The 72,089-nt window shown below is 38.9% G+C and overlaps 1 protein-coding gene across 1 annotated transcript; it reads left to right on the plus strand.

Annotated features, from left to right (window-relative positions):
* The first annotated feature begins 17,089 nt into the window (after positions 1-17,089).
* On the plus strand, positions 17,090-57,078 carry HEBP1 (heme binding protein 1). The gene is made up of 4 exons (XM_043968970.1): positions 17,090-17,307; positions 32,241-32,379; positions 36,228-36,408; positions 56,593-57,078. Exons 1-4 carry the CDS (start codon positions 17,230-17,232, stop codon positions 56,762-56,764), a joined length of 570 nt encoding a protein of 189 aa, XP_043824905.1. The 5' UTR covers positions 17,090-17,229; the 3' UTR covers positions 56,765-57,078.
* The last annotated feature ends 15,011 nt before the right edge of the window (positions 57,079-72,089 follow it).

Consider the following 72,089-nt stretch of genomic DNA (forward strand, 5'->3'; position numbering starts at 1 on the left):
TGTTTGTCATAGTTTCCTCATCTATAAAATGAATTGAAGAAGAAAATGGCAAAACTACTTTAGTGTCTTTGCCAATGTGAGAAAATGGGTAGTTGTCTCCTCTCAATGTGGATATAACAGTCAGTCATACTCCTCCCCTCCTCTCAGATCCCCTCCTCCCCCTCAAGCTAACGAAATCACATGGTTCAAGGAGCCCTGGTCTCAATAATGTCTGCTCCAGAGTTCTGTCCATATAAGGAAGTATAAGGTCCACTCCTGAGTTATGCCCATACAAGGAAGAGGGGTGGGAATACTGCGTTTTGATTGCTAGTTTTTGCCAGTAGATTGTAACCCTTGAGTAATCTGACCAGTGATGAAAAAGGGGAGGGTCCATTTGCGTTAGGGACTAGGGTATAAAACAGGGCCTGCGAGCCCCCTTTCTGGGCACCCACTAGCTGCACAATAGGGTGCCTCCTTCTCATGAGAAGGAAATAAAGAGCCTTTGTCACATCCCTGTTGAGTTCCTGAGAATTATTGAGAAGAGAATGGTTTTTTCCCTCACAGCCAAGAAAACCCCAAATGGGGTCATGAAGAGTCAGATATGACTGTGTAAACTGAGGCAAACACTCTCTTAATGGAATGTAGATCTCTCTTTCCCTAAAGGAGAAGATCAGAAAGCACAAAGGCCAGTTCTTGAGATTTAAATCCTCCTTCTTCCTAACAATGAAAGAAACCAGAGGAAGACAATGCCTGTAAAAATTAAAAGAAAGGTTTTAGTAAGCAGGGAAGAAAATCTTTTTTTTTTTTTGGTGAGGCAATTGGGGTTAAGTGACTTGCCTAGGGTCACACAGCTAGTGAGTGTTAAGTGTCTGAGGTAGGATTTGAACTCAGGTCTTCCTGAATCCAAGGCCAGTGCTCTATCCATGGTACCACCTAGCTGCCTCCAGGGAAGAAAATCTAACATGATCATGGATACTATCCAGCTTACTGCCGAATAGGACTCCATTCAAGGATTGCAAGTGTTTATATACAGTTTAAACAAAAGCAGGTAAGGAATTTGGGGGAAAGATGAACTTAAGATCCAAAGGGAAGGGCATACATGCGCATGCATGCGCACGTGTTTGTGTGTGTGTGTGTGTGTGTGTGTGTGTGTGTGTGTGTGTGTGTGTGTGTGTGTGTGTGTGTGAGAGAGAGAGAGAGAGAGAGAGAGAGAGAGAGAGATTCCTGGGTGGAGGATATGGCCTTTGATATACAAATCAGAAGGCATTTTTGGTGATAGGCAATTCAGTTCAAAGCTTGATTAGGAAGGAGATGTCTTGATTAGGAGATCTCTCAAAAAAAAAAATTATTCCAAAGTTAGAGAATAGCTGAAGCTAAAGTGTATATCCATTGTCACATATTCTACAATCAGATAAGTCTTCCCTGCATGTCGGCTAGGTTTACTCTCAGTCACACAAAGGATTGTGGTGTGTTAGCCAATGAAGGTAGTCCTCATACAGTTATTCTGGTTATCTGGATAATTGAAGGGCTCAAGCAAATAACATTATACGTTTTCACAGAACAAACAGTTGATTGGTTTGAGATAGGACAAGAAGTATGGCAAGGCTACATATTGTCACCTTATTTATTTAATTTATATGCAAAGTACATCATGCAAAATTCCAGCCTCAATGAATCCAAAATTGAAATTAAGGTTGCTTGAAGAAATATGAACAATCTCAGATATGCAAATGATACCACTCTGATGGCAGAAAGTAAAGAAGAATTAAGAAGCCTCTTCATTAGGGTGAAAAAGGAGAGTATAAAAGTTGGCTTGAAGCTTAAGTTCCAAAAAACTAGATCTTGGCAACTGGTCCCATCACTTCCTGGCAAAGAAGAAATGGACACGACACAGTGTCAGATTTTATATACTTGGGCTCAAAAATCACTGCAGTTGACAACTGCAGCCATGCAATTAAAAAATACTTGGGGGCAGCTAGGTGGCGCAGTGGATAGAGCACTGGCCTTGGAGTCAGGAGTATCTGAGTTCAAATCTGGCTCCAGACACTTAACACTTACTAGCTGTGTGACCCTGGGCAAGTCACTTAACCCCAATTGCCTCACTGAAAAAAAAAAAATACTTGCTCCTTGGAATGAAAGCTATGATAAATCTGGACAACATATTAAAAAGCAAATATGTTACCTTGCCAACAAAAGTTTGTACAATCAAAACTATGTTTTTTCCAATACCAATGCCAAACTGGACTAAAAGAAAAGCTGAGCACCACAGAATTGTGGACCTGAAGAAGACTTTGTCCCTTGGCTAGCAAGGAGGACAAACCAGTCAATACTTAAAGAAATTAACTCAGGCTATTTACTGGAAATCAAATACTGAAAAGCTGAAGCTTAAATATTTTGGTCACATAATGAGAAGACTGAAAAAGACCCTAATGTTGGAAAAGATTGAAAGCAAAAGGAAAAGAAGACAGCAAAGGATAAGATTCATGAATAATATCATGGAAACAATGAGCATGAACTTGTATGGACTTTGAGAGATGGGGAAGAATAGAGCAATCCATAGGATCATCAAGGGTCAGACACTGAACAACAGGAGTTTAAGTGACTTGCCCAGGGTTATAAAGCTAGTAAGTGTCTTGAGGCAGGATTTGAACTCAGTTCTTTCTGATTCCAAGTTCATGCTATTTTGCTACCATTCATGATACTACCTAAATTAATTTAGAAATTTAGTGTTGGACTCATCAAACTGATGTAGGAGGCAAAAAAAGGTTAACAGAATTAGCTCCAAAAGGGAGTTAGATCCCAGTTAATGAATAACTTACAAGTCAAAATGCTAGGTTCTTGTACCCACAATGATCAGCATCCATAACGGACCAAAACAGATCAGGTCGAAATAACAATAAAGGAAAAGACAAGGCTATAGAAATTCTAAAGAAAAATTATTATATTTTGAAACTATCCATGGGAATCAAAAAGAGACATGCGCAGAAAAGGCCAAATTTGTCCCCAGATTCACCTTATGACTTGTAAACCCCCAAAACACACCTCCACTGAATAAGGTACCTGCCTCAGGGGTTGACTTAAGACCCCAGGAACTCCCAATTAGGATAAGCCCTCCCTTGTAACACCCCTAGGTGGAGAATATTATAGTGAGTAGGATAGGCCCTCCCTTGTACCTCCCCAAGGTGGAGATTATTATAATGAGACTGATAACCAATTTATCTATACTATAACTATAACTGTCTTTTCTTTCACTATTCAAGAGATACCTTTCCACTTTTCTGGTTCTCTCCCTGTGATCACTCACAGCATTGCAATAAAACTCGGTAAACTGAGTCACTGAGTCTTGTAATTCTTTTGGGAGGACACGTGATCAATTGTTCCCCAAATTTCCTGCCCACATCAAAACTAGGAAACCATAAAAAAGAATAACAAAATTCATTTGGAAAAACAAAATGTCTAGAATCTCAAGGAAAGCTAAAAGAGAAAGTAAAAATGAAAGGGTCATAACATTACCAGACCTCAAACTATATTATAAATTAGTAGTTGTTAAAACTATTGGGTACTGATTTAAAAAAAAAAAAAACAGAAATGTAGATCATTAAATAGACTAGATAAGTGGGAAATAGAAGCAATCAAAAACAGTAACCCAATATTTGTTAATAAATTACTGGGAAAAGGATTCCTTTTGACAAAACTGCTGAGAAAACTGAAAAACAGTTTGATGGAAATTGAATTTAGTTCGACATTAGGCACCATATATAATAATAAATCTAAATCAGATTCAATATCTAAATATAAAAGGTCACATCACAAAAAATATTAAAAATGAAAGATGGAAGAAGTTATTGATAAAATTGTTTAGCAGCACCAGGCTGCACATATATTCCCTGGGACTCTTCATTGGAAATCTCCTTCCAAGTTAGCATGCATTTAACCTTTAAAGATGCTTTGGTTGTAACCAAACATCCTTCATTCTCTCAGTCTCATGCTTGTTCTTTGTTTAATCTCAGGGGACTCATCAATGTATATGGAAAGATTAAAGTCCCAGAGCTCCCCTGCTAGCTAGACCAGAGCTCCAAAGGGCATGAACCACTGCAAGCTTTGTTAAGATTATTTTATTGACATTACTTAACACTAATCTGGCCCCGGTTAGATGACTCAAAGGTTGATTAGAGACTTTATAGGAAGCAAGATGGGAAAAGGATTAAAAAGATTTGGATTTTTTCATCTAAAAAAAAAATAGGTAATAGAACTGGAGTTGTATATGTAAAAGTAGTAAAGTGGTTTAGAGATCAAGGCATATTGAGAAAAGTTAACTTAAAATCAAGAAAAAGTATAAAATAAGATCAAATTGAAATTTAGGAATATGATTTTTAAAGGTATTAAAATGTATACCAGAGCTTGGTATATATTGTTGCATTCGGGGTCTTTTTTTTCTTTTTCTTTTTTTTTTTTTTAGTGAGGCAATTGGGGTTAAGTGACTTGCCCAGGGTCACACAGCTAGTAAGTGTTAAGTGTCTGAGGCTGGATTTGAACTCAGGTCCTCCTGACTCCAAGGGCCAGTTCTCTATCTACTGCGCCATTTAGATGCCCCTCAGGGTCTTTTTGATCAATAAAAATGAAAGATTTTAACTCCTAAGAGAGTGAGGATACACTTAAAACTATAATACCTTTCTCTCAGGGTCTTAAATGTGTGAACTTGGGAAAGTTATTTTACCTATTTCTTCTCATTCCTGACTTGAGGCAGCCTTGTAGAGTGGGTTGAGCACTAAACTTGGAGTCAGGAAAACTTGAGTTTGAATCCTACCTCAAGCATTTACTAGATGTGACACTGGGCAAGTCACTTAACCTGTCTGGGCCTCAATTTCCTAATCTGTAAAATGAGGAGATAGGATTCAATGACCTCTGGGGTTCCTTCTGACTCTAAAACTATGGTGCTATATCATTTGTAAAGCAAGGATAATGATACTGGCAATGTTTCTGAAAATGCCTTGTAAATTAGAAAGCAGCTATATAACATAAGACTTGATTAAACACACTGGTATTTCTTTTTTTTTTTTTTTTTTTGCAGGGCAATGAGGGTTAAGTGACTTGCCCAGGGTCACACAGCTAGTGTCAAGTGTCTCTGAGACTGGATTTGAACTCAGGAACTCCTGAGTCCAAGGCCAGTGCTTTATCCACTGTGCCACCCAGCTGCCCTATACTGGTATTTCTTAACTGACCATGATAAACAACTTTTTCTGACATCTTTCTTATAATCCTCTTAGAATTTTAAACATTTGAATTTCAACTGTTAAGAAACAATCCTGGGGGCAACTAGGTAGCACAGTGGATAGAGCACTGGCCCTGGAGTCAGGAGGACCTGAGTTCAATTCTGGCCTCAGACACTTAACACTTACTAGCTGTGTGACCCTGGACAAGTCACTTAACCCCAATTGCCTCACCAAAACAAAAAAAAAAAAAAAGAAAGAAAGAAACAATCCTGGGGCAGCTAGGTGGTGCAGTAGATAAAGCACTGGCCCTGGATTCAGGAAGACCTGAGTTCAAATCCAGCCCCAGACACTTGACACTTACAAGCTGTATAACCCTGGGCAAGTCACTTAACCCTCATTGCCCCGCAAAAGAAAAAAAAAAGAAGGGGGGTAGGGAATACAATTAGATTTTGTCTATAAAGTCTCGTGTGTGTGTGTGTGTGTGTGTGTGTTTGTGTGTAAGATCTGTAAAGTATGTGCTGCCCATATAGATTATGTGTAAGCCTATATGGGTTGTCTAAATGTGACTTAAGAGGAGAGATGGATAAATATCTCTGGAATCTTAGCCACTCCTCTCTAAGTGAGACTTTATTCCTTCCTGGAAGGGAGCAAGAAAAGGGACCATAGGTAAACAGACTTTTAAACAGGCTTTTAAAGTGTGCTTGGATAGAATTTTGAAGAGCCCTTACTACCCTTTGGGCTGAATTGCCGGGTATGGTTTTCCTAGCACCCATGGGCTGGTCAACAGTTGCCTTCCTATCAACCCCATGTTTCAGGAACCACATGCCAGGCTCCTTCTAGGACAAGATGTCATCATTGCCTTCTGCCCACTTACTGTGGCAGCAGGACTCCTTCCCTCATTTCCAGAGAACATATTCATTCTGAAAGCAGTCTTGGCCCAAGCCACAACTCTTCCAGTCTCCTGATCAGATTTCCCCAGTTTATCAGCTCACACCTGTTTGTGTGGCGGGGAACACCCAAAGCTAAAGCCTAAAGTCTCCCTTAGAGGGATCCACCCAGAGCATATAAAGTGTGTAGGCCCCACCTTTAGCTCAATCAAATCCTGGCTTTGTCACCTTTTAGGGAACAACCTGGTAAATACAGGCTAACCCAGGTTGTGAGGTAGAGGAGGCCATCATTGGGATCTGTCTTCAGGTCCCTAATTATTGGAGCTCTCTCTGGTTTTTAATTCCCATCTTCCTTCCTAAAATCATGGTTTGGTTTCAGGTCCCTTTGTAGAAATTTATTTAGGTTTATCTAGTATGATTGTTCTCCCTGCCTGTGCCAGCTTCCAGACTATTCACCTGAGTTCCCATTGGCTTTTCTAGTATGGCTTCTCTCCCCACATCTGATGACTTCTACCCTATTTAACTGAGCTATAGATGACTTTTATGTCATAAGCCCCCTCCATCTATCTGCTGGCTTCCATATTTACCTAAGTTCATGTTGGTTCTCCTGCTATGACCTTTCATCTCTGCTAATATCTGGTCATCTCTTAGTGAAGTTCTGGACTGTGTGGAAAAGCAGACTTTAGTTTATTTTTTGTTTTCTTTATCATTTGTCTTGTCAACTCTGAAAACAAATGACCAAAGAGTCATTTTGCAACTGCTGTTAACTCTAAAAATACCAAAGAGCTCACACAGGTTATCACAACCACGGTTAACTCTGAAAAATAAAACCGACAAATAAATAAGTAAAACCAAAGAGATAACAGTGGTCATAAGCAAAAATCTTTCTTTATTCCATTGGAAAAGAGAAACTAGATACATGTGCCAGGGTCTCCTTTAGTAGGAGACCTGTTTTAGTGTGGGCAAATCTCAAGGTTTTTACCAATGGCTACGCAGTGAGCTGTAGTTCTGATAATGAGGGGTAACAGCAACAATGAGACAAGTTTGATTCATAGCAGGACTTCATGACCACAGCATGAGTAGTGCAGGTGCTTGTCTGATCTTTGGGACGACCTGGTGCTGGTGTGAAACAATTTGGGGATTTTGCTGTGGCTGAGTTTATCTAGAGGGTGGGCATAAAGAATTGTTGTTATGCCAAGCTCAGGGCACAGCTTGCTTGCTGGGCTTTAGCTCTGGAAAACAGAATGTCTCCTAATGGTAAAAAGAGAGGAGCAAAAAGAGAGGGGTGGTCTTCGCATGGGGATCCTGACAGTCTCTTTCAAGTCCTTTTCAGTTATTTTCTAGAGTTTAGGTAGGAGAGCTGGATTTCTCTATGGCCTTTCAAGTTGCCATCTTAACCAGAAGATTCTCTTATTAAATATCTTTCTGGATCCTTTCATTCATTCATTCATTCACTCATTCATTCAATAAACATTTGTTTAGTTTCAGGCAATATGTTTCAGGCACCATAGTAGGTACAAGACATCCCAAACTAGAATAGTCACTGATCTCAAAATGCTACCGTCTATGGGGAGCAAGTAGAAGAGTTAGTCAAGGCTTTGTGTAGGAGGTAGTGCTTGAGATGAGACTAGACAAAAGCTAAGGAGGCCATTAGACAGAGGGAACATTCCAGACATGATGGACATCTTGTGCAAAAGTACAGATATGGGAGATGGAAAGGTAAGTACTCAAACCAACAGGAAGCCAGGTTTGGCTGCAAGGTAGACTATGTGAAAGAGGGTGATATGCCATAAACCTAGGGAGGTAGGTTTGACATAAAGTTCTGATATAGGGCCGGTACTCTATCCACTATGCCACCTAGCTGCCCCCCTCCATTCATTTCTAAGGGAAGGTGGTGATTGAAGTTGTAGTGGTAGTTTGACTCACCTGGTACTTGCTACTTCCTTTCTTTCTCTCAAGGTGTCTTGCTATTCCACTAAGGTTATCTTGCCTACCTTATATATAGTCATTGACAAGGATTGATTGGCCCCTTCTCTACAAGGTTTGTTTTCCTGGCATTTCTTGGCATTGGGGCAGCTAGGTAGCACAGTGGATAGAGCACTGGCCCTGGAGTCAAGAGGACCTGAGTTCAAATCCGGCCTCAGACACTTGACACTTACTAGCTGTGTGACCCTCGGCAAGTCACTTAACCCCAAGTGCCTCATATGTATATATGTGTGTGTGTGTATGTATATATGTATGTATATACACACACACAAACATATATACATATACATATATATAATAGGCATTAATAAGTAAGAACAAAAGTATATATATGGTCAAAGGATAGGAACAGTTGGTTCTCAAGGGAAAACATCCAAATTATCAACAGTCATGTGAAATCTTGCTTTGATTAACTAATAAGAGAAATTCACATTAAAAGAACTCTGAGATCCTACTTTACAGACATCAGAGGTGATAAAAGGGGAAATTATCAATTGTTGAAGAGACTTTGGGAGGACAGACACCCTAATGCACACTGTAGATGGAACTGCGAATTGATCCAACTATCCTAGAAAGGTATTTGGAACTGTCCTCTAAAAAAAAATCACTAAATTGTGGATACCTTTAACCCAAAGAGAAAACTAGTGGCCTTATTACCTCAAACAGATTGAAGAAAGACCTATATGTATAAAAATACTTATAGCAGCACTTTTCTGTTATAGCAAAGAATTGGAAACAAGAAAGAGAACAGCAAAACAAAATGTGTTATTTGACTGGAACAGAATATTACTGTGCCATAAGAAACGATGGAAGGGATGGCTTCAGAGGAACTTGGCATCATAAATAATAGCTAGCATTTATAGATCACTTTAAGGTTTGCAAAAGGCTTCACAAATATTATCTCATTTTATTTTCCCAACAATCCTGGTAGGCAGGTGCTATTATTAACCCCATTTTACAGATGAGGAAATTCAGGCAGACAGAGGTTCAGCAACTTGCTCAAAGTCACACAGCTAGAAAGTATCTGAGGCTGGATTAGAACACAGGTTTTCCTGATTCTGGGTCCATCACTTTATCCCACTCCACTGTATCCCCTAGGGATTTAATATAGCTGCCTAGGGGCACTTGTATGAAGTTATTCAAGGCAAAATGAACAGAGCAAGGAAAGCAATTTATACAATGATCACAATAATATAAAGGAAAACAACTTTTAAATACTACCCAACTCTGATCACAAGACAAAAGGCATGTCATCTCACCCCATAGCATAGGAGTGATGAGCTAGGTGTATATAATGAGATATGCAGTTTCAGAAATGATCAATGTATTGAACTGTGTTGCTTGACTATAAGGAAAGAAAGCAAAGGAGCATCCAAGTGTTTTTAAAAATTCTATTTTGTCTGCTCATGTGGCAAAAAAAAAAAACCTCCTGTAAATTGGTTCATCTTGAATAAAAAATACACAGGAGACAGAGACAGAGAGAAAGAGGTGGAGGAGAAACAGAAAGAGACAGAGAGAATTTATTTGTTAAGTGCTTATTTATATGCCAGGTGCAAATACAAGAGAACAAAAAAGTCCCTATTCTCAAGAACCTTACATTCAAATAGGGGAAGACAAAATATAAAGAGGATCTAGAAAGCAGAGGTGGAAAGAGAGGTGCTACCCTTGCAAGGGATAAGCCTAGTGAAGTGGTAAAGCAGTCTATGAGTTAGGCTGGGAATGAAATGAGTATTGTTAGAGCTCCTCAAGATAGGGATAGCCTGGTCAAGGACCCATGAATCAGGAGGGCAGGATAATGATGGATCATCCTCAGGTAGGCAAGGTTCAAGAGGACTTAAAGCAGTCCAGAGAATGAGTTAGATATTGGAGAGGGGAGAGGTTGAGACACGGACACAGACAAATAAGGCCATTTTATTACTACCATATAAAATTTAATACGCACTTCAAACAAACTACATTATAGAAGAGTTCAGAGAGTATCTTTTATAATACATTTGACATATTTATGTATGTTGATGGTTGTTAAATCCCATAATAAAAAAGAAAATTTAAGTAAACAAAAAAGAAAGGTAAGCTGGAGCCAGATTATGAATGGCTTTTAAGGACAAAGTTTTATTCTATGTTAGAAGGAAGAGGGAGCCACCACAACTTTTTGAGAAAAAGACTGACATGGTGAGACCTGCCTGGGCTTTAGGAACACCAATTTGGTAGTTGTTTGGAGGATCAATTTCTAGTATATGAGAGCCACTACTAAAACTCACAGAGGGGGCAGCTAGGTGGCACAGTGGATAGAGCACCAGCCCTGGAGTCAGGAGTACCTGAGTTCAAATCCGGCCTCAGACACTTAACACTTACTAGCTGTGTGACCCTGGGCAAGTCACTTAACCCCAATTGCCTCACTAAAAAAAAAAAAAACCTCACAGGAGATGAAGCACCCTCTCTCTCCCTCTACTATCCTCAGCCATGAAATCCTATATTAGATTTAACTCTTGGAAGTCTTACCTCTTCTCAAGGGACTAGACTTCTTTTTCTCATATTCATTGCATGATCACCCCCTCCCTAGCTTTCCATAAAAAATGGCTAATTATTTTAAGAGTTATGGGCCGGGGCAGCTAGGTGGCGCAGTGGATGGAGCACTGGCCCTGGAGTCGGGAGTACCTGAGTTCAGATCCGGCCTCAGACACTTGACACTTACTGGCTGTGTGACCCTGGGCAAGTCACTTAACCCCAATTGCCTCACTTGAAAAAAAAAAAAGAGTTATGGGCCAAAAAAATCCATATGGGCCCCCAAAAGAGGGAATGTACAGATAGATGGATGTAAGGTACACATATGAATACATTACATATAGATGTATGTAATATACAGATGTAATTTGGGTATAACAGAGGTTATTTCCTCGCAGAAAAGGAAATACTAAACATAAAAGAATTGTAGTATACATTACATAATGATTAGAGCAGAATTTGGGTGCCTAATATTCAAGTCTCCTTGGGACATCCCTTGAACATGCCCCCTTCTCTCCTCTGGAATTGCCACCACTCTAGTGCAGACCCTCATCACCTAAGGCTTGAACAATTGCAACAGCCTGCTGGTGGGGTCTGTCTGCCTCGAGTCTTTCTCTATTCTAATGCATCCTCCAGTTACTAAAGTGATTTCCCTAAAGTGTAAGTCCAATCATATTACCCTGTCATCCACTGAATAAACTTCAGTAGCTCCCTATTGCCCTCAGGATCAAATACCAAATACTCTGGCTTTACCTAGCCCCCTACTATCTTTCCAGGCCTCTTATATTTTACTTCCTGCCATGTACTCTTTGATCCAGTGATGCTGGCATCCTGGCTGTTCCAACAAGACACTCATCTCTTGGTTCTATTTTCTCTGTGTCCCATCAAAGCAACACTCTTCCTTGTCCACTTTTACTACAGACCTTTCTGGCTTCTTTTAAGTCCCAACTAAAATTTCACTTTCTCCAGGAAGACTTCCCCAGTGCCTCTTAATTGGAGTGCCTTCCCTCTGTTAATTATTTCCTATTTATTCTGCATACAGCTTGTTTATATATGTACAGTCTCTCCTTTTAGATTGATTGTAAGCTCCTTGAGGGCAGGGACTTTCTTTTGCCTCTTTTTGTGCCTCCAACATTTAGCATCAGTACCTGGCACGTAGCAGATTATTTAATAAATGGTTACTTGGATTGATTGACTAATGAAACTATGTGCAAAGGACTTTGTGTTGGGAATAGAAACAGAAAACCAAGACAGTCTCTACTCTCAAGGAGGTAATATTCTAATTGGTGGAGACAACATAAATATGATGTTTAAGCTGTGACTCAAATGGAAATGTTCCATGGTCTTTAGGATGTATCTTCTATAATGTTTTCTCCACTGATAAAACCATATCTATTTTAATATTTAGGCATTTGACAGTGTCAGAGACTTTGGCATATAGAACTTTCTTTTCTGGTTCTTCATGCAACTTTTAATAGTCCATAACCCAGCAGTAGCTGCTGAGGAGACAGGAGCATCTGCAGCATCTGCAGGAAGCATTTGCCAGATCACATATCCACAAAAGCTGCTGCTTTGTTCCATGGTTACACAGTGGGTAGGCTGGAAGCACGACTGATAGTCTGGGGGAGGGAAATATTGCTTTTTCCAGAACCCTTGGTTTCAGGGTCCTAAGATTCCTCCATTCATTTCTGTTTTATTTTTAAATTTTTAAATTTTTTTTTGGGGGGGGTGAGGCAATTGGGGTTAAATGACTTGTCCAGGGTCACACAGCCAGTAAGTGTTAAGTGTCTGAGGCTGGTTTTGAACTTAAGTCCTCCTGAATCCAGGGCCGGTGCTCTATCCACTATGCCACCTAGCTGCCCCCCTCCGTTCATTTCTAAGGGAAGGTGGTGATTGAAGTTGTAGTGGTAGTTTGACTCACCTGGTACTTGCTACTTCCTTTCTTTCTCTCAAGGTGTCTTGCTATTCCACTAAGGTTATCTTGCCTACCTTGTATATAGTCATTGACAAGGATTGATTGGCCCCTTCTCTACAAGGTTTGTTTTCCTGGATGATGGCTTTAGAGGCTGGTCTGGTATGCATGGCTTCTAATTAATCATTTCACATTTCACCTTTGTACTGGGCATTGTCTTATCAAAGAGCCAAGCCTGATATTAGTTCCAGTGAACTCTCTCTCTGATGCCAATTCTTTCCTTGTCACAAGCCCAAACCTTCTGCTATTGCTGCTATAACCCTAGTCATTCCAGAAGTTGCTGCTCTTGCCACCACATTCATTGCCTTCCAATCCCTTTTAATGATCACAAGGTATTACTATAAGAAAGCAAATTCAAAAGGGATGGAGAAAGGAGCCAGTGTTCCCTCTACAAGCCCAGCTAGTCCATATTCCATGTGGGTAGTCATGACGCCTACCAGAATTGTGTCGAGGGTAGTAAAGAGTCTTCCTTCTCCACCTCTCACTGAAATTACATCTTATCACTTGGAGGGCTGTATTTAAAAGAGTGTCATATGGAACTGCCTCTTTTATAAGGAATAGCACCTCACACCTTGCTGCTATAGGGAAAGGGAGAGGGAGGTTAGAGTATCAAATCCATGCTTTCCACCTCTGATGTGGGATGGAATTTGGGTCAAATTGATAGTGAGTTGTCCCAAAAGAATTAGAAGACTCAGTGACCCAGTTTCCCAAGTTTTATTGCAATACTGTGAGTGATCACAGGGAGAGAACCAGAAAAGTGGAAAGGTATCTCTTGAATAAGGAAAGAAAAGATAGTTATATTTATAGTATGGATAAATTGATTATCAGTCTCATTATAATAATCTCCACCTTAAGGAAATACAGGGGAGGGCTTAACCTAATTTGGAGTTTCTGGGGTCCTAAACCAATCCCCAGGCAGGTACCTTTTTCCATGAAGCTGTGTTTTTGGGGTTTACATGTCTCAAGGTGAATCTGGGGACAAATTTGGCCTTTTCTGTGCATGTCACTTTTATTAGTTTGAATTTCTATACCCTGTCTTGTGTATCATTGTTATTGTTAAAGTCTCTCTGACCTGCCTCTTTATGTTCTTGTTATGAGTGCTGATTAATGTGGGTAGAGAGAAATTAGGCCCTGACATATTAATAAAGACTCAAATCTTAAGTTATCCATTAACTGGGGTCTGAAACCCTTTTAGAGCTCATATCTAAATTAGAGCTTGGGTCTTAGGTTTTTCTGTTAAATCCCTTTTTTTGCCTCCTACATCTTCTCTATATCACATGTTCTTTCCACACATCTCTAGTCAGTTCCAGTTAATTCACAGGAAGAACCTAGCTTACGATTGCACTGAACAGGATGAAATGATTCTGATTCCTTCATTCACATGCTTGATTTCAACATGACTCCTGATAACTACAAAATTTACTGAGAACTGATTCCTGACCCAGCCCCCCCTACCCAAGCAGGTTGAATTGCTTGGGCCTAACCAATCTTTGTCATTTCCAGACTCTTAATGGACCTATGGACCTCCCTCACTTTCCCCACAAGCAACTTATCCCCTCCCAATGTTTCCCCACCTTACTCCCTGGACTTTATGTTATTATGTAAAAAGGATCCACCTACATTAAGTAGTTTAGAGTTTTTAGATTTAGTAGCTTCTATACTTAACTCAGGCGAAGTTCTATTGTTTCTTTTGTTAAAGGTTCATTTACATTAAGTAGTTGTACATGACTCTGGAGCAATTTTTTGGTTTCTTTCTATTCTGTTACCCCATAAAAATCCTGTCCTCGGTTTCCATCTTTGGGTATTCTAGCTTCCAAGCTTTGCGATACCATGAGCTATAGGTCCTCTGCCCCAGTTAAAGACCTTATTTCTCCTATATTGATTGTTTCTTTAATTTCCAGGTTAACACTCCTAAGGTGGGGCAATAAATTGCCCTACAGTATAGATTTATCTTTTTTCACAGAATAGACCCTTATAGTTGTGTTGGGGATCTGACTCAATGGTGTGAGTTTCTTTATAGATAAGATTACAGATTTATCAATCAATCAGCCAACAAACATTTATCAAGTGCTTGCTCTGTGATAGGCACTGAGGATAAAAACAAAATACATGTAATAATCCTTATTCTCAAGGAACTTACAATACAATTAAATTGATAGCCAGGATATATGTAAGTTGTTGACATGGAAATTAAGGAAACAGTCAATATAAGAGAAAATAAGGTCTTTAATGGGGCAGAGGAACTATATATAGCTTGTGGTATCGCAGAGCAAGATGATAGGAATACCCAAAGATGGGAACTGAGGAAAGGGTTTTTATGGGGTAACAGAACAAAGAGAACTATAGGATTGGTCTTGTGTAAGGTATACAAGCTACTTAACTACTTAATGTAAATGAAGCTTTAAAAAAAGCAACTATAAGACTGCCTTCAAGTTAAATATAGAAGTTACTTAACTCTAAATAGAAACTACTTAATGTAAGGTGGGGAATCTTTGGGAGGGGATAGTTTGTTTGGGAGAGATCCATAAGTCAATAAGTTCCATAAGTCCGGAATTGGGGGCGGCTAGGTGGCACAGTGGATAAAGCACAGGCCCTGGATTCAGGAGTTCCTGAGTTCAAATCTGGCCTCAGACACTTGACACTTACTAGCTGTGTGACCTTGGGCAAGTCACTTAACCCCCACTGCCCTGCAAACAAAAAACAAAACAAAACAAAACAAAAAGAGTCTGGAATTGACAAAGATTGGTTAGCCCCAGGCAATTCATTGGCCTGGGAAGGAGATCAGTCCTCTGTAAATTTGTGGTTATCAAAGTATATATAGAATAAATCTGAAAAGAATAAATACACCCCCCCCAAATACAAAGTTGTTAAATACAAAGAAATTTGAGAAGGAGTTCACTAATAGTTGAGAAGATCAGGAAAGTCTTCACATATAGGGTAGGGTTTGAGAAGTCTGGAAGAGAGGGACACTAGGAGGCAGATGTGAGGAGGTCATGTATTCCAGCGTCGCACAGGGAAGACAGAGCAAAGACAGAGATACAGGAGATGGAAAGTTGCATGCAAAGAGCAGAGAGAAAGACAGTTTGGCAAGAGCAAAGAATGTGGGAAGGAGATCAATATCCAAGGATGCTGGAAAGTTAGGTTGGGGGAAGGTTGTGAAGGACTTTAGAAGCTCCAAGGAGTTATTATTTGATTCTAGAGGCAATGGGAGGCCACCAAAGTTTATTGGGTAAGTTGACATGGTCAGATGTATATTTTGACATTAGAGTGGAAGAAGAACCAAAAGAGGAAGACATGAGGAAGACCAATTAGGAGTCCCTTGCAATTATCTAAGTGAGAGGTGATGAGGGACTTAGGTGGAAATTATGAGAAGGAATGAGATGTAAGAGATGTGGCTTAGGTAGAATGTAAGATTTGGCAAGTGATTGGACATGTAAGGTAAGGGAGCTTGAGATGTAAAGAATCATTATTCTATTCCAAGGTAACACCCTGGGAGACTGTGAGAATGTTGGTGCCTTCTCACTGAAATAAGGAAGTTGGAAGAGGAGTGAGTATGGAGCAAAGATAATGGTTTCAGTTTTGCACGTGTTGGCATGTATTATAAGAAAATGGGGGGGGGCTTGAAGCTCAGGGAGAAACTACACAGAGAGAATTAAATTTATAGGGGTTGATGGGCAAAGCAAGGGAGAGAGAGAAATAGAGACAGAGAAACAGAGATGTGGAAAGACAGAGAGAGAGACAGAGACACAGAGAGGGAGAATAGAGGGCCTAGGACAGAGCCTCAGGGAACACTCACAGTAAATATTATAGGTTTTGTGGGCCAAGAGACCAGTGGTTACTTTGGGGAAAAGTTTCAGTCAGATAATGTTGGAATCCAGACTGCAAAGGGTTGAGGACTGAGTAGGAGAGCAGCTAGCATGGGCAGTTTTTTCTCAGAATTTGGTTAACAGAAGAAAGGGGCAGCTAGGTGGTGCAGTGGTTAAAGCACTGGCCCTGGATTCAGGAGGACCTCAGTTCAAAGCCAGCCTCAGACACTTGACACTTACTAGCTGTGTTACTCTGGGAAAGTCACTTAACCCTAATTGCCCGTAAAAAAAAAAGAAGGGTAGGAGAGACACAGGGCGATAAGTCAGAGGTAATTGTTTGGAGCGAAGGACTATTTTGTTTAGATAAAGTCCAAGTACCAGAAGAAAACGTGGGGAAGGTCTGAGGGTAAAGGGAAAGACATTACTTTGGGTTCAAAAATATAGTTATTCAAGAAGCGATTATCTCCCTTTCCTTTGCTTGACAGAGGGAAGGAACAGTTTCCATGACTACTACAAACCAAGTTGGGGAAAATGTCTAATTTCTTTCTAAGCTAAGACCAAAAGCAGAACATTGACCCAGGGCTGGGAAGTTTCTGGCTCTCTCCCTAGAGGAGTTCAGGCCCTCCCCTTCGCCAAACTATTCTTCTTCCACCAGCACCCAAAACCGTGGCAAGGTCCAACGAGAACAGAACTTATTAGAGTAGCCCCTCCTCTCCGTCACTTGATTGGATCGCTCCACCCCGCTCCTCACGATTCCTGCGGAGACTGAGCGGTGGGGGCAGGGAACAGGAGGACAGGATCGGAGCACGAAACCGGGCGACTCTGTGCTTGCGTCTTCAGTGGGGCAGCTCGGGCAGTGGCGGAGACAACGCAACGGCGTCATGTTGGGCATGATAAAGAACTCCTTGTTTGGGAGCGTGGAGACCTGGCCCTGGCAGGTCCTGAGCAAGGGGGGGAAGGTAGGAGGCCAGGGCTGCTAAGGAAAGGGGAAGAGAGCTTCCACTTCCCTCCAATCAGAAGCTAGAGGTTGAACAAGAAAGCAGAAAATGATTTCCAAATATTGGGCAGGCATCTGTTTCTGTCCGTGGCTGGAGGGTGCCGGAGGGAGGGTCCCGGAAAGAGGGAGAGGGTAGACCAAGCATTGTCTTAAAAGTTTCTGGTCGTATTTCGGTCTGTGCCCGAATATCCTCCATTTGGATTCTGAATTAAATTGCATCCAGGGAAAAGGGCACAGCCTTTACTGGGAAGACATTAATTTATATGTAATTTTAAATTTAAATGGAGAGGATCAATTTGGTAAGTTACAGCACTTCGATTAATGCAACCTCGTGACATTTGTATTCTCTTGCTGTGCAACCCGTAGGGATGGACTTAGGGTGGGGGCAAAGGGCAATTTTATTATAATTCAACGAACTTTTATTAGGGACCTCCTGTTTATTGGATGTTGAAATAGGACCTGGATATGCAAAGAGGTAAAAGTTATGCACTCCTTACCCGAAAGGGGCTTACCACCTCCTAAGGAAGATACACTCATTCAAGCAATAGCTAGTATTACCTAGTGCTTTAAAGATTGCATCCCGTTTGACATTCAAAAATACTCTGAGAGCTAAGAATTATCAACTCCATTTTAGAGAAGAGGAAACTGAGCCAGGCAAAGGTTAAGCGACTAGGTATTATTAACTCTATGTTACGAAAGAGCAAACGAAGATAGAGAAAACAAGTGACTTTTCCAGGATCACACAGCCAACTAAGTGCCTGAGGCAAGATTTAACTCAGGTCTGTCCTGACTCTTGGTTAAGTGACTTATCCACTGAGCCACGGGAATGCCTCTTAAAAAAAAAAAAAAGTAAAATCCAAGGTAGAAGGTGATAGAAAAGAGGACAGGAAGTACCTTAGGACTGTTTGAAGAAGAGCTAGAGGAATTGGGGGAACTTCATGGAGGAACTGGATCAGAAAGAAAAGAAGGATTTTTAGCTTATTTGCATTTAGATTGTGCTAAAAATGTTTGTTGACTGACTGAATGACCAGCGGGGAGTTCTGGAATGAGCCGGTTCAGTCATTGTGTGAACAAGTGTAGAAAAATCAGGATGGGACTGGAGCAACTGCAGAAATGAAAACAGAAGGCATAAAGGAGAATAATGGCCCAGCCTAGAGCAGTGCTTGGAACAGATTGTGGTGGGCCTCCTTAAAGTCTGCCAGTGAGTCAATACACATTCATCTAGCACCAGGTGTGCTTAGGTCAGAGGGTACAAGGAAAAGCTAAACACAAGCCTTGTTCTCCAGGAGCTCATAGCCTGAGGGATGAGGCAACATTCAAACAACCATGTACAAACAAGATAAACAATGATAAAAATGATAGCTGATATAGAAATATACATATATAGTATTTAGATATGTACACACACATATATAGTATTAGAGAGTATTTTACATTTACTGTGTATAAGGCACTGTGCTAATCTCTTTACAATAATTGTCTCTTTTGAGCTTCACAACAAGCCCTGAGAATTAGGTGAGGAAACTGAGACAAAAAGAGATTGCCCAGGGTCACACAACTAGTAAATGTCTGGGATTAGATTTGAACTCAGGTCTTCCTAACTCCAGCCTGGTACTCTCTCCACAGAAGGAAAGAAGTAAGAGGGTAATAAGCTTGTGATTATATAACTAGCCTTTTATTAGTAATGCTCAGAGTCAGACAGGGTTCTTTTGCATGCAAGCTGTATTATAATAGTATTCATGGGTCATTTTTTTTATTAATAGTGAACACAAATGTGGCTCCACTGTCACACAGCTAAGTACCAGTGATGTAGTATCTATCACCAGAGATATGATTAGTAATAAGCATTACTTAGCTGACCATCTAACCCCTATCTCTTTACTCTTCTATCTGGATCAGTATTTTATTTTCTCTTGCTTCTTCCTCCTCCTCTTCCTCTTCCTTCTTCTTCCCCCTTTTGGCAACTGAGCATATGGAAGGCCTTAGAGCTAGTTACAATAACTTTTCTATCTCTCTCCAGTTCCAAAAATTTCAGCAGAGTCGGAAGCAACTGTTTTGGGGTGAAGTGGAGATTTTTCCCCCCTCATGAAGATTTGCATTCTGTGTTGTCTCTTGTAGATATTTCTGAGCTCTGGACACTATTTAGAGTAATACAGGAACCACACATGGGTAAGCTTGTGATTTTCTGCCTAAATCATATATCACATCATAGAAAAGTGGTAGTTATTTATAGTGGCTAAGGGCACTAGACAGTGTCAACAGACAGAGGTTTGAGTCCCAACTCCTAGGAGAATGACTGGGCCAGTCCCAGAGCTGCAGTTACCTTCCTCTATGAAAAGGGATTTTTAAAAAGAGCAGTACTTGCCTTAAAAAGTAGTTGTGAGGGGGGCGGCTAGATAGCACAGTGGCTAAAGCACTGGCCCTGGATTCAGGAGTACCTGAGTTCAAATCCGGCCTCAGACACTTGACACTTACTAGCTGTGTGACCCTGGGCAAGTCACTTAACCCCCATTGCCCCACAAAACAAAACAAAACAAAAAAAGTAGTTGTGAGGAAAGTTTTGTAAACTGGAAGAGCTACTACCTTGGAAAGGAGCTAGGCAAGAGACCAACAGGCCTTTTGCTCGTCCCTATAGGCATATCCCTGTTTCTTTCCCAATGTGTCATTAACTTAGTCCTCCCTTCTCTGCCCCTGTCTCAGAGCCAGATGTTAAGGACTGATTCTGGGCATAAGTGAAAGAGCTTATGTTGCTGTTGGCGTTATCACTAGACACCTGTTTCACCCTAAGCAATTCAGGGACTATTCCCAGTGTCCCATGTTGGCCTTGAGTAGCTGGATAGGCAGTGTGGTACAGTGTCAAGAACACTGTATCCAAGGTCAGAAGAGTCGAGTCTTGGCATTTCTCCTTCCTAGCAATGTACTAGCTAGTACTTAGTAGTTCACTGCAGTTACTAGCAATGACTTTAGAAGCACAGGATATTTACAGGGAATTTACTTGGCCAAGAATCCCCGTTACAATATTCCTGACAATTTATCTAACCTCTGAATAAAGACCTACTGTGAGGGAGAACCCTCTGCCTCCTGAGGCAACTCATTCTACTTTTAGATAGCTATAATTGTTAGGAAGTTTTGTCATATAGAAATCTGTCTCTGAAATATTACTCTTAGTTTTCCCATCTGGAGCAAGGCAGGAAAAAAAAAAATCTCATTCCACTTTCTTGTGACAGCTTTCCAGATACTTGAAGAATGATATCACCCACACAGGCATATACCACCCAAAAAACAAATCACTTCTCTAGGCTAAATATAAACTTCTTTAGGCAGCTACGTGGTACAGTGACTATAGTACTGGACCTAGAATCAAGAGGACATGAGTTCAAATTGAATCCCAGACACTACTATATGAACTTGGTCAAGTCACTTAACCTCTGTCTGCCTCAGTTTCCTCAATTGTAATATGAGGGCATTGGAGCAGATGGCTTCTTAGATCCTTTCTAGCTGTGGCTTTAGGATACCTACTATGATTAGTTAAAAACTAGAAAGGATATATTGTGAAGGTCCTGAGCTAATACGGTTCTCTCTAGAATAGGTCATATCAAAATAAACTCATTTCCATTTTTAAAAACTAGGTTAGATCAGGAGAATACTACAGATATTCTTAACCTAGATTTTAGAAAAGCAATTGATAAAGTCTTTTTTGTTTTTGGTAGATAAGATGGAAAGATCTGGACTAGGCAATGATTCAGTTAAATGGATTTGGAACTAGCTGGTTGGCCAGAGTAATTCATGATTCAATGTCAATTTGGAAGGAGGTCCCTAGGAGAATGTACCAGGGATCTGTGCTTGGCCTTGTGCTTTTTAATATTTTTTATCAATGGCTTTGCATAAAGGCACAGGTGGCACGTTAATCAAATTTGCAAATTTCACAAAATTGGCAGGGACATCTAACACGTTGGATGACAGAATCATGATCCCAAAAGCTCAACAGATTTTCAGGGTCTTATTTGATATAAGATGTCAAGATATGTCTTCTTCTTGTTCAGTTATTATTCAGTTGTGTCCAGCTCTTCTTGACTCCATTTGGCATTTTATTTTCTTTTTGACACTCTTATTTAGAGTTTTATTTTCCATTTGGCACTTTCTTAGCAAAGATTAAAGATTTTTTTAAGTGTTTTGCTTCTGACTGCCCCCTCCCCCAATCTGCACTCCCTTCTATCCCCACCACCCCTTTATCCCCTTCCCCTTCTACTTTCCTGTAGGGTAAGATAGATTACTATACCCAATTGAGTGTATGTGTTATTCAAGAAAGATTTTTAGTGGATAAAGCACTGGCCCTGGATTCAGGAAGACCTGAGTTCAAATGTGACCTCAGACACTTGACACTTACTAGCTGTGTGACCCTGGGCAAGTCAGTTAACCCTCATTGCACCACCACCCCCCCAAAAAAAGAAAATGATTTTTTAAAATGGCTTGCTGTTTCCTTCTCCAGCTCATTTTATGGATGAGGAAATTGAGGCAGAGTTAAGAGACTTGCTCAAGGTGTGGTAAAATAATGGAACTCTCCCCATATTCAATTTGGCCCCTACAAAAGTCACACAGCTAGTAAGTGTCTGAGGCCAGATTTGAAGTTGGGTTTTCTTGATTCCAGTCCCAGAATTCTATCCACCATGCCACCTAACTGCCCATACAAATATGAGCTATTATAATTATTAGTATAAGATCTGAGATATGGAAGAAACCTTGGAGCTCATCCTACCACCCAAAACAGAAAGTCATTTTACCTTCCTGTTTCTCAGTTTACTCATCTATAAAATAAGACAGTTGATTTTGCAGCTGGCCCCTCCCTACCTTTTCAGTCTTCAGACATGTTCCCTTTCCATATGATCTATGACAGTGACCTGGCCTGTTCTTCCTCACACAATATATTTCATCTCCTGACTACATGGATTGTTCACTGGCTATCCCCAGTGCTTGGAATTCTCTCCCTCCTCACCTCTGTCCCCTGGTCTCCTTCAGCTAAAATCTGACCTTCTACAAGGCATTTTTCTTAGTTCTCCATAACATTAGTGCTTCTCCTTTGAGATTATTGTCAATTTATCAAATATATGTGTATATAGAATATACTTGTGTATGTATATATGTGTGTGTATTTATATACATGTATATATGTGTGTGTATATATACACCCCTTTAGATTATGATCTCCTTGTAATCTCTCCCTTTAGATTGTGAGCTCCTTGAGAGTAGGGCCTGTTGGTTTTTTTTAATCTTTGTATGCCCAGTGCTTAGCACAGTGTACTTAATAAATGATCGTTGATTTGAGTTAATTTGACTTGCATAGGCTGTCCTCCATGCCTGGAATGTGTTCTCTTCTTGATTCTTTCTTTCTTTCTTTTTGTGGGGCAGTGAGGGTTAAGTGACTTGCCCAGGATCACACAGCTAGTAAGTGTCAAGTGTCTGAGGTCGGATTTGAACTCAGGTACTCCTGACTCCAGGGCTGGTGCTCTATCCACTGCGCCATCTAGCTGCCCCTGCCCCTCTCTTCTTGATTCTTAAAATATCTAGTTTCCTATAGTAAGCTTGAATAACACCATGAAGTCTGTCCTGATTTCCCCCAGATGCTTTATCCTTCCCACCTAAAAAAAAGTTACCTTTCATTTCTTTTATATATATGTGTGTGTGTGTGTGTGTGTGTGTGTGTGTGTGTGTGTGTGTGTGTGTTTCTTTTCACACAGCCCAATAGAATGTAAGCTCCTTGAGGACATGAGCTGTTTTCATTTCTGTCTTTGTATCTAGCACACTGCCTGATACATATTAGACAATAAATGTTTGTTGGTGAAGCAATTAAATAATTACTAAGTTTTTTTTTTAATTACTAAGTTCTTTACCAGCTCTATGATTCTATTTAGCATTTCTTGAATACATCTAATGAAAGGTAGAGAAGGAACTTCTTTTTTAATTTAATATTTTATTTAAATTTACAAGGCTAAATGATTAGTTAGAGAATAAGAGGATCAGTGACAGAAGAACTTGTTAAGATCAGACTTATCTATCTTTCTTTAGTGACAGAGGCACCAAGTTTAGGTAGGAGGGTTTCTTTGACCTTTGTCATATCAGTCTCAAACAGCTATAATAGATCTCTGTCATCCGCTTTATTAAGTATCTTCAATCTGCCAAGAACCATGTTAAACACTAGGAATACAAAGACAGAAACAAAACATCCCCTGCCCTCAAGAGCTTACACTCTAATAGGAGAGACAACATGTACATAAGTAGGTTTAAAGGAGACATGCAAATCAAGAACAACTTTGAGAAGACACTGGTGAGGAGGGGGAAGGAAGGAAGGGAAAAGGAGTCTGGGAAAAGCCTCCTATAGTAGGTAACACTTTTTTTTTTGCAGGGCAATTGAGGTTAAGTGACTTGCCCAGGGTCACACAGCTAGTAAGTGTTAAGTTTCTGAGTTCAGATTTGAACTCAGGTCCTCCTGACTCCAGGGCCGGTGCTCTATCCACTGCGCCACCTCGCTTCCCCCAGTAGGTAACACTTAAGCTGAGTCTTGAAGAAAATTAGAAATTACAGGAAATGGAGGTCTGGTAGGAGAGCATAGGGGATAGTTAATTCAAGGTATAGAGATGAGAGATGGAAAATGGAGCACTGTGTATAAGGAATTGTACTGAATTGTAGAGAGTGTAGAGAAAGGAGTAATGTCTAAATAGACTGGAAAGGTAGGAAAGAGCCTTCACCAAATAAAGAAGTTTATATTTGATCATGGAGGGAATTATAGGAATTTATTGGGGGGAGGGAGGGAGAAGGAGGTTGACATGGTAACACCTGAGCTTTTGGAAAATAACTTTGGTTGTTGTGTGGATGATAGATTGGAGCTGGGAAATATTTTCAGAATGTTGTTCTAGGATGGGAGCCTGTACTAGATGGGTAGCTATGTGAAAGGAAAGAAGAGAATGTATCTGAAAAGTGTTATGGAGATAGAAATGAATGGATTTGACAACTGGGAGTATATATATGAAGTGAATGAGAGTGAGAGAATAAGAGTAACACTGAGGCTGTGAGCCTGGGGCCTGGAGAATGATAATGCTCTCAACAGTTATAAGGAAGTTCACAAGAGTGGCCAATTTGGGAGAGTGGAGGGCAGGAAGGTAAGAAGTTCTCCTTTGGACTTATGAGTTTGAGTTGCATTTCAGGACATCCGTTTAGAAATGTCTAAATTTTTGGTGTTTTTTTTTTTTTGCAGGGCAACGAGGATTAAATGACTTGCACAGAGTCACACAGCTAGTGTCAAGTGTCTGAGGCCAGATTTGAACTCAGGTCCTCCTGAATTCAGGGCCGGTGCTTTAAACACTGTGCCACCTAGCTGCCTCTTAATGTCTAAATTTTTGATAGGCAGTTTGTGGTATAGGACAGGAGCTCAGAGAAACAAGAACTAAACATAGAGATTTGTGAGTCATCTGAATAGATGTGATAATTAAAACTGAGGAAACTGATGAGATCACCAGCTGAGAGAGTATAGAAAGAGAAGAGGACAGAGCCTTGAGGAATGTCCCACAGTAATTACATGTTATGTGGATGATGATCCAGTAAAGGAGAATGAGGAGTGATCAGATAGTTTAGAAGAAAACCAAGAGAGAGTGAAAGCAGTGTCATAAAACCCTGAGAGAGAGAATGAGGGTGATCAACAGGGTCAAATGTTAGAAAGAGGTCAAGAAAGATGGGGATTTAGAAAAGAGATTAGATTTAGCAATTAAGAAATCATTAATGACTTTGGGGAGAGCAGTTTAAACATGAGGATTTAGAAAAAAGATTAGATTTAGCAATCTAGAGAACATTAATGACTTTGGAGAGACCAGTTTCAGCTGAGGTTAGAAGCCAGATTTCAGAGGGTTAAGGAGAAAGTGGGAGAAAGTGGAGGCATGAATTTCAATGGCTTTCTGAAAGGAGTTTCACTTAGAAAGAGAGGAGAGGCACAAAATAAGAGGAAGTGAAGATGGTAAGATCTAGTGAGGGTTTGGGGTTTTGGGGTTTTTTTATGTGTAGGAAAGATTTGTTCTTGTTTATAGGCAATAGGAAAGGAGCAATTAGGGACAGATTGAAATTAGAAAGAGGGGGAGAATATAATCAGTGGTGGTTTTCTGGAGAGGATGGAGGAAAGATAGGATCAAAGGTACATGTAAACATAGCTCTGGTGAGAAATAGATCCACCTCTTCTATAGAGAATGGAATAAAGAAGGATATAGTGAGAGGTGAAGTCAATGGGTTGTGAGATGAGGAGGGAAAAAGGAGTTAGTGGTAAATGACTGATTTTCTTCATAAATTATGAGGGGAGAGTAGAGGGATTGGATGCTTATAAGAGAAGATCTGGAACAAATGCTGTTGGCAATGGCATGGTGAGGATGAAGAATAGACTTAGGAGGAGTAAATCATAAGAAGGAATATAGACTATTATAATATAGATAATCATTAGATAAAGGAAGCTCAGAGTTCTTGACCACAGAAATGGATTACTTATGGGTAAGACCATCCCTATATTTAGCTGAGGTAGAATGGAGAAATAAGTCGTGGGAGATGAATAGATTGAGAAAGTGGGAGGAATATCAAGATGTGTTGATTTCAGGACAGGAAGTAAGGGAGAGAGAAAAACTGTGAGCCAGACATTGAGCTCAGTGACAAAGGAGAAAGCCTGTGCTGGTGGTCAGTAGATAACAACCACAAGGATCTGGATTGGTTGACAAATTTAGATAGATTGAATCTCAAAAGAGGAGAGGTCACCAAGTAATGGCAGTAGAAGGAGATTTTAGGAGTGGCAATGGCAATCAAGGAGTATTCGAATTTTCCTGTCAATTTGTGGAGGATGGGGAGATATTAGAAAAGGTACAACCAATACTGGAAATGATGGCCAGAAATGCAGTGACACTCTTTAACTCATTCCTTGATGGGGGGAATCATCAAATGCATCATCTATTAACTGATTTAATCCTTCTTGGCCTTATTTCAGATTTTTACCTACCACCACTATCTTGGCAAAATGAGTTCCATTGGTGTTATATTTACTTTGTAATATGATTTGTCTGTAAATGTGTCGGAGATCTGCCTCTTTTGTACTAAAAACAGAGTTCTCCCTAGAGACTTGGCTCTCTTTGCTGGGTCCACATTTGTCCATACTCTTCTTCTGTTATTGTTATTTGTCCTTCATTCTCTCTCTCTCTCTCTCTCTCTCTCTCTCTCTCTCTCTCTCTCTCTCTCAGGCAATGAGGGGTCACACAGCTAGTAAGTGTCAAGTGTCTGAGGCCATATTTGAACTCAGGTCCTCCTGAATCCAGGACTGATGCTTTATCCACTGAGCCACCTAGCTACCCCTGATCTTGTAGTTCTAAGAGTCAGACACAATTATTAGTGATGACCAGCATGAATGAGAAGCAAAGCACCACCATTGAGAATTGAGTGCTTTCCTATACAGACTGAAAACCATGCATTCTTGTCATTTTCCGGGTGGAATTTCCATGAGACAAAAAAAACCATTTTTTAAGTATTACATCTGCATGCCAAGACAGATTCTGATTTTTTTGTTTGTTTGTTTCCTGAGTCATATTCAGATGCCTGTTGTTGTTCAGTTGTCTTTCAGTCATGTCTGACTCTTCATGACCCCATTTGGCATTTTCTTGGCAAAGATACTGAAGTGGTTTGCCATTTTCTTCTCCAGCTCATTTTACAGATGAGGAAACTGGGGCAAATGGGTTTAGTGACTTGTCCAGGATCACACAGCTAGTAAGTGTCTGAAGGCCAAATTTGAACTTAGGAAGATGAGTCTTCCTGACTCCAGGCCCTGTACTCTATCAACTGCATCACCTAGCTGCCCCAAAATGGACATATTGTATTGGCTGGGATTGTGTGTACAGTCTCAAAAACAGTCCCTTATAGCAGTCCATGAAAACATTTGTAAAGCCCCAACTGCCTTCTCCAGCAAGTCTTCAGAGGCATCAGATTCCCCAGGATTTCATAGCTAGCACTTCGACATGTCTGGCCACATAGCTAGATCTAGTAGAGAAAGCTCAGTCTGGAGTTTCTCTAGGTGAAGGATTATCTCTGAAGAAACTAGCATGGTTCTTTTTTTGAGTGTTTTTTATAAATAACATCTTGGACTGGTTCTGGAGTATTTAAAGAAATGTAAGATTTTATTTCATAGGTTTAAGAATTAGAAAGGACTTAGAGATCATTTAGTATGGCTAGATGATGCAGGTGGGTGGTACAATGGACCTAGCACTGGACCTAGAATCAGGAAGACCTGAGTTAACTTGAGCTATTTGCCTCAATTTCCTTAACCATAAAATAAGGATAATAACAGCATCTATCTCCCAGGATTGTTGTGAGGCCCAAATGAGATAGTATTTTTAAAGTGCTTAGCATAGGGCCTAAACATATAATAGGCACTATAGAAATGCTAGATATCACCACCACCATCTTCATCATCCTTGTGGTAGTTAATTGCCCACCTCCAGGATATTTTCTTTCTTTCTCAGGAAATTCAGCATCTAGTTCATAGGTGCTATAGGAATGCTATTATTGCTATTGTTGTTATGATTATACATTCTATTATGATGATGAACATTATCATTATTACCACAACTTCCTTCTCTTTAAAGATTAGAAAACCGAGATCCAGAGAGTTTAAGTGATTTCCCTCAAGTAAACACAGATAATAAGTAAAAGAGTTGTGATTCAAACCCAGATCTGCTGGCTCTAACTACATTCCACTCTCTCTACACCATAGAAATTTCTTAAAGGAGTGAAAGTTACTGTTAAAAAGTAATTGTTGGGGCAGCTAGATAGCGCAGTGGATAGAGCACCGGCCCTGGAGTCAGGAGTACCTGAGTTCAAATTTGGCCTCAGACACTTAACACTTACTAGCTGTGTAACCCTGGGCAAGTCACTTAACCCCAATTGCCTCACTAAAAACAAAAACAAAAGTAATTGTTGCAGCTTAGACACGTGCAAAGTTAAATAGCAATACAAGGCAATAATATGAGGAATGTTACAAAGGAGTATATGACTGCAACATTTGTAGTTTGAACAACAGATATGAGTTCAAAAAAAGGGAAAGGTGGCTGTGGTTTGGAAAGCTACACAGAGGAAGCAAAATGTGCTAGAAGCTGAAGAATGGTAGCATTTGGTAGGTGGAGTACGATGGGGAGGGTATCCCAGCCCCAGTGAATGGCATGATCAAAGATAAGTGATAAGAATCAGACTTGTGATTTAATTTGGGGAGAGTTAATTGGGTGGCTTGCCATAATATTGGGGTTCAGAAAATAATGAGGGGGGCAGCTAGGTGGCACAGTGGATAGAGTGGCAGCCCTGGATTCAGGAGAACCTGAGTTCAAATCTGGCCTCAGACCCTTGACACTTACTAGCTGTGTGACCCTGGGCAAGTCACATAACCCCAATTGCCTCATCAAAAAAAAAAAGTCACAAGAAAATAATGAGGGACCTCTAGGTCCAAAGTTTCTTCCCCTTTGAACTGCCTTTTTTAGTTATTTCTCCTAGGCCAATAAGAACGGGGATCAACAGCCTCTTTTCCACAAATGAATCAGGCTTTATTAATGGGAATACAATACACAGCCAAGGTGAAATTAATAAAGTCAAGGACAAGGGAATAGAGAAAAAGAAAAATGGATAATTTCCCTGACTCTAACAAATGCTGTCTCAAAACCCAAACTCACTTTCAGCTCAGCTAATTTATTTATTTTATTTTTTTGCAGGGCAATGAGGGTTAAGTGACTTGCCCAGGGTCACACAGCTAGTAAGTGTCAAGTGTCTGAGGCTGGATTTGAACTCAGGTCCTCCTAATTCCAGGTCCAGTGCTTTATCCACTGTGCCACCTAGCTGCCCCCCAGCTCAGCTAATTCAAAGAGCTGGATTTTATTAACTTACCACCAGGCATCTGTAATTTCTATGGCAGCAAGTCTCCAGTCTACTCCAAAAGCTTCTCCAAGGCCAGAGAGAAAGCTACTTCCTGTTGGGGTCCCATTTTCTTTTTTCTCCCTCCCACAAAAGTTGTGTGGCTGAGACCAGTCCTCTGTTGATGACACAGTCCGCAGCCTCTGAGGACACTCCTTCTCAGGGTTGGCCAAGTTAGACTAGGTTTAACAGGGTGGGCCAGGAAGGCTCAAGATCTAATCATCTTAAGTGGGACCAATTCAAACACTACTAAATCAATCAAGTCGACCCCTAGGCGTCTGCCAAATTCCATTATTTTACCACATCTATGAGGAAACTCATTCTATGGTGCAGGTTGACAACTTCTCTAAAACATAGCATTAGAGTAGCAGCTCTCAAAGTATAATCCAGAACCCACAATGGGTCCCTAAGACCCTTCCAAGGGGTCCATGAGATCAAAACTATTTTTAGAACAATATGAACTTGTTTTAATGTGTAACACAATAAATGTCAATAGACATAACCCACATAAACAAAATTTCTTGGGGGAAGGTATCTCAATAATTTTTTTTTTTTTTTTTAGTGAGGCAATTGGGGTTAAGTGACTTGCCCAGGGTCACACAGCTAGTAAGTGTTAAATGTCTGAGGCCGGATTTGAACTCAGGTAGTCCTGACTCCAGGGCCGGTGCTCTATCCACTGTGCCATCTAGCTGCCCCTCAATAATTTTTAAGAATACAAATGGATCATGAGGTCAAAAAGTTTGAGAACCACCACTCTGTTAGAAAATTGTCTAGGAGATAGCAAACTTTTTTTGGGGGGGGGGCAGGGCAATGAGGGTAAAGTGACTTGCCCAGGGTCACACAGCTAGTGTCAACTGTCTGAGGTCAAATTTGAACTCAGGTCCTCCTGAATCCAGGGCCAGTGTTTTATCCACTGCACCACCTAGCTGCCCCAAAACTTTTTTTTTTAAAGGATCAGATAGTAAATATTTTAGGTTTTGTGGGCCAAGAGACAAAATCAAAGATATTATGTAGGTACTTATATAATAAGAGAAAAAACAATTACACAAAATTTTTTATTGATGAAACTCAAGATGATGAGTACTCCTTTTTTTGTTAAAATAGGTCTAATAATAAAAAACCGAATTCTTTTTAGAGTAATAAAAGTTTGTTTAATTGGGGTTCAAAGTTAACATTATTATAAAAATTGATAGTAAATGTTCACCCATTAAGCCTGATCTACAAATTCATTTTTGAAAATGTTTTTTCCTAATATCAGTCCACCTGCATATAGTTTTAATTTTTCATTCATTGCTCAAAAGGCACTTATAGAATTCTATTAGATTCTTCTCTTAGCATATCACTATGTTACAGAATAATTTCTTTTTTTTTTTTTGGTGAGGCAATTGGGGTTAAGTGACTTGCCCAGGGTCACACAGCGAGTAAGTATTAAGTGTCTGAATTCGGATTTGAACTCAGGTCCTCCTGACTCCAGGGCCCGTGCTTTATCCATTGCGCCACCTAGCTGCCCCTACAGAATAATTTCTAATTGAAGGTTAGGTAGAAATTCCTCAAATGTACAAGTTAAATAGATTTTAAGATATGGAAATTTTTCTACATGCATCAAGATACAAATAGTGCTGTTGGAACTGTAGGTTGGGTTTGGAAAATCTATCCTTTGGAAATATGTGTGGGAATGAAGATCCTTCTTCTTGCTTTAACTTTTCACAGCACAAGAAGCGTATACAGCAGCTTGACATTACCTGATTTAAACAACATTAGTTATTAAATTGATCTTACCATTACATAAACCCATATCTAAACACTGTTTTGCTTTATACTTTTTGGTTAAATTCATTAAGAAACATTGTCAAGTTTGAATTTCCCAAAACATTCAGTGTTTGGTAATAGTGGTTGCTTCTCATTCAGTAAAATTTATATCTCAGCCTTGGGCTCAGAAAATCATAATAAAACTGTTTTTCCTTCCTTTCTTATTTTAGCTCAATGGGTATGTAGTAGTAATATAAATAAATTTTAAAATGTTACAGTACAGTAATACAGTAGAGTGATGGCACTTAGAATGTGGTTGAGTTATAACTGCATCATATAATTTGTTATGTACCAAGCATGAGAATGTAATGTGTGGTCTCTTTCACAGTATTCAATTCTGCCTTTGTAGCACACAGCCACAGATAATACATATATGGATTAGCATGGCTATGTTCCAATAAAACTTTATTGAAAAATGGGAAAAACCTATTTAGACATTTAAAATGTAAAAATCATTTTTAGCTTATAGGCCATACAAAAACCAAGCAGGTGCCAGATTTGGCTAGCAAGCCACTGTGTAGACCCCTAGCTTAGGGCACCCAAGAAGTTACATGACTTTCTCAGAGTCACATAGCCAGTCTGTATCAGAGACAGGACTTGAACACTGGTCATCCTGGTTCCAAGGCCACCAATGCTCTATCCACTAGGCCATACTCTTTCTGTGATGATCAAAAGTATATCAATTGCTGGGGCAGCTAGGTGGCACAGTGGATAGAGTGCCAGCCCTGGATTCAGGAGGTCCTAAAATCCGGCCTCAGACACTTGATACTCATTAGCTGTGTGACCCTAGGCAAGTCACTTAACCCCAATTGCCTCACCAAAAAAAAAAAAAAGAATATAAAAGTATATCAGTTACTCTTAAATCAGATGGCCTTCTGCTAAAAATGGAGAAGAGTTTGAATTTATAGATTACTTGTTATTCCCATTGTAAGGCCTCAGAGGCATTTGCCAGCAATTGATAACTCTTCAGTTATCCCCATGGGGCTTCTCACTGAAGTTTTTCTCATTCTATCTGTCACTGCCCTAAACAGGTTTGTGTCTCATATAACTGGAACCTTATTTTGTCCAGCTAGATCACAGTTTGAGGCTTACTATTACTTATGAAGTGCTTTGTCTCCCTAGGAAGAGCTTACCTATGAAGAAAGGGCCTGTGAAGGTGGCAAGTTTGCTACTGTGGAAGTGATAGATAAGCCTTTTGATGAAGCCTTAAAGGAAGCAATGCCAAAAGTTTTGAAGTATGTTGGAGGCTCTAATGACAAAGGTAAGTGGCACATTTTAAGTCCCAGATTTCCTGTGCTTTCTTCTGCCCATGAGAGTTTGTCAAGACACATAGTTATTTCATTTCAGCAGCAGCAATTGCTATTGAGTAGCTACTAAGGAACCTGGTGCTGGTGGCCCATTGAAGCAACTAAAGGAACTGCTTCATTGGGAAGATCGTTGGAGGGGGTATAGAGCTGACTTCAGTTTGATTCAACAAGTTATTGTGAAGTAGCTATGATTTGCAGAACACCTACTGTGCACACTAGAGAAGATATAGTTTAACTAAGACATAATCCCTAGGAGGAGGGTAAAAACTGACAGCAAATAACCACAATATTAATCAACACTCAGTCATTTATTAAATAACTACTATGTGCTGGGCACTGTACAAGGCCCTGAGGTTACAAAAACCACAGTCCCTCCTCTCATGGAAAAAATGGGGATGAGAGAACAAGGGTTGGGATTTTCTTCTTTAAGATTTCTTTTCGAGGCAATGAGGGTTAAGTGACTTGCCCACGGTTACACAGCTACTAAGTGTCAAGTATCTGAGGTCAGATTTGAACTCAGGTCTTTCTGAAACCAGGGCCAGTGCTTTATCCAGTGCACCACCTAGCTGCCCCTGGGTTGGGATTTTCTTAAGGCCATCTTGGGCATTGCCAGGATTGTTTCTTTTTACAGAATCATAGTCTTCAGAATCTCAGGGTTGGATGGGACATTAGAAACCAACCAATCTAATCCGTATCTGAACAGGAACACCTCTAAAACATACCTGACGAGATATCCAGCCTTTCCTCAAAAATCTCCTAGTGAGGGGAAGGAAACCCATTACCTTACTACCAACCAATCTTGGAATAACTAATTATTAGGAAGTTTTTTCTTACATTAATCCTAAAACTGCTTCTTTGTAATTTCCATCCATTGTACTTAGTTCTGCCCTATGAGACCAAGCAGGAAAAAAAAAATGATTCCCCCTTCAAATACTTGAAAATAACCATCATATTCCTCCAACTCTGAACATCTCTAGTTCCTTCATTTGATTCTCAAATGAATAAATGAATGAAAAAGCACTTATTAAGTGATTATTATGTGCCAAGCACTGTATAAAGTGTTGGAGATACAAATATAAGAGCTAAGACAGTCTTTCTCTTAAGGAGTTAGGGGAGAAAACACATAAAGGGGAGTGGGAATAGAGCTATAAGGGAAATAGATTTTCAGCTCCTTTAAACAGCAGTGGAAGAGTTGATTTGATTATGGTTCTAGAACTGGAAAACAGAGATCAGAAGGACAATTGGGCTGTCAAGTCAGTTGTAGAAAAGATGCCCAGAGAGTAAAGTGAAAGAAGTACTATTGAAGTCATGCCTACAAGTAGTGAATAACTGAGGCAATCACCAGTCAGGAGTGTGGAGCTCCAAGGTGGGCATTCTGGGGTTGAAAGAGCTAAGTCTTCCATGGTTTCCATGAGCATGGTTCCTGGTCATCATGGCAAGGCAGTTCGACATAATTTCTAGGCCTTTTTTTTTTTTTTAATTTTTTGTGGGGCAATTGGGGTTAAGTGACTTGCCCAGGGTCACACAGCTAGTAAGTGTTAAGTGTCTGAGGCCGGATTTGAACTCAGGTACTCCTGAATCCAGGGCCAGTGCTCTATCCACTGCGCCATCTAGCTGCCCCCATTTCTAGGCCTTTTAATATCCCATTGACTCTCCTGGTTAATACCCAGCTTGTCAACGTCCTTTGTAAAATATGATACCCAGAGCTAAACACACCACTCCAAATGTAATCTGACTAAGATAAATATAACTACCTCCCTAGTTTGGGTCACTGTGTCTCCCTCGATACAGCCAAAGATTACATTAATTATTTTTTGGCTGCTATATCACACTACGGACTCAAATTGAATTTCTAGTCTCCTTAATTTTATTTTTCCCCCAGACAAACTGCTGTCAAGCCCCATCTAATATTTGAAAATTTAATTTTTGAATATAAACTATTTTATCCCTATTAAATTTCCCTGGATTCAATTTTCAAGCTGTCTGCATCTTGCCTCTGTTATCCAGCATGTTAGCTGTGCCTCTTGGCTTTGTGTCACCTACAATGAGAAACGCAACATCTAGTAATTGATTTAAAAAATTAAGGAGTACAAGACACCACCAAGTTCTTGACAACAGCTAACAAAATAGTCAGAATTTCCTTTATGTTTGTGATACAATTTATATCTTCCAGTATGGATTTTCCTTTGCAGGAAAAAGAAACTGGGAACATCAAGCAAAATGAAAAAGAGGAGCTATTTTAATTTTTATGTTGCTGCTGGTGATCTTACTGGCCTATATAAATTACTTATATTTTCAGTGGTGCTTTCTAAAATTAATTATTTTGAAGAAAATATTGGGGGCAGCTAGGTGGCACAGTGGATAGAGCACCGGCCCTGGAGTCCAGAGGACCTGAATTCAAATCTGGCCTCAGACACTTGACACTTATTAGCTGTGTGACCCTGGGCAAATCACTTAACCCCAATTGCCTCACCCCCCCCAAAAAATTAATAAATAGGAAGTTATAAAACTTTTTCCCTCCACATAATGAGATTATCCTGTAATAGAAGGTATATTATACTTGAAGTCCAAAGTCCTGATGACTCCCTTAGCTATGGAACCTTGGGCAAATTATTAAATGTCTCTGTATTCATCTGTAAAATGGAGATAAGAATACTTGTTTGAGCACTGCATAAGATAAGGTATTTGAAAGCATTTTCTAAACTGTCAAGTACTATGCACACATAAGATATTATAGTTTGGATGCACAGTAAGCATTAAGTGAATATTTATTGGCTAAGATTGCACCATTTGGTGATTAATGGAAGTTGGGTTTTTTTTAGTTGGGGGTAGTACAGATCTGTGGTTTTTATCAGTCTATGTAACTGTACTATACTGGGATGGAAACACCCTTCACTGATGTAGTTTAGCTGTTTGTCGTTAATGTTGTTAGAGAGTTGTTTGTGATACTAAGATAATAAATACAGTCATGTATCTTGGGTGTTTATTAAGTGAGACTTCAACCCCAGCTCTTCTTGATACTGTCATCCTTCTATCTACTATTCTATTTTGCCTGTAATTATAATTGTGCTAGAAACATAGAAGGCACTCCACAAATAGACCATCCAATGTCTATCTTATCTATCTATCTATCTATTTATTTATTTACATGTCACAATGACATATACATGATAAATGAATGTAAATGACTGATAATATTAAACATTATTACATAATCTTCTTTTAGCAAATAAACCACAATGTTTTTTTGGTGGGGCAATGAGGGTTAAGTGACTTGCACAGGGTCACACAGCTAGTAAGTGTCAAGTGTCTGAGGCTGGATTTGAACTCAGGTCCTTCTGAATCCAGGAATGGTGTTTTATCCACTGCACTACCTAGCTGCCCCCCCCCATTGAATGTTATGTATAGATTTTATACCAAACATGTTCAGCATTAATTCCACTACAAGAAAAGAGACTATATTGACATAACTTTAAGATATTTATTTATTTACTCATTCATTCATTCATACATCCATTTATTTATTTATTTGTTTGTTTGTGGGGCAGTGAGGGTTAAGTGACTTGCCCAGGGTCACACAGCTAGTAAGTGTCAAGTGTCTGAGGCTGGATTTAAACTCAGGTCCTCCTGAATTCAGGGCCAGTGCTTTATCTACTGTGCCACCTAGCTGCCCCCAAGATAATTAGTTTTCAGTATTAAATTATATCATAGACCAGTTTTTAATATTTATCTCCATTACAGGCCAGGGTGCTATAACTAACATCTGGCTCTGTGTCTACATCTCTGTGTTTTTCATTTTTAGGAGTTGGGATGGGAATGACTATCCCTGTATCCTTTGCTGTATTCCCCCATGAGGATGGCTCTCTACAAAAGAAAGTGAAGATCTGGTTCCGGATTCCAAACCAGTTTCAAGCTGATACTCCAATTCCCAGTGATAAAAGCATTGAGTTGGAAGAAAGGGAAAGCATCACTGTCTATTCCACGTAAGAGAATCTTTTTTAGAGAAAAGAAGTAGAATTTAATTCCTGAAACGATGATTTTTAAATATTTTTCCCAATTACATGTAAAAACCATTTTTTACATTTATTTTTCAAAATTTTGAGTTTCAGATTTTCTCCTTTCTCTTTTCTCTTTTTCCTTTCACTCTCCTAAAATAGTAAGCAATTTGATATAGACTATATATGTGCAGCAATGCAAAACACAGTTCTATATTAGCCATATTGTACAAGAAAACAGAGCAAAAAAATGGAAGAAAAAAAAAGTGAGAAGTAGTATACTTTGATCTGCATTCCAACACCATCAGTTCTTTCCTTAGAGGTAGATAGCATTTTTCATCATCAGTCCTTTGGAATTGTCTTAGATCATTGTAGTATTGAGAATATCTAAATCATTCAAACTCAGTTATCACACAATATTTCTGTTACTGTACAATGTTTTCCTGGTTCTGATCACTTCACTTTGTACCAGTTCATGTAAGTCTTTCCAATATTTCTGAAATCCTCCTGCTTGTCCTTTCTTATACCACAATAATATCCCTTTACAATCATATACCACAACTTGTTCAACCATTCCCCAATTGATGGACATCCCCATAATTTCAAATTCTTTGCCACCACACACAAAAAATTTGCTATAAATGTTTTACACAAATAAGTCCTTCCTCTACCCTTTCCTGAACTCCTCCTGCTCATCATTTCTTACAGCACAATAGTATTCCATTGTATTCATATACCACAACTTGTCCAGCCATTCCCCAATTGATGGGCATCCCCTCAACTTCCAATTCCTTGCCACCACATAAAGAGCAGCTATAAATATTTTTGTACATGTGGGTCCCTTTCCCCTTTCCATGATTTCTTTGGGAAAAAGACCCAAAAGTGGTATTGCTGGGTCAAAGGGTATGCACAGCTTTATCGCCCTTTGGGCATAATTCCAAATTGCTCTCCAGAATGGTTGGATCAGTTCACAGCTCCACCAATAATGCATTAGTGTTCCAATTCTCCCACAGCTTCTCCAACATTTATTATTTTCCTTTTTTGTCATTTTAGCCAATCTGATAGGTGTGAGATGGTACCTCAGAGTTGTTTTAATTTGCTTCTCTCTAATCATTAGAGATTTAGAGCATTTTTTCATATGGTAATAGATAGCTTTGGTTTCTTCACCAGAAAACTGCCTGTTCATATCCTTTGACCATTTCTCAATTGGGGAATGACTTGGATTCTTATAAATTTGATTTAGTTCCCTATATAATTTAGAGATGAGGCCTTTATCAGAAGTACTGGCCATAAAAATTGTTTCCCAGCTTTCTGCCTCCCTTCTAATTTTGGATGCATTGCTTCTGTTTGTACAAAAAATTTTTAATTTAGGGGCAGCTAGGTGGCGCAGTGGATAGAGCACTGGCCCTGGAGTCAGGAGTACCTGAGCTCAAATCCAGTCTCAGACACTTAACACTTACTAGCTGTGTGACCCTGGGCAAGTCACTTAACCCCAATTGCCTCACTTTAAAAAAAAAAAAAGCAAACAAAAATTTTTAATTTAATGTAATCATTATCATCCATTTTGCATTTTATAATATACTCTATCTCTTGTTTGGTCATAAACTGTTTTCCTTTCCAAAGATCTGATAGGTAGACTATTCCTTTCTCTCCTAATTTACCTATGGTATCACCTCTTATGTCTAAATCATGTATCCATTTTGACCTTATTTTAGTATAAGGAATAAGATGTTGGTCTATGCCTAATTTCTGCCATACCATCTTCCAGTTTTCCCAGCAGTTTTTGTCAAATACTGAGTTCCTATCCCAGAAGCTGGAGTCTTTGGGTTTATCAAACACTACATTACTAGTGTCATTTACTACTGCATTTCCTGTGCCTAGCCTATTCCATTGATCTACCACTCTATTTTTTAGCCAGTACCAGATAGTTTTGATGACTGCTGTTTTATAGTAAAGCTCCAGGTTTGGTACTGCTAACCCACCTTCCTGCGAATTTTTTTTCATTATTTCCTTGGATATTCTTGATTTTTTGTTTTTCCAGATGAATTTTGTTATTATTTTTTCTAGCTCTATAAAATAATTTTTAGGTAGTCTGATTAGTATGGCACTGAATAAGTAAATTAATTTAGGCAGTATTGTCATTTTTACTATATTAGCTTTGCCTATCCATGATCAATTAACATCTTTCCAATTATTTAGATCTGATTTGATTTGTGTGAAGAGTGGTAGTTGTGTTCATAGAGTTCCTGGGTTTGTCTTGGCAAGTAGACTCCCAAGTATTTTATATTATCTCACCGTTACTTTAAATGGAATTTCTCTTTCTATCTCTTGCTGCTGGACTTTGTTGGTCATGTATAGAAATGCTGATGATTTATGTGGATTTATTTTATATCCTGCTACTTTGCTAAAGTTGTTAATTGTTTCAAGTAGTTTTTGAGTTGATTCTCTAGGATTCTTTAAGTATACCATCATATCATCTGCAAAGAGTGATAGTTTTGTTTCCTCCTTGCCTATTCTAATACCTTTAATTCCTTTCTCTTCTCTGATTGCTAAAGCTAACATTTCTAGGACAATATTAAATAATGGGGTGATAATGGACATCCCTGTTTCACCCCTGATCTTATTGGAAAGGCCTCTAATTTATCTCCATTGCATATAATACTTGCTGATGGTTTTAGGAAGATACTGTTTATTATTTTAAGGAAAGCTCCACCTATACCTAAACTCTCCAGTGTTTTTATTAGGAATGGGTGTTGTATTTTATCAAAAGCTTTCTCTGCATCTATTGAGATTATCATATGATTTTGGTTGGTTTTCTTATTGATGTGGTTGATTATGGTAATAGTTTTCCTAATGTTGAACCAGCCCTGCATTCCTGGTATAAATCCCACCTGGTCATAGTGTATTATCCTGGTGATCACTTGCTGTAATCTCCTTGCTAATATCTTATTTATGATTTTAGCATCAATATTCATTAGGGAAATTGGTCTATAATTTTCTTTCTCTGTTTTTGCTTTGCCTGGTGTTGGTATCACCACCATATTTGTGTCATAAAACGAATTTGGTAGAACTCCTTCTTCACCTATTTTTCCAAATAATTTGTATAATATTGGAATTAATTGTTCTTTAAATGTTTGGTAAAATTCACCAGTAAACGCATCTGGCTCTGGGGATTTTTTCTTAGGGAGTTCATTAATAGCTTGTTCAATTTCTTTTTCTAATAAGGGTTTATTTAAGGATTTTATTTCCTCTTCAGTTAACCTGGGCAGTTTGTATTTTTGTAAATATGCATCCATTTCATTTAGATTGTCAAATTTATTGGCATACACTTGGGCAAAATAATTCCTAATTATTGATTTAATTTCCACTTCATTGGTGGTAACATCACCCTTTTCATTTTTGATACTGGTAATTTGGTTTTCTTCTTTCTTTTGTTTAATCAAATTAACCAATATTTTATTGGTTTTTTTCATAAAACCAGCTCTTAGTTTTATTGATTAATTCTATAGTTTTTTTGCTTTCAATCTTATTAATTTCTCCTTTAATTTTCAGGATCTCTAGTATCTAATTGGGGATTTCTAATATGTTCTTTTTCTAGCCTTTTATGTTGCATGCCCAATTCATTAATCTCCTCTTTCTCTTTTTTATTCATGTAAGCATTTAGAACTATAAATTTTCCCTTAAGTACTGCTTTGGCTGTATCCCATAGATTTTGGTATGTTGTCTCATTATTGTCATTCTCTTGGATGTAGTTATTGATTGTTTCTATGATTTGTTGTTTGGCCCATTCATTCTTTAGAATGAAATTATTGGGGCAGCTAGGTGGCACAGTGGATAGAGCACCGGCCCTGGAGTCAGGAGTACCTGAGTTCAAATCCGGCCTTAGACACTTAATACTTACTAGCTGTGTGACCCTGGGCAAGTCACTTAACCCCAATTGCCTCACTTAAAAAAATAAAAAAGAATGAAATTATTTAGTTTCCAATTGATTTTCATTCTACTTTTCCCTGGCTCTTTCTTACATGTAATTTTTATTGCATCATGATCTGAGAAGGATGCATTTACTATTTCTGCCTTTCTACATTTGATTTTGATGTTTTTGTGCCCTAATACATGGTCAATTTTTGAAAATGTGCCATGTACTGCTGAGAAGGAGGTATATTCCTTTCTATCCCCATTCAATTTTCTCCAGACATCAATCATGTCTAACTTTTCTAGTAATCTATTCACCTCTTTCACTTCTTTCTTATTTATTTTTTGGCTAGATTTATCTAATTCTGAGAGGGGGAGATTCAGATCCCCCACTGGTATAGTATTACTGTCTAATTCCTCTTGTAACTCATTTAACTTCTCCTCTAAGAATTTGGATGCTATACCACTTGGCACATACATATTTAATGTTGATATTACTTCATTATCTAGAGTACCTTTTAGCAAGATGTAATTTCCTTTCTTATCTCTTTTAATGAGATCTATTTTTGCCTGCACTTTGTCTGAGATAAGGATTGCTACCCCTGCTTTTTTTACTTTAGTTGAAGCATAATATATTCTGCTCCAGCCTTTTACCTTTACTCTGTGTGTATCTCTCTGCTTCAAATGTGTTTCTTGTAAACAACATATTGTAGGATTCTGGTTTTTAATCCACTCTGCAATTCGCTTCCGTTTTATAGCAGAGTTCATCCCATTCACATTCAGTTATTATTACTGACTGTCTATTCCCCTCCATTCTATTTACCCCATTTGTACTTTTCCCCCCTTCTTTCACCCTATTCCTCCTCACTGATGTTTTACTTCTTACCCCTGCCTCCCCCAATCTGCCCTCCCTTTTTATCACCCCCCTCTCTTTTCTTTACCCTTTTCTCCCTTGCTTTTGTCCTCCCTTCTATCAGTCCCCCCCTTTCCCTTCCCCTTTTGCTTCCCTAAAGAATGAGCTAAGTTTCTTTATCCCAATGAACGTATATGTTATTCCCTCTTTGAATCAAATCTAATGAGAGTAGAGTTGAAACAATGTTCACCCCTCCTTTCTTTCCCTCTATTGTAATAGGTTGTTTTTTTTAACCTCTTCATATGATATAATTCACCCCATTCTACCTCCCCTTTCCTCTCTTCCCCATAGACTCCCTTTTTTACCCCTTAATTTTCTTTGTATCATCACATCAAAGACAATTTATATTTATACCCTCTGTGTAAACTCCTTCTCTCTGCCCAAATACATTTACAGTTCTTAAGAGTTATGAGTATGGGGCGGCTAGGTGGCACAGTGGATAGAGCTCCAGCCCTGGAGTCAGGAGTACCTGAGTTCAAATCCGGCCTCAGACACTTACTAGCTGTGTGACCCTGGGCAAGTCATTTAACCCCAATTGCCTCACTAAAAAAAAAAAAAAAAAAAAAAAAGAGTTATGAGTATTATCTTCCCGTGTAGGGATATGAACAGTTTAACCTAATTGAGTAACCTTTTTTTCCCCTCTGTTTACCTTTTTAAACTTCTCTTGAGTCTTGTATGTTAAGATTGAATTTTCTATTCAGTTCTGGTCTTTTCATCGGAATGATTGAAAGTCCCCAATGTCATTAAATGTCCATCTTTTCCCCTGAAAGAGAATGCACATTTTTGCTGGGTAATAGATTCTTGGCTGCAGTCCAAGCTCCTTTACCTTCCGGAATATCATATTCCAAGCCTTGCGGTCCTTTAATGTTGAAGCTGCCAGGTCCTGAGCAATCCTGACTGTGGCTCCATGATATTTAAATTGCTTCTTTCTGGCTGCTTGGAGTATTTTCTCCTTCACCTGATAATTCTGGAATTTGGCTACAATATTCCTTGGAGTTTTCCTTTTGGGGTCTCTTTCAGGAGGTGATCGGTGGATTCTTTCGATGATGATTTTATCCTCTGATTCAATGATATCAGGGCAGTTCTCCTTAATAATTTCCTGGAATATGGTGTCTGCTCTGGGGGCACCAGGGTCCCTGTTTTGGGCTTCTTGTGCTGGGGTATAGGTGCTGTGTGACTGGCTTTTTACTCTGAGGCCTTTATAGTGTGTGCAGTTCGCCCCCCTCCACTTCCTGTCTAAGCGCGCTGTGTCTGTGTGCCTGGTTGCGCTTATCCTGTTCGTGGCCCTACAGCTGGCGACTTGCCCTCTCAGCTGGTGCAGGGAGGTTTTTCCACTGTCCTTCTTGGCCACCAGATTTTTGAGCCAGGTTCCAGGGGCCTCAGTTGTTTGGCTGTGGCCCACAGCTCCTGCTGACTTGCCCTGACCCCTTCAGTGCTGGGCTGCTGCCCTGTGCTGGGCCTCCCTTTTGCCTGAGTCAGACCGACCTTTTCCTGAAGTCTTCTAAATTATCTCTGGTTGGAAGACTGTGTCTCTCTGTCCCTTTGCAGGTTCTGTAGTTTCAGAATCCGTCCAGAGGCTTGATTTAATGTTCTTTTTGAGGGAACAGGAGGAGAGCTCAGGCAGCTTGCAGTTTCCTCTCTGCCATCTTGGCTCCGCCCCCCAAAAGGTGACTTCTTGTGGGTTTATGCATATGGGAGCTGGTCTTTGTTACACACACGCACACACACAAACAGCAATGTCCTGAATTCTTTTTCTTTTAATTGAAAACTAGCATTTATTAAGCACCTGTGGTATTCTAGTCACCGTCCTAGGCACTAGGGATCCAGAGAGAAAAATAGAACTGTCCTTCACTTCAAGCTTGTATTCTATTGGGGGAAATAAGCATAAATAAAATACATATAAAATAAATTTAAGATAATTTTGTGGGTTACAATAGGGAGGCACTAGCATCTGGGAGAATATGGAAAGATTTTTGTAGCAAATAGCACCTGAGATAGACTTTAAATGAGAAAGGGATTCCTTTTTTGGTCTATTTTCTTTTCTGTTATGATTTTAAGAAGGATAACAAAAAAGATTGTATCTGAACCCATAGACTTTTCTTGCATATGCAGTTTGCTTTTCTAAAGTGTATATTAAATGTAACAAAGGCAGTAAAATTTCCATTTGTTCATGTCCTTCTGAACTTTTTGTTTACTTTTATGTATTTGTTTGATGCTTCTTTCGTTCTTTTTTTTTTTCATTTCTATCACTATCCTTTAACTCACCCTATAGTCCCCACAAACAAGTAAGTGGAGTCAAGTAAAGAAAATCACATTGTTGTTGTTCAGTCATGTCTGACTCTTCATGACCCCATTTGGGATTTTTTTGGCAAAGATACTGGAGTAGTTTGCTATTTCCTTCTCCAGCTCTTTTTATAGATAAAGAAACTGAAGCAAACAGGGTTACTTGCTCAGGGTCACACAGCTAGTAAGTGTCTGAGGCTGGATTTAAAATGACAAAGATGAATCTTTCTGACTCCAAGCCAGCCACTATATCCACTGTGCCACCTAGCTGCCCAAAAACAGCACATGGATTTGTGTAAAAGTGTATTTCTCATTTGACAACTCTAGTCTATATAATCTCTCCACCAAGAGGCATGAAGGTAGGGATAACAGAGGTGAGAAGGGAGGCCTCAGAGCATCAGAGACAGGGGTAAAAGATAAACTGTAATATTGAAAGAGCAACAAGAAGGCCAGTTTACCTGGGCTTAAGAGTTTGTGAAGGAGAGTAATGTATGTAATAAAACCAGATAGGTATGTTGGAATTAGGTTATGGAGGAATTTAGACGTCAAATGAATAGCTGTTGATCCTAGAGGCAATAAGAAGTCAGTGAATATTAAGTTTAAGTAACATCACTTTGGCAGCTTTGTGGAGGCTAGACTGGAGAAGAGTTAAAATGGAGAGAGGGAGATATATTCAAAGGCTTGAAAGAGCTTTGAAATAGTAATAGTGGGGCAGCTGGATGGCGCAGTGGATAGAGCACTAGCCCTGGAGTCAGGAGGACCTGAGTTCAAATATGGCCTCAGACACTTAACACTTACAGGCTGTGTGACCCTGAGCAAGTCACTTAACCCCAGTTGCCTCACAGAAAAAAAAGAAGAAATAGTAATAGTAATGTAGTCAGGAAGTGAGAAAGGCCTGAACTAGGGTGGAAATTTTATGAGAGTGAAGAAGTGGAAAGATGTGAGACATATTGTGGAAGTCAAATCAACAAGACTTAGCAACTGGATAGCTAAGGTGGGGGATATAAAATGAGAATAGTAACTAGAAGGATAATAGAACCCTCAACAGAAATGTGGAAGTTCAGGAGAAGGGTAGGTTTGAGAGAAAAGATATTAATTTTGTTTTGGACATGTTAAGCTTGTGATATTTAAGGGACATTGTGTTCAAAGTATCCAGTAGGCATTTGTTGACTTGGGACTAAAGCTCAAGAAAGATGGTGGAATTGAATGTGCCATGTGCATAGTGATTATAATTTAGCCCATGGAAGCTGATGAGATCATACCCAGAGAGAGTATATACAGAGAAAAGGGTACATTCACTGACATATAGATGTTCCAACAAAGGAGACTAAAAAGATAGTCAGTTGGGCAGCTAGGTGGCTCAGTGGATAAAGCACCGGCCCTGGAGTCAGGAGTACCTGAGTTCAAATCCGGCCTCAGACACTTAACACTTACTAGCTGTGTGACCCTGGGCAAAGTCACTTAACCCCAATTGCCTTACTAAAAAAAAAAAAAAAAAAGATAGTCAGTTGAGAGAAAGCAGCATTCTGAAAATCCAGAGCAAAGAGTATTTAGGAGCAGAAACTAATAAACTGTGTCAGATGCTGCAGAGAGGTCAAGAGATATGAGAACTTTAAAAAAAAAGAGATATGAAAACTTATTAAATTTTTAATAACCTGATTCGGCAAGTAAGAGTAACAATGATTACAAGGTTGGTTCAAGAGTGTGATTTCTGAGGCTTCTTCTGCTGGCATTGTATACTGCTTGTCCTGGGCTCCAAAGTTGTTAGTTATAAGGTTTAACACTCCTCTGTGGTTCTGACCAAGTTCCTAGAGGCCCAAAGATCACATTGATTCTCCAAAAGTACATCACTGAATTGCCTATAATAATGGAAGATAGGAGAACCAGATATTCCCCAGAACACTACAAGGTCTCTTCAATGAGATCCATGACCTTTCAAAAATTGGGCTAAGAGTTCTCACAAGAAGAGCCAAATGGCTGAAGAATGCATGATGCCTATCTGTAACATGCAGCTGAATGGGAAGCCTATTAAGTAAGCTTATTTATAACATACGTGATGTTATATGTATGTGTGTGTGTCTATGTACATGTTATAATCATGGTTCTGGGCTGTAACTGCCTCAGGCCAGACCCCTGGAAGTTAATGTTAGATTTTGGAATGAAATGAGATCACTCAACAGTCAACAAAAGAAGATTTACTTAGCCAGAGCAAAAGAAGGCTATTGATTTGAGTTGATTTGCCTGAGCAAAAGTACCTTGCCAATGTGGCCTTCCAGATATATAGAAATATGAGTTCAAATAAAAGTGACAATTGGATTCTTTTAAGGAAAATGAGCGGTGAACTGATAGCTACCTTATATCAAATGATTTCAGATTCTAACTTCAGAAGAAAACAAAGTTTATGAAAGTTTCTTCTAATTTCATCTGATTGACCACATAGTCGTTCTTTAAATAGCCACTGGGTGGCACTGCATAACCAAGCTCTGCACCCTACACTTCAGGACAAGTCTTGTCATTACTGGTTGCTGTGAAAAGCAGAATTGTATGAGATGCAGAATTGTCATTTTTGTTTTAACAAGAGTGAATCAGATGATTGTTTTCAGTGCTGAAATACTGCATTCTTAGGTCATTTTTTCTAGTTTTTGACTTCATAGTAGAGGGATTATTGATTTATAAACATTATTCATTTATTTTGTATAATTTTGGAAGTGCTCTTCATATTAATAGTACTGTGGGGAAGGAGACATTCAAAGTCAAGTCTCTTTAATTAAAAAAGGTCCTTATCATATCATTTCTGCTTATAACAGATTTATGTAAATATCTTTCTTTCTTTCTTCCTTTCTTTTTGGTGAGGCAATTGGGGTTCAGTGACTTGCCCAGGGTCACACAGCTAGTAAGTATTAAGTGTCTGAGGCCAGATTTGAACTCAGGTCGCCCTAACTCAAGGGCTGGTGCTCTATCCACTGCTCCACTTAGCTGCCCCATGTAAATATCTTTCAACCAAGACTAGTGATTGTTTTAGGCTACAGACATACTGTACCATCATTCTTTTTTTCTATTCTAAAACTATAGCTTCTAGTTTGGGTCCTCATTTCTTTGACCCACTTAATTTCTTGTCACAGCAGAAAAAATAGGAGACCAGTTAGGGAAAGATTTTAGTATTTTTGATACAAATCTCTAATTTCTGAGAATTAACTTGATCTGTTACAGCATTGGTTCTCAAACTGTGGTCCAGAGACTCCAAGGAATCCATGGAAAAAATGAAAGTGAAAAATAGTATGGTTAATCATTTGTCCTTTGGGATTATCTTGGATCACTGTTTTGCTGAGAATAGTTAAGTCATTCACAGTCCTTCATCAAACAATATTGCTGTCTCTGTGCACAATGTTCTGATTCTGCTCACTTCACTATACATCAGTTCATAGAAGTCTTTCCAGGCCTTTCTGAAATCATCCTGCTTGTCATTTCTTTAGCACAATAATATTCCATCACTATCATATAAAACAGCTTTTTTAGCCATTCGCCAATTGATGGGCATTCCTTTGATTTCCAATTCTTAGCCAACACAAAAAGAGCTGCTATAATTATTTTTGTATAAATAGGTTGGTTTTTTTTTTCAAATAAAGAGTTTTGTTCCAAAAGCTTGGATCTTTGGGTTTATCATATACTAGATTACTATAGTCATTTACTATAGTGTAATTTCTACTTATTCTATTCTACTGATCCACCTCTCTATTTCTTAGCCAGTACCAGATTGTTTTGATAATTACCACTTAATAATACAGTTTGAAATCTGGTACTGCTAGAGTACCTACTTTTGTATTTTTTTTTATTGATTCCTATGATATTCTTGAACTTTTCTTTTCCAAATGAATTTTGTTATTATTTTTCTAGGTCTATAAAATATTTTTTGATAGTTTGATATAGCACTAAATAAATAAATTAACTTAGGTAGGATTATCATTTTTATTATATTGGCTCAGCCTACCCATGAGCAAATGATATTTTTCTAATTGTTTAGATCTGACTTTATTTGTGTAAAAACTGTTTTATAGTTCTATTCATATAGTTCCTGGGTTTGTCTTGGCAGGTAAACTCCCAAGTATTTTATGTTGTCCACAGTTATTTTAAATGGAATTTCTCTTTGCATTTCTTATTACTGGACTTTGTTGGTAATATATAGAAATGCTGATGATTTATGTGGATATATTTTGTGTCCTGCAACTTTGCTAAAGTTGTTAGTAATTTCAAGTATCTTTGAGGTTGATTCTCTAGGATTTTCTAAGTATAACATTATATCATCTGCAAAGAGTGATAGTTTTGTTTCCTCATTACCTATTCTAATTCCTTTAATTTCTTTTTCTTTTCTTATTGCTACAGCTAACAATTCTAGTACAATATTAAATAATAGAGGTGTTAATGGGCATCCTTGCTTCAACCCTGATTGTATTGGGAAGGTTTTTTGCTTATCCCCATTACAGATAATGTTTGCTGATGGTTTTATCTAAATATTACTTATCATTTTAAGGTAAGCTCCTTTTATTCCTTTGCTCTCTAGTGTTTTTTTAATAGAAATGGGTGCTATATTTTGTCAAAGGCCTTTTCTGCATTTATTGAGATAATCATATGATTTCTGTTGGTTTTGTTGTTGATATGGTCAATTATGCAGATAGTGTGTGTGTGTGTGTGTGTGTTTGTTGTTGTTGTTTTTTGAGGGGCAATGAGAGTTAAGTGACTTGTCCAGGGTCACACAGCTAGTAAGTGTCAAGCGTCTGAGGCAGGATTTGAACTCAGGTACTCCTGAATCCAGGGCTGGTGCTTTATCCACCATGCCACCTAGCTGCCGCCCCAGATAGTTTTCCTAATATTGAACCAGCCCTGCATTCCTGGTATAAATCCCACGTGGTGTTATATTTAAATGACCAAATTCCTGATTTGGACCACTGGACAATTTAGAGACATAGGACGAGGAATTGACAAAGGTTTAATTCTGTCTCTATACTGCTAGGATGTCTCAATTCTGCCATTTGTTTGTTATCATTGTCATAATTGTAGTCATCATAGTAGTGTGGTAGTATAGTGTTAGTAAGAGTAAAAGTAATAACTCTCTCAAAGACCAACACATTGTCTGCAACACTATGGGGGTATAACTACAAAGTGGGAAAATACCAAACGAGGTGTTGTATATCAGCATCTCTATGTCATATATTGTAGAAGAATATATTCATTTAGGTTGATTATAGTAGACAGCAAGTTTGAAAGCTATATTCTTTTTTTTTTTTTAGAAAAAAATATTTTTTCTTAATTTAAAAGAATTTTTTTGTTTTTTTTCATAGGGCAATGGGGGTTAAGTGACTTGCCCAGGGTCACACAGCTAGTAAGTGTCAAGTGTCTGAGACCGGATTTGAACTCAGGTCCTCCTGAATCCAGGGCTAGTGCTTTATCCACTGCACCACCTAGCTGCCCCTTAAAAGAATTTATTAAACATGAACACTTAAAACATATAAAGAATTGTAGATAGAAATATAAAAGCACAGATAGTTCTGCACTCTAAGAGCTCACATTCTTTTTTTTTCCTTGCTACTTTTTGTTTGTTTGTTTGTTTGTTTGTTTGTTTGTTTGTTTGTTTGTTTTGCGGGGCAATGGGGGTCAAGTGACTTACCCAGGTTCACACAGCCAGTAAGTGTTAAGTGTCTGAGGCCAGATTTGAACTCAGGTACTCCTGAATCCAGGGCCGGTGCTTTATCCACTGCGCCACCTAGCTGCCCCCTCCTTGCTACTTTTTTTAAATCATAAAAGTATTTTCTTGTTTTCCAGTTACATATAGTTTTCAACATTTTTTTTTCATAGGATTTTTGGTTCCAGATTTTTCTCCCACCCTCCCTGCCCTCCCCCCTTTACAAGACAGAAAGCAATCTGATATAGGTTATATATGTATAATCACATTAAACATTTCTGCATTAGTCATATTGTGAAAAAAGCAGCAGAACACAAGGGAAAAACCTCAAAAAAAGAGGGAAAAAAAACAGCCAAGAAGTAGAAACAGTATGGTTCAATCTGTATTCAGAATCCATAGTTCTTTTTTCTGGATGTGGAGAGCAATTTCTATCATGAGTTCTTTGAAATTGTTTTGGATCATTGCACTGCTGAGAAGAGCCAAGTCTATCACAGTTGATCATCACTCAATGTTGCTGTTTCTGTGTACAATGTTCTCCTGGTTCTGCTTATCTTGCTAAGTATCAGTTCATGTAAGTCCTTCCAGGTTTCTCTGAAATCCTCCTGTTCATTGTTTCTTACAGAACAACAGTATTCCATTACATTCACATACCACAACTTGTTTAGCCATCCCCCAATTGATGGACATTCCCTTGATTTCCAATTCTTTGCCACCACAAAGAGAACTGCTATAAATATTTTTGTACACGTGGGTCCTTTTCCATCTTCTATGATCTCTTTGGGATACAGACCTAGTAGTGGTATTACTGGGTCAAAGGGTATGCACAGTCCCATAGCCCTTTGGGCATAGTTCCAAATTGCTCTCTAGAATGGTTGGATCAGTTCACAGCTCCACCAACAATGCATTAGTGTTCCAATTTTTCCACAGCTTCTCCAACATTTATTATTTTCCTTTTTTTGTCATATTAGCCAATCTGATAGGTGTGAGATGGTACCTCAGAGTTGTTTTAATTTGCATTTCTCTAATCAATAGTGATTTAGAGCATTTTTTTTTTAGTGAGGCAATTGGGGTTAAGTGACTTGCCCAGGGTCACACAGCTAGTAAGTGTTAAGTGCCTGAGGCTGGATTTGAACTCAGGTACTCCTGACTTTAGGGCCAGTGCTCTATCCAATGTGCCACCTAGCTGCCCCTTAGGGCATTTTTTCATATGGCAATAGATACCCTTGATTTCTTCATCTGAAAACTGCCTGTTCATATCCTTTGACCATTTCTCAATCGGGGAAAGATGTATTCATTTATGGCATAATAAGTCTACTAATTGGGTTTATACCATCAAAATTAAAGTTTTCTTTGATATTCCAATCTAATGTGCCCATCTCATTTTCAGAATCATTTGTGACATCAAGTGCAATTTTATCATCATGTGTCATTTCTGGATTTTTCTTTCAGTGATCTCAGATTCTCCAACAGATCTTTGGAGGTATTGCCTTTATCCATTGGTCCGATGTGATCTCTCCCAATGAATGTTCAAAGTCTTCAGTTTCTTATCTTTCCTTGCTTGAGAATGTTATACTTACCATGTCCTGATGATATTATGATACTGTTGGAGAAAGTGTCTGTGTGATACATTAGCTGCTTAATGTGTTTTTCATTGAAATCATGTAAGTTGACATCATCCATGTACATCAGGTGACTAATAGAATGTTTTGGTATGACTCTCTCTTTGGCTTGAAAGTCAAACTCAGTTCTCATCAGGAATGATGATAATAAATTTAAAGTTAGGCAGAGCCAAAGCAAGTTTAAGCTGTCTCCCTCAAAGATGCCAGAATGTATATGTTAATTGTTCTTGACATTATTGTGTTTGGTGGCATTTTCTAAATTTTCTAACAATTTTCAACATGGACATCAAATACACTACTATATTCCCACTCTGCTTGGATCCATTTTGTATATTTGCAGTCATTGACTAAGCCATGAGTGCAGAAGTGAGTGAAAGGCTTTCTAGTAATCAACAAAGGCAATGTAACTAGTAAAGGCTTCTCATCCAGGTATCTCCCATTTATTCATAATCCCCTTTTAGAATAAGAACAGATTATTTCTTTCTAGGTCAGGTAATACTTTCTCTAGAAAGCCTTCCCTGACTACAATGTCCCACAGTGGTTGCAAACCTTTCAGTGAACTCTGATGTGTCTGTTTCAGTTATTTTGGCATTTAATCATACATATATTTACCTTAGCCTCCCAACTAGTTGAATGTTCCTTGAGGACAGGTATTAAATCTTGTACTTTTTTGTTACAGTGCCTTATTACAGAGTAGGTACTTCAAAAAAAGTTTTAGATTAATTATTACAAATATAGGAAGAATTAGCATTGGAATGGCTGGTATGGGGATGTCATTCTTGGGATTATAGTTAAAGAAACTTGGGATCATAGATTTAGAATAAGAAGGAACCTTAGAGATCTTCAAGACCAACTCTGTCAAGGATACACAGTGGGGAAGTAATAAGGCTGTCACTGCAGCGAGGGCTGGGATTTGAACCAAGGTCTTCTAACTAAGATCAGGATCCTTTCCATTTTATTATGCTCCCTTTGTTACACTTCTCTTTTCTTTTTCACTTCTACTCTTGCCCTGGATATAGTTCTTATGGCCACTGGCCAATAACGTCCACCAGTTATTATTCATTCTTGCAAGATCTAGTTTTATCTCTCAGGAATTTCTGGCTTTCCTTTCTCTTTTTAGTCAATCTTTTTAGCTTTTGTGTTTCCAAAATTTATAACTTGTGTGTTCTTCCTTAGTTTCCTTGATCCCTGAATTATTGTTACTCACACCGGTTTATGACGTTGAAGCAGGTGAAGTAGAATGACCCATGAGAATGTCTTTGAAGAAGATTTATAGACCTGTTAACCAGGAAGAAATAACAATGCCTTGTAATTTACATATGTACGTATGTGTGAATATATTTCTTTCAAGGAATTCAAAGAACTTTACAGCCATTGTTTAATTCACTCTCAAAACATCTTCATTAATTAGGAAAGGAGCAGGTACTCTTTTATTCCCATTTTACACACCGGAAGCTGAAGCCGAGAAGGGTGAAATTACTTGTCCAAGATCATCATAAACCGAGTCAGTAGCACAAGTGGGTCTCCTTTCATGTACAAGTACTAAATGACACTTATGCAACTTCCTGCTGCTTTCAAAGAATGCTGATTTGCATTTGGAAGCCAGTATTGTATGGGCCAGGGCTTTTGTTGGTTGGCAATTAGTGGCATGTTTGTGAGGTGGAGTTGTAAGGAATTTCTACGTTCTTAAGCAGAGGCAGCCTGGTGTGGTAAACAAAGTGTTGGACTTTGAGACAGGAAGACCTGAGTTCATATCATGCTTTTGATACTTAGCAACTCCTAAGTACTTCCCCAGGACTGACCTCCTAAGTAATAGATGAAGTGGAATCTGAGATTGTTGATGGAGTTTCTACACTATGCTGGAATAAAATCACAGATCTTTTATTCATGCAAATAACATACAGTCCACAGACAGATTTTTAAAATTACTATTTGTAATTATGAGTTTAGTTTCATAATATGGGTACAAGAACCCTAAATAAAATGCATGTTTCGAGGCAGCTAGGTGGCACAGTGGATAAAGTACTGGCCCTGGATTCAGGAGGACCAGAGTTCAAATTCAGCCTCAGACACTTGATACTTACTAGCTGTGTGACCCTGGGCAAGTCACTTAACCTTCATTGTCCCACCCCCACACCCCACCCCAAAAAAAGATGCATGTTCCAAGGAACTGGACAGTGAGGAAAAACAGGACCAGAAATGTTTGTTATTGTAACGATTGGAATGATGCCACCTGCTGGAGACTTACTGTAGAAGAGCTCCGCCCATGAGGTGAAGGTCTTTGAGGGCAAGACCATGTGTCTTTTCTTTGGCATCAGGAAGTGACGTTTGCTTGTGGGAGGAAGAAGGGGGAGCCTGGCATTCTGACTGGCTCTTTTCCTGTGGACTCTGGCGGAGAGCGGAGCTAGGAATGCTTTCTCCCTTTAATAGATAGATGAATGTAGGCCTTTCTCTCTCTTTACCAAATTCTTATTCTCCTTAATAAATGCTTAAAAGCCTGACTCTTGCTAAAGCTTATAATTTATTGGCGACCACTCATTAAATATTTTAGACAGACTAGCTAGAATTTTAGCCTTTAACATTATTGAAATGTTTAAATAATTCACTTACTGTCTGGGTTTTAGCACATCTTGATTTGATCATTATACACTATTGCTCTATAGTTGTTAATTGAAAGTTGCTAATTACTAGATGATATTTTTATGTGAACATGGGTTCAATTCATTTAAGAAACATTTTTAATCAATTTTATAATGATAAATAACATTTTAAAAACTCTTCCACCAAAGTCCTCTGATATCTCTTCATCGCATAAAGGTAAACCTGAATTCTTGAAGGCTATACCAATGGAACAAATTCTGGTAGTTCCTTCTAAGTGGGAAAAGCTCTGACCCTGGAGAATTTGGACCAATGGGTGGTAGTTTCTGAGAGGTTATTTTGGCTCAATATAAGTGTTAATAATAATATATGGGCCACCTGGATTTGATGGAACTGCCTTATTATCCAAAAGGATTTTATGAAACTCTGGATTAATAAAAAGCAAAATGCCCTTTAACTGAACCTGGATAGCTAGCAGATAAGTCCCTATCTGCTGGCTTCTTTCCTCAAGATAGTAAGTCCCTATCTTGTTTTTTTGTTTGTTTGATTTTTTGGGGTTTTTTTGTGGGGCAGTGGGGGTTAAGTGACTTGCCCAGGGTCACACAGCTAGTAAGTGTCAAGTGTCTGAGGCCGGATTTGAACTCAGGTACTCCTGACTCCAGGGCCGGTGCTTTATCCACTGCGCCACCTAGCCGCCCCCGTAAGTCCCTATCTTGTAAAAATCTGGGCATTCTCCTCCTCACCAAACCCTTTTGGGGAATCATATAATCTTAGCATAGTGTTTCTGTTAAGTCGAACTATCAAACTGATTGGTATTTCCTACATTCTTGTTATAACTAAAATTGTTAAACTGATTTGCATTATGTCCATTCTTGTCGTAGTATTTACTTTTAAGTTGATTTACATCATGGTGATGAAATTGATAACACCCTGTAACCAGTGAACAAAGAAACCTGATATACCCTCAGAAAGAGGGAGTCTTCGAACTCCTTCTTTGGAAGGCATCTCCTCATGATTCATGCCTGCTTTTTCTTGGGACAGATAAACTGGTACTATGTTTTTCTCCAACAGTTCTCTGATCTGCTTTGTTTTGGTTTTTGGTAGGAGGAGACAGGTATGGAAACAAAAACTTAACAGAAAGAAGGACTATCTAACAATTAGGGCTAGCTAAAAATCAATTGCAATCATTATAGACATTTCTTCCATGGCTGAAAATGGTGAGAATAGAGCCAGAGAAACTCCTTGTCAAAGATCTTAGAGGATTTAAGCCATCTGGCATCTTTTGAACTGGATGACCTTTAAAGCTCCACCCCACTTTGAATTTTATGATTGTTGGTAAAGCATTTCCAGTGTTTTACATTATCTTTATGGTTAGTGTGTCTCCCTTAAGAATCACTCAAACTGAGGGCAGCTAGGTGGCGCAGTAGATAAAACACTGGCCCTGGATTCAGGAGGAACTGAGTTCAAATCCGGCCTCAGACACTTGACACTTACTAGCTGTGTGACCCTGGGCAAGTCACTTAATCCTCATTGCCCAGCCCCCCACCCCCCACCCCAAAAAAAAAGAAAAAAAAAGAATCACTCAACTGTTTAGGTCCATTTTTCTCATATTAGTTCATAAATAAAGACGAACTTCAATTTTTCCTCATCCACTATATATTTCTCCTATTTGCCTTCTCTACATCTGTAGGGGAAATCATCTCAATCCTGTATGTATTCCATAGCTGCTATCTAAACTTTACTTCAGTATGTCACTGGATATTGGTATTCTGTCCAATGGGGATGAATAGCATTTCATCCATAGGATCATGGATTTAAGTGGAAGGGACCTTCAAGGTCATCTTGTCCATTCTCTAGTGAAAATAATTTTTTTTTTCTGATTCAAGTTCATGGACCACCTGAAATATGTGGATCTCAGATTAAGAATCCCCTTCTTCAAGTCTTTCCATTTCAAGAGTAACAGAGAAAATATTTATCCCTCACTTGTGCCACATGAACAACCTGCCTCATTTTTTGATTCTCCTTTTCCTCAGTGATGACCCACTATGTGAATATGGGTCATCATTCAAAATATGCTACAGTCACTTATACTCACCATGCATCTTTTCATTGCCCTTAGGGTCACTCACAACCTAATTTCTCAGAGATTGTAATATTCCAAGCTTGCCAACCGTGTCCAGATGTTAAAATAATGAGTTCCCTTGAAGATGAAATATTGGGTGTTTTCTTATACCCCATAATCAAATTGTTGAGTTCTTACTAAAAATGACTTGTGAAAGAGCAAGCAGGAGCTCCACCAAAAATAATGTATCTGTTTAGAACTCACTTAGTGAAAATGGACTTTTGAGTCATAAAAGCTCATTGGAAATACAAATTTCTCCTAATTCCTATGAAAGTTGTTCAGGGAATAGGCAGAACCCTATGCTTGATATGATAACGTCAGGGCACTGGAGAGAATTTAAAGTAGGAGAGACAGGTTTTAGAGCAATAATAACCAGAAAGATAGACTTTAACTCACCATATTTTCCCAATCCTTTAGCCACAAAACTGATTCAGGAATTGTCCTTATATGAAGCATTACTATAAATTATTTTTGTCATATATTTAGAGCATGCTATGAAGTATGTATAGAACCTTAATTTCTGACCATACTCAGGTTGTATCAGTTCTTTTTAAAAAAAAATTTTTTTTAAATGAATCACCATATAACTCATGGATAAACTTAGGGGATTGATCAAATGGCCCCAAGGCTCCTCCCGGCTGTTCATCTTTGATTCTAGGTCTGGAGCTGCTGATGGTTAGGAATCTTAGCTGCTAAGATAGCTCCCCATTATACAATAAAAAGGATGAGTTGGTTTTGTAGCCATTACAGCCCTAGGTTCACTTTTCTCAGCTGTTTCTCTCTACTTGGTGCACTGGTGCACACATCTATCTGAGGAGAGAGGCGGAGAAGGAAGAAGAACTGACTTAAAGGAAGTATTGGAGGAGACAGAGCAGTGGAAAGCCTATGGTCTAGAGACTATAACAAAAAATCTTGGCAGCTCCTTATGGACTTTGGGGAGGTTCATGTCCTGTGCAAAATGTGAGCCTAGATTCCTCTTCCCTTGGTTGTCAGGACTGGGGGAATGCCATTTCTCAACATGGTCTCTCATCATTTTTTCCCCCCACAGGCAGTTTGGTGGTTATGCTAAGGAAGCTGATTACGTGTCTCAAGCAGCCCAGCTGCGCTCAGCCCTGGAGGGAACAGCAAACTACCAGACTGATTTTTACTTCTGTACTGGATATGATCCTCCCATGAAACCTTATGGAAGACGTAATGAGGTCTGGCTGGTAAAAAAGTGAGTCACTGACTCACTGGGCTTCCAGGAAATGTTTTGTTTTTTTTTAAAGTTAGCTTAATGGTCAGAATTTCTACTGGAGATTAAAACTCTGAAAGGGGAATGCAGATACACAGTATAACTTTCTGCCAAGTTAATATAATATTGTATTCTTCCAGGCCTGTGGGGTTTGGTTTTTGGTTTTTGTTTTAAGATTTCCTTTCTCTGGGTGGGACACTGTACAACTAAAATAAATAGCATTCTTGTGATTAAATTGAATATCACATTGCCTTGTCTATAACAGGCACTTAATAAATGTTTGTTGTTGAATTGAATTGATTTAGGAAGTCCTGTGGTACAAAAGATTTTTTTTTCCCATCACTGACTATGTCAAAAGAAGAGTACATTGAAAACTGCCCTTTTTAAAAAGAAATCCATTAAATATTGTGTTTTTATGATTAAAAAAAATACTCTTTGTAGTTGGGCTTTTTTTCCCCCGCCACAGATTCTTTTTTTTGTTTTGTTTTTTGCGGGGCAATGAGGGTTAAGCAACTTGCCCAGAGTCACACAGCTAGTAATTGTCAAGTGTCTGAGGCCAGATTTGAACTCAGGTCCTCCTGAATCCAGGGCTGGTACTCTATCCACTGGGCCACCTAGCTGCACCCACCCCCCACTGCCACAGATTCTTATAGGTGCTTTGGCTTTGAAAGAATCTAAAAAGTAAAGGGGGAGGGGGCAGCTAGGTGGCACAGTGGATAAAGCACCAGCCCTGGATTCAGGAGGACCTGAGTTCAAATCCGACCTCAGACACTTGACACTTACTAGCTATGTGACTCTGGGCAAGTCACTTAACCCTCGTTGCCACACACACACACACACACACACACACACACACACACACACAAAGTAAAGGGGCTTCAATGTAATAGTCTAAAAAGAATTTCATTACACACTCAATGCTTGTAGGGTCTTCAAGCTAAATGGACACTATTGCATCAGTAACCATTCTGTGATGCCAGAGAAGCAACAAGTGGGGAATATGTTTCTCTCCATGTATACAATCATCCAATTCTGTCATATGGGGAGACGTCACATTTCAGGAAGGTGGCACAGCTGGACCTGGAATCAGAAATATCTAGAGTTCAAATCCAGCCTAGTTGTATGATGCTGAGTCAGTCACTTAACCTTCTACCTGCCTCAGCTTTCTCATCTGTAAAATGGGGATAATGTCACGGGGTTGTTTTGTGAGCAAAATAAGATAATGTTTATAAAGCATTTTGTAAACTTAAAGTGCTATATAAATGTTAGCTATTATTATCTTTGTTGTTATTGTTGTTATATAGAACCAAAATTAGTTTTACTGTGAAGACCAGGCATTCAACAGAGTAGGCACTTCATTCATTCAAAATGTTTATTAATAGTTAAATAAATGCTACCACCTTAGTATAATTCCTCATTTCCTCATACCTAGACTAATTCAACAGCTTGATCCTTCTGTCTTCAGCCTTTCTATTCCATCCTGCCAGACTCAACACTGACAAACTCATCTTCCTTAAGGCACATTTTTTCTCATCATGGAATCTCAAAGTTAGAAGCAACCTCAGAGGTCATCTAGTCTATCCCATCTCCAAATAAGCATTCCCTTTACAATATACTTTATAAGTGAGAATAAATCCATTATGAACTAAAGCATTAATTCATTTACTCAATGAGCATTTATTAAGTACTTACTATGTAACTTGCTATGTAAGTTACTCTATAAGCTTACTGTTCATACTATGTAACAGAAAATGAGGATACAGAGGTTGCATTCTATTGGGGCAAATAACGTAGATGTAACCACTAGTGGGCCCAGATTGTCTGGGGCCCGGATAAAAAAGAGACATGACTCTAGACCCACATACATAAATCCATGATATCCTGGCCCCTGGAGAGATGTCATGGTCTTTTTCTCATACTCTGCCTCTTTACAGCTTTACCCCCAAAGTCCTGGGGGAAATCACTTAAAGTTTAGATTTGGCTCATGTATAGGGTCTTCCCAAAAAGAGGAAGTAGAAATGTACTCAATGTACAACATAAATCAGTTATGGGGCCCAGCTTATTTCCTCCACACACACAAAATGCTTATTTAAAAAAAAAAAAGAATCAGAAACTTGAATTGACAATCATTCAAACAAGTAGCAGTAGCTGATTACTGTTATATTCTCAGGAAGTTGATACTTAAAACAGCAAAACATGAAGCATTTTGAAGGACTTCCTAATAGACATTTCACTGCAGTGTGGCTCAGACCCCAGGGTATAAGAAAATAATGGGCTTTTTCCCAACACCCAAAAGCCCCAGATTGATTTAGACTGATTAGATTGACTGAGAGTGATTGACTTTGCTGATTAACCCACTTAAAGTTAATTAAATTGAAGCCACACCTGCCTGACTCTGAAGAAGGTATTGTTCTCAGCTCATCTCGATACAGGATCACCCTCAGGTCCAGTGAAACAATGGATTTGGGTGATGGTAGCCAATTAGCTTGAAGCAGTGTGTAAGGACTGCCTCTTCCAGGGATGCAGGAAGGGGCTTGGACACACACAGTTCAGTGCTCAGACAGACTGGTTGTGGGTGAAGTTGAGGAAGCTAGGTTATATAGGTCTTTTCTTGGCTTTCTGACCCAGGTGTTCTCTTTTTCACTAATAAATACTTAATGCCAAAACTTGGTGCTAAAATTTCTAATTTATAAATAAACACTAGCTAGTTTTCCCTACACTTGAGACAGGAATAAGGTGACTATACATTTAGTTTTATTCGTCACAAGGGCTAGAGCAAGGTTTCTTTTCTAGCTTTTAAACTAGTCTGAAACCTACAGAAAAAGAATCCAGGCAGGAATTCTATACAAAGGGGAGCCCACAGTTCTGTCACTCTGAGCCAGTAGTTTCCCAGCATCCTGATAATGATGGAGTCCAGCAATAGTATACCATTTTCCCAATATATTTATATTTATTTCATTAAGTATTTTCCAACTACATGTTAAAAAATTTTAACATTTTAAAAAATTTGGAGTTCCAGATTCTCTCCCTTCTCCTGCCATTCCCCACTCTTTAAGAAGGCAAGCAATTTTATATTGATTATACATGTGAAGTCCCAGAAAAGTATATTGTTGCTCAGACCCAAATTCAGGTCAAGAACTTGCAGAGCCCTGACAAAAGGGGTAGCAATCAGAATTTGCCATGGATCAGACCACTTTGGGAATGTTGAAAGCTTGCAGGTCCTGAGCCTGAGCTTGAGCCATCCCTGTGTGGGGACCAATTTTTAATTGGGGAGTGTTAGCTAAGCAGCTCATTGCAATATTGGGGCAAGGAAGGAGACTGGCAGCCTCCCTCAAAATAGAGCAGGATTTATTTAACAAAAACGAACTTTAAAAAAACACACACACACACACACACACACACACAAACAGGATCAGTAGACTCAAGGGAAAGGAAATAAAATGGGGAAAGGAAAATTATACAACCTGAATAACACCACTGCCCAGGAATCAGCTGAGAATACACAGCAGCATCCTGTCACCTTCCAGCTTCCCGCTAGAATGGCCAATCTCTCCCTTCTTCCCAGCAGACCCCAGACAGCCCCCAGCCAATTGGCTGGCCACTCTGAGTCACATGACTGCCCTCACTAGGCTTCCAATCATTATAGTTTTGCCAGGTCCATGTAGGCATCGGCGAGTGGTGATGACATGAGGTGCCAACTCCATGGCAACAGCTACAACCAGTGGGTGGAGCACCATGCAGTTTGCAGAGCCCCAGAGGCCAGTGCGCACACCCAGGTTTTGTTTTTTTTTAATTCTAGCCAAAAGATGGGGTCATAAAAACCTCAAATAACAATTCTTTACACCTGAGATTCTGGAGTAACAAAATGTTCAATAACCCAAGAAAGCAACAACAGGACCAATACAGACCAATACAATATAAAGCTATTATGGTGACAAGGACAATCAAAACAAACCCAGAAGAAGAGAATGACTCCAAGCAAAGTCTCTCTCTCTTATTTATTTATTTGATTTTTGGTGAGGCATTTGGGGTTAAGTGACTTGCCCAGGGTCACACAGCCAGTAAGTATCAAGTGTCTGAGGCCGGATTTGAATTCAAGTCCTCCTCAATCCAGGGCCGGTGCTCTTTCCATTGCGCCACCTAGCTGCCCCTCCAAGCAAAGTCTCAAAGGAAATCATAGCTTGAGCACAACATCAACTAGAATCCTAGAAGAGATGAAGCAAGAGTTTTTAAAGGATTTCAGAAATGCTTTTATAAGTGAAATGAGAATGGTAGAGGAAAGAAATGGAAAGGAAATGAATGCTATGGAAGAAAGAATTAAAAAGGAAATTAACAGCTTTGGCACAAGAAGTATAAAAACTTGGCCTAACCACAAATTCTCTGAAAATGAGAATGGACCAAAAAGAAGCCAGTGAATCCATGAGACAAGAATAAATATTAAAACAAAGTCAAAAGGCTGAAAAAGAAAAGGAAGAAAATGTAAGGTTTTTCATAGAAAAAACAACTGACCTAGAAAAACAGATCAAGAAAAGTCTTAAGAATCATTGGACTTCTGGGGCAGCTAGGTGGCACAGTGGATAAAGCACTGGCCCTGGTTTCAGGAGGACTTGAGTTCAAATCTAGCTTCAGACATGACACTAGTTGTGTGACCTTGGGCAAGTCACTTAACCCTCATTGCCCTGCAAAAAAAAAAAAATCGTGACTTCCTGAATACTATGAGCAAAACAAGAGCCTAGGCATCATATTTATGTTTGTTTGTATTTTTTGGTGAGGCAATTGGGGTTAAGTGACTTGCCCAGGGTCACATAGGCATCATATTTCAAGAAACCTTAAAGGAAAACTGTCCAGATCTCTCACAACTAGAGAACAAAGTGAAAATCAAAAGAGTCTACAAGTCACCTCCTGAAAGAAATCCCCAAATGAAACCCCCATGAATATTATAGACAAAATTCAGAGCTTCAAGGTCAGAGAATCAATGATGTAAGCAACCAGAAAGAAAGAATTCAATTTCCAAGGAGCTGCAGCCAGTATTTTACATGATTTAGCAGTCACCACGATAAAGGAGCAGAGAGCATGGATTATGATTGTCCAGGAGGCAAAGGATATAGTGTTACAGCCCAGAATAATTTATGTAGCAAAACTGAATATAATCCTTCATTGGGGGTGGGGGGGCGGGGCGGGAGATAGTCTTTTAAAGAAATAGAGAACTTCCAAGCATTCCTAATGAAAACATGAGAACTGATTAGGAATTTTGCAGTTCAAACACAATAGTTAAAGAAACATAAAAAGAAAATGTAGATGAATAATCATAAGGAACTAAAAAAAAAGGATAAACTACTTATATTCAAATATGGAAAAATAATGCATGTGTCCCCTCAGGACCCTATTATCATGGGTCAGAGATAGTCTAATTGGATGAGGCCTGAGAATGATTGTGCTGTCTCTTGATGATCTTAAGACAAAAATGGAAAGAGAGGAGAAAGGTTAGGGGAAAGTATCTCAGATAATCAGAATAATTGTTTCACATAATGTGCACATAAATGTCATCTGTACAAAAAAAAAAAGGAGAGGGGGAGAGGGAGTGACACTTTAATTTCCCTTCTCAACTGCTCAAAGGAAGGAAGAATGCACAAACACACAGAGTTAAATACAGAAAATTTCACTTAACAATAAAATAGTAGGGAAAATAAGGTAGGGTAGTTTAAGGGAGGAATTTGTCCTAAGCAAATAAACTCTAAAGGTGTACAAAAATATTTACAGCTCTTTTTGAGGTAGCAAAGAATGGGAATCTTAGGGAGTGCCCATAAATTGTGAAGTGGCTGAACAATTTATGGTATATAAATGTGATAGAATACTACTATGTCATAAGAAATGATGGAGGGAATGGTTTCATAGAAACTTGGGAACTTATATGAACTGATGCAGAATTCAGTGAACAGAACCAGAATAGTTTATACAATGAAAAAAATATGGTAAAAACAAACAGCTTTGAAAGAATTAGGGACTCTGACTAATGATGAAACATGCTACTCACCTCCTAACAGGTGAAGGACTCAAGAATGTAGAATGAGTGGCAGCTAGGTGGTGCAGTGGATAGAGCACCGGCCCTGGACTCAGGAGTACCTGAGTTCAAATCCGGCCTCAGACACTTAATACTTACTAGCTGTGTGACCCTGGGCAAGTCACTTAACCCCAATTGCCTCACTTTAAAAAAAAAAATGTAGAATGGGACATATTTTTTAAACATGACCAGTGCATAAATTTGTTTTGCTCAACTTTATTTGTTTATAATAGTTTTGTTTTGTTTTTTATCTCAATTGAAGGAAGAGGATTTTTGGTGATTGAAAAAAATAAATATATATATATTTTTTAAATGACTGAAATAATCACAAGTAGAGTCTCAGAATAAAAGAATTAAAGATTTTTTGTGGAAGAAATGTTGAACAGATTATGAAAGGACAGGAACACTAATGCATTATTAATTTTTTTTTGCAGGGCAACGAGGGTTAAGTGACTTGCCCAGGGTCACACAGCTAGTAAGTGTCAAATGTTTGAGGCTGGATTTGAACTCAGGTCCTCCTGAATCTAGGGCCAGTGCTTTATCCACTGCACCACCTAGCTGCCCCACTAATGCATTATTGATAGGCCTATGAATTAGATCAATCATTTCAGAAAATAATTTGACTATACAGTCACATCTTTGACCCAATAATACTGGTTGGTTGGTTGGTTGTTGTCCTTTGGTTGTTCCATGGTTGTTCTTGAAGAGGACCAGCATGGCATCACTATATTGAGGTCAAGGTACAGTGTGTCTGACTGTCTGGAAGGCTCTACTACAGGGCAGGCACAAATAGTCCACATGAACATCTCAAGTGGAGATGTCTAAATTTGAGCATTTCACATTTCTTTTGAGCTACTGCAATTCCTCTCCATGCATAGAGCACAGTACCTCCTTCGTTGCAGATATGCCATGCTAGACAGTTCTTGCCAGTGTCTCCCATGTCACACAATCAATTCAAATGTTCTTCAAAGAGACCTTGATAAAAACATTGTATAGCTTCTTCTGGTGACCATGTGAGTGCCTTCCTTGTGTGAGTTCTCTGTAAAATAGTCTTGTAGGCAAATGTACATTTGGCATTTGAACAATGTGGTCAGCCTATCAGAGTTGCACTTTTTGCAGTAGAGTTTGAATGCTTGGCAGTTTGGCTCAAGAAAGGACCTCAGTGTTCTGCAATTTATCTTGCCTGGTAATCTTAAGAATTTTCTTAAGACAATTCAAATAGAAGTGATTCAGTTTCCTGACATGGTGCTAGTAGACTGTCCATGTCTCACAGGCATTCAAGAATGGGGTCAGCACAATAGCTCTGTAGACCTTTGGTCTGGTAGATAGTCTAATACCTCTTCTCTCCCACACTTTGCTTCCGAGCTTCTTAAACACTGAGCTTGTTCTGTATCAACCTCATCATCTATGTGTGCATCCCTAGAAAGTACACTGCCAAGGTAAGTGAACATATCCACAGTATTCATAATTTCTCCATTTGTTGTAACTGATGGTTCCACATATGGAAGGTGCGGGGCTGGCTTTTAGGGAACCTGCGTTTTCATGCTATTCATTGTTAGACCAAAATTAGCACAAGCAGCAGAGAATCAAACCATACTTTGTTGCATCTCAGCTTCAGAGGTTACTTTGAGTGTACAATCAATACCACTATGTACCCTAAGGAGCTTGAAGACAGGAAAAAGCACCCATATATACAAGAATATTTATAACAATGATTTTTGTTATAGCAAAGAAATAGAAATAAAGTAAATGCCCATAATTGAATAATGATTAAACAATATGTGATATGTGGTATATAATGGAAATTTATTGTGTCATAAAAATGGAAATATGGAAAGCCTCATATGAAGTGATATAGAATAAAATGTGCAGAACCAGGAGAACAATTTTAAAGATAAATTCAATAATAATGAAACAGAAGACCTCCAAACTCTGACCAAAGCAGCAACCTTCAAAAAGCTCATAATGGTGCATATCTGCTGCCTCTTAACAGAGAAGTGATAGAATAAAGGTGCTAAATGAGAAGTCACATCCTCCAAAATGTTGATTTGTTTTGCTTGAAAACAATATATACACACATATGTGTGTAATGGGGGAATAGCTAATGAGTCTAGTCCTTATAGGCACGTTTAGCATGCTCTGTTGATGCAGTTCCCAGGCAGAGTTTGGAAAATGTATATGCATTCTGTATCTGTAACTGTTCCCCGGAGGAACGATAAGCATATAGATAAGTAAATACAGGCAGATAGACCTGTGTCTAGAAATATATCCTATAGGTATATGGATATACATGTATATATGTATATGTATGTATATATATATACACACATATATATATACACATATGCATACACATATAGCCTATACACACATATATGTGTGTATATACACATATATATATATATGAATATTAAGTCATGTGCAGTAGAAAGAGCACTGGCTCTAGAGTCGAAGGACCTAGGTTCAAATCCTGCTTCTGGTGCCTACTGTCAGTTACCTTTGTCAAATCATTTAATGTTCCTGTGCATCAGTTTCCTCACCTGTAAACTCTGTGTGTGTGTGTGTGTGTGTGTGTGTGTGTGTCTGTGTGTTGGCAGGGGAAGTTTAGTTAGCTTCTGGGGTCCTTTCCAGCCCTACACTTATAAGCTTTAGTATTAAGTAATCTTAAGGTACAGATTAAGTGGGCAGTTACATGGTACAGTAAATAGAATGCTGGTCATGGAGTCAGGAAGACTTCTTCATGAGTTTAAATCTAGACTCAGACACTTACTAGTTGTGTGACCCTAGGCAAGTCACTGAACCCTGTTTGCCTCAGTTCCTTATCCATCAAATAAGCTGGAGAAGGAAATGCCAAACCACTCCAGTATTTTTGCCAAGAAAACCCCCAAATGGGGTCATGAAGAGTCAGATATGACTGAAATGACACAAAACCTACAACGAATTAAATACACACATCAGAGTGTATCTGGGAGAGCTTCATGTACTAAGAGGGACTTGAGTTGATACCTGAAGGGATCTAGAGATTCTGAGAAGAGGAGATGAAGAGGGAGAGCATTCCAGTTATGGGGTACTAAGACATGCAGGTGGAAGATGGAATGCATATGAGGGCAGGTGATCTGCATCTGGTAGCTTGAACTCAAGGGCAAGTGAGGTTCATTATCTCCTACCTTATCTTGGATATCTACTCTCCACTGACCATTTTTATTCTGTCCATTCCACTCCAAAGATCATCTCTTTGACATACAAAATAGAGGCAGAATAAGAGCTGAGCACCCATGCTTTCTCTCTGGTCTGCTAGCATCATTGTTCCATCTCTCCTTTCCCACCTTTGCTTATGCTCTTTGTCTTAATACAACTAGCACTTCTCAAACTTCAAAGCATTATATAAATATAAATTATTAATATTATATGACTAGCCATACTTTCTTTCCTATATTAACTTTTGCTTCCATTTTCTGTAAAGGCCTTATAAAAATATAAACCGATAAATGAATTTCCTGTGTATCGACATTACTCTCTTTGGATGACTTTATCTCTTTGTCAGAATTGTTCCTGTCTTCAGAATTTTGTTCTTGAGAACTCATCCCCCTGGACTGACTGCCTCCATAGAATTTTACTCTACGGAATCTTACCTAGCCTTTCTCTGAACCCTTTAAAATCTACTCTGCCCAAATCTGGGGTGCATGTCAAAGTATGCCTTATTTTGGCTTTCCTTTTCTTCTCTATTATAATTTTAAAATCAAAGTGGTCATTCCCCTAATAATTCTATAATTTATCCATTTTTCCCTCCAATAACAGACACAAATTTAAAGAGGATTAGAGGAGAAAATAGTGGGAGTTTGAGCTGAAAGTCACTTTGGAGGCCATTTAATCTAGGCAACCCTCTTCATTTTATAGATGAGCAAACTAACTCTGAGGAAAGTGATTTGATCAAGGTCACACAACTAGTAAGTGGAGAGCTCAGATTACAAACCTTTGATTCCAAATTCAGCATTTTCCCACTGTTCTATGTTTCCTCTCCATTAAAGTAGTAGTCCTAGGTAGCTGGGGAGCCCTGGAACCTAAGCAGAGTTTGTCAGCAATAGATCCATCTTTTCATGAGAGCCAGATCCAGAATAAAAGTTCCTTAGCTTTTCCACCTTTTAAAGGAAGAGATTATCAGTAAGGCAACAGTCCCAGCATATATCTAGATAATTGGAGTTCCCATTAATTTCTCAAACTCCTCATCTACTTCTTTCTGTCCAGGTGGCCTGCCTACTGATTTTCACCCAAATGTTCTGTGTCATATTCTCTGCCACCCCACTTTAATTCCTGGACTTCTTCATATGGGCACATCTCTACTTTCATTGTTACTCTACTCCTCTCCAATGTTATCTATACTGTTCTTTCTTAAATAAAATATAAGCTGTCAGAACCACATTCCAATCATTGGTCACAACCCCCTAAGTCTCAGCAATAGTTATGAGGTCAAATTTGCCTACTTTAGACTGGACCACCTACTTGTAATCTATGCTTTGTGCATTTATGTATAGGCTTCCTAGATACAGTGGATATGAGGAATCTGGTCATCACAACAAAAATTAATTGGCTCAGACTATTTATTTGGAGAAGTGTAAGGAGGGAGAGTTGGTAACTGGAACAATAGTAGAAACTGTTTCCATTTTCATTTAGTTCCTTGGGCATCTAAAGGGATATTATTTTCTTGCAGATATATCATAATTCATAAGAAAAGAAAAATATTGAGATCTCAGGACTGGAAAGGACCCCAGAGGTCACCTGTTACTACATATATGTGTTCTTTTTTGTTGTTCAGTTGTTTAGTTGTGTCCAACTCCTCGCAACCCCCATGGACCATAGCATGCCAGACCCTTCTATCCTTTACTTTCTCTCAAAGTCTGTCCAAGTTCGTATTCATTGTTTTCATGATACTATCTATCCATCTCATCCTCTGCTGTCCCCTTTTTCCTTTTGCCTTCAATTTTTCCTAACATCAGGGTCGTTTCCAATGGCCACAGTATTTAAGCTTCAGTATTTGACCTCCCAGTGAATAGCCTGAATTAATTTCTTTAAGTATTGACTGATTTGATCTCCTGACTGTCCAAGGTACTCTCAAAAGTCTTCTCCAAGACCACAATTTGGAAGCATTAATTCTGTGGTGCTCAGCTTTCCTTAGAAATCCAACTAATAGTCATATGTTACTACTCCTAGAATCCCCTTTACCCAACAAGTGGTTTTCTTTCTTTCTTTCTTTAATTTTTAGTGAGGCAATTGGGGTTAAGTGACTTGCCCAGGGTCACACAGCTAGTAAGTGTTAAGTGTCTGAGTCCGGATTTGAACTCAGGTACTCCTGACTCCTGGGCTGGTGCTCTATCCACTGCACCACCTAGCTGCCCCTCTTTTTTGCTTAAAGATTTCCAGTGAGAGGGAACTCACCAATTTCAGTTATGACTCGTTCTCTGTGTTAGGAAATTTTTCCTGACGTTGAACCAAAATTTCCCTCTCTGTAGCTTCTACCCTCTGTTACTGCTACAGAAAGTTCAAGAAGAATAAAGACTGTGAAAAGCTGTTAGATTTAGCAATTAGGAGATTACTGGTAAAGTTGGAGAGAATGGTTTGGTTGAATGATGAGGTTGGAAGCCAGATTGTAGGGAGTTAAGATAATGAGAGGAAAGGAAAGTGGAAGCTCCTATTATAGATAGCCCTTTCAAGGAGTTCAGCTAGAAAATGCAGAAGAGATATTAGATAATAGCAGGGATAGAAAGATTGTGTTTTTTGAAGATCAGGGAGACACAGTGTGTTTGAACTCAGCAGAGAAGGAGGCAGGAGACAGGAAGAGATTGAAGATAAGAGAGTGGGGATGACAGAGGGGGCAATCTGCTGGAGGAGATGGGATGGAATGAAATCACTTGTACAAATAGAGGTGTTTACCTTGGCAAGCATAGAGCTCCCTCTTTGTGTGAGATGGAGGCAAAGGAGGATTTGGTGGGAAGAGGTATCTGAATGATATGAGATGAGAAGAGGGGACTCTTGGTAAATGGCCTCAATTTTTTTCAGTAAAAATATGAGGATAGGTTCTTAGCTAAGAGGATAAGAGAAGGGAGAGCCATGGAAGGTTTGAGGAAGGATGAAAAGCTTTGGAAGAACCATTGTGGAGAGTGGGCTAGTGAATTGATAAGGGCTGTATAGAAAATTACCTACTGGCAGTAAGGGCTCAGTTGAGATTGTATAACATAAATTTGTAACATTCAGTCAGAATGATTGCATGATTTTCTTCACTTATGTTAAGCAGCACATGTTGAGAGAAGGCAGCAAATGATGGGAATAATTCAAGGCTGAGACTTGGCAGAACCTAATCAATTATACGGTAAAGGAATTCATGAGAATAGCTCAGTATAGAGTGACCAAGGGGCCAAGATGAGGAAAAGAGGAGAGAGTGTCTAGTATAGGGATGGTGACTGGGAGAGAACTGAGTAGTCATGGGTTTGGAGGTCATGGTGTAAATGAAAAGTAGGGTTTGGCAAAGGAAAGCAGAGGGAGAGGTGGAAAGCCAGTAGATTATGGTCAGATAAGGGAATTTCCAAGTTCTTGACCATGGAGGTAGTGGGCAAGGGTATAGCCATCTCCACATGTGGCTCAGGTGGGGTGGAGGAATAGATCATGAGTTACCAGTTTTTGATTGGTTGGAAGATATGGATTATATAGACCTAGAACAAGGACACATTATAGTGCCCTATTCCAGTGAAAGAAGGTCTGATTGTACTATTGTGTTGCTATCATCACATTCCCATATTCATACATTCAGTGTCTCCCATTATTCCCTCCTCCCTCTCCAATTTGATTAATATACCCAGTGGTGATGGGGTAGAAGTAGAAAGTGATATTGGAAGAAGTGCAAGAGGAGTTGAAGGCTGTTGTTTTGTTTTGGGGTGGTTTTTTTTTTTTGGTTTTTTGGTTTTTTGGGTGAGGCATTTGGGGTTAAGTGACTTGCCCAGGGTCACACAGCTAGTAAGTGTTAAGTATCTGTGGCCGGATTTGAACTCAGGTCCTCCTTGAATCCAGGGCCAGTGCTCTATCCACTGCACCACCTAGCTGCCCCCCATTGAAGGCTGTTGTGGACACAAGATCAGCTTGTCCTGGCTAGGTAAATTAATAAGAAGGTAAACATATTGATAATACAATGTGTCTATGAGTAAAACAGAATAAATTGCTAAGCTTCATGCAGTATGTAGGGTTTCAGATTGATGAGTTTGGAATAGAGCCTTCTCTGGGACTGAATATACTTAATGCCGTACATAGAAATACTTTTCTTATAGCATTATATTTTTTCAGTATTATTTTTAAATATAGTATTAATTGCATGGCATAGTAGATTGCAGAGGCAGGGTGGTGGTGTAAATAGAGTACTGGCCTGGAGTCGGGGAAACCTGTATATAAATTTCAGAAAAGAAGTAGATGACATAAATTCTCTTAATTTATTTTATATTATTTGTTGTGTTCTGAACTTAAGAAAATAAAACAAGCCTTTCTATTACATAGTAGAGGAGGAGGCATTTGTGCGTGAAACTGCAAGTCTATTATATACAACTTGCTATTCCTTATAAATATATAATAAAGTTATCATGTAATTTTCTTTTTCTTTCATTTTTTTCCCTCCCCCCCACCACCTCACCCTAGTGGTTATTATTAGATACGAACATTAGATGGATGCAGATAGTGTCTTCTTTCATAGATCCTTTGTAGTTAATTTGGGTATTTATAATAGCCAACATGACTTAGTCACTTAAAGTTGTTGGGTTTTTTTGGTTGTGGTTTTTTGTTTTTGTTTTTGTTTTTTTGGTGAGGCAACTGGGGCTAAGTGACTTGCCCAGGGTCACACACCTAGTTAAGTGTTAAGTGTCTGAGGCCAGATTTGAACTCAGGTCCTCCTGACTCCAGGACTGGTACTCTATCCACTGTGCCACCTAGCTGTTCCTTAAAGTTGTTCTTAAAACAATATTGCTGTTATTGTATACAACATTCTCTTGATTCTGCTCATTTTACTCTTCATTATTTCATGCAAGTTTATCCATGCTTTTCTAAAATCATCAAGCTCATCATTTCTTATAGCACAGTAATATTCCATCATGATCATATACCATAACTTGTTGGGCCATTCCCCAATTCCCAATTTTTTAAAAATTTGTTTATTTATTTTTGTTGTTGTTGTTGTTGAGGCGATTGGGGTTAAGTGACTTTCCCAGGGTCACACAGCTAGTAATTGTTAAGTGTCTGACGCCAGATTTGAACTCATGGACTCCTGAATCGAGGGCCGGGGCTTTATCCACTGCACCATCTTGCTGCCTCACCATTTTTTTTAAAACAGGGGATGCATAACACTAAGTATCAAGTTTACTTTCAGGTTTCTCTAAATGCCCTAGAAAAGATATACTGCAATAGAAATGTGCACGTTGATCAACTGTATGGCTCCAACCTCCCCCCCATTCTGCTACTCAACTACCCCACTTCCAGTGTCACTGTAGGGGTGGGAGTGGCATGATTCATGTTCATCCCTAATGGCTCAGAAGTTCTACCCCAGAAGAAAGATGGGAAATGGTTGCTTTCCCTTTTTCATGCTTATTAAAAAAGATAGCCCTTCTTTTCTCCTGCAATCCTTTTTTTATGCCCTTAACATTGCATGGGGTGTGCTGGTAAATATTTAACAACAGGCTCTTGGGGGGGGTACAATGTATCTACAACAAATTTTTAAGTTTAAACGATATTTTTAACATTTCTCCTATCACTTTGTTATGTCTGCACAATCAACAAAAACAATAAAACAAGCCATGATTTGTAGCATTTGCCAGTTTTCAAGGTGTAAATGATTATACCGAAAAATTAACAATTGGCTCTCAACTGGTATAAGCCAGTTCCAGTATGCCACTCATTTTAGGTCAAAATTCAACTAAATCGAGATAAACACAAAGTCTTAATACAACTGTTCCTAAAGGGGGATGACTGTTCTCTTTGGACGATATTTATTGCTACTTTGTGTCTATAATGACATTCTAGACATTGTACAAAAATTACAAAAATAAATCCAGTCTTAATATTCCAAAAAGGAATCTCACAGGGGATGTAGCCACTGCTAAGATATTTATACCATAAGAGAGAAAAAGACATGCACACTCACAAAAAAGAAGCTTGTCCCTTTGGTGTGCTTTTTTTTTTTTTATCTTTCTCATTTTATAATGGAATTACAATTAAATTTTGC

The sequence above is a fragment of the Dromiciops gliroides genome, chromosome 5 (genome assembly GCF_019393635.1).
Source record: "Dromiciops gliroides isolate mDroGli1 chromosome 5, mDroGli1.pri, whole genome shotgun sequence".
Classification (NCBI taxonomy): Eukaryota; Metazoa; Chordata; class Mammalia; order Microbiotheria; family Microbiotheriidae; genus Dromiciops; species Dromiciops gliroides.

Excerpts from the sequence above, each read along its gene's own strand:
- HEBP1 (XM_043968970.1), top strand. The coding sequence starts at position 17,230 with ATGTTGGGCATGATAAAGAACTCCTTGTTTGGGAGCGTGGAGACCTGG. Across the intron at positions 17,308-32,240 it reads TCCTGAGCAAGGGGGGGAAG|GAAGAGCTTACCTATGAAGA; the intron begins GTAGGAGGCCAG and ends TTGTCTCCCTAG. Across the intron at positions 32,380-36,227 it reads TGGAGGCTCTAATGACAAAG|GAGTTGGGATGGGAATGACT; the intron begins GTAAGTGGCACA and ends TTTCATTTTTAG.